This window comes from Vidua chalybeata, chromosome 13, assembly GCF_026979565.1.
Source record: "Vidua chalybeata isolate OUT-0048 chromosome 13, bVidCha1 merged haplotype, whole genome shotgun sequence".
In the NCBI taxonomy this organism is placed as follows: domain Eukaryota; kingdom Metazoa; phylum Chordata; class Aves; order Passeriformes; family Viduidae; genus Vidua; species Vidua chalybeata.
In genome coordinates this window covers 11912992-11985080 of record NC_071542.1, presented here as the reverse complement: position 1 = coordinate 11985080, position 72089 = coordinate 11912992, and positions in this window count along the sequence as shown.

Genomic DNA, 72089 nt, shown 5'->3' with positions numbered 1-72089 from the left:
AAACAAAGAAATGGCTGCTACTTTAGGGTATTTTCAAGCATTTCCCAGAGATTAACGCATGAGGCAGATGCTTGAATACCAGCACACAATACTTTAATTTAGTTCAGCATCTCTGCAGGCAGTGGCTTCTCCATTACTGCTGGTTCCCAGAACACAAGAGAACGTTATTGCAGGGCACTTTTAAATTAAAATCCCCAAATAAGCTGTTAGACTTTACACACATCAATCTTTTGTAAATACAATAAGGCAGATTTAATTGGTTTTACTTTCATTTTATAACAAATGTTACTATCTATTATATAAGAAAGCTATTTTTAAAAAGACCCATAAAAAGGGCTAGAAAGCAATTCTATAAGTGATAAAATAGGGGCAGAGAGTTATTATGGAGGAATGTCAGCAAGTGCATAGCTAAGGTTGTTTACTCAATGCCAAATAATCATCTTTGGAAGTTGAAATAATAAACTTAAATAGCTTCAAATTGAGTCTTGCAAGAAATGGAGGAGTTATTGAAGCAGAAGAGGAAATTGGAAAAAAATCATAAACCACATAAAATGAGCCCACATAACAAATATTAACATGATGACAATGAATGTTTTATCTAAAAGAATGAGGATGAATGTTGCTGGGCTAATAATGACTGGCCTGATCTGCAAAGCCAGAATGGAAAGCAGCTTCATGGAAATTGAGGTATTTGAACACAGGGTCTCAGTTTGACCCTCAGTTAAACCTGAAAAAAATATTTACAAGCTGGTTGAATTGCTGTGAACAACACTTCAGTTATGAATTTCTAGAAAGGATGTCTGACAATGCAGAAGAGTGAACATGGAGAACATTAAATCTTATTTACAGCTGTGCAATTATTCAAGACTATTTTCCAGTTTTATCCTGTTGCACTGCCAATGCTAAATGCAGTATCTATTTGTAACAGTACCCACACATCCACACATAAAAATACTTCAGTTCAAAGCCTCAAGCACTTCAGCTAAGGAAGAAGGTCTGTACCTCTGAGTGACCTGTCCTTTTCCCCAGAGGACCAAACAACACACAGGCAGATATATGTACTCAGCTGCTGGGCTGCATTTTTGTCAGAAAAATTTTAACCTTTGCTAGGCAAAACAATTGACAGTGAAGTCAGTTACAATTTCTGAGAACATTATCAAGAAAGTAGATATTAATTAAAAAAAAAAAAAAAAAAAAAAAAAAAAAAGCCAAACAGTCAACTAAAAAAAACCCCAAGAACCTGTGTTTAAAAACAAAAATATATTAAAATTGTATATATTTATACATGTATTTATTTATTAGCATTATTTTAGCAGAAGGTTTTTAAGCTCTCTGGGAGGACTGCTACTCAGGTCCAGAAAGGGCATGTAAATGACAGGACCTGAAAATCTGAGCTTTTACTTCAGTAAAGAAGTTTCAATAAAGTCCTGTTTCACCTAATTGTAGACTTCAGGACTTCATGCCCAAGGTGGAAGAAATTAACATAGCCCTGTAACTTATTGGACAGCTGACCTTCCATTGACCTAGCAGAGTAACAGAGTTTCAAGAGAGTTTTCTGCACTCAGATATCCACAAAAAGGAGTTACATTCAGATTGTTTCATTTATCTGTGTCTATTCCATATCTGAAATCCTGACATTTTTTTTTATTGTTCACCTCCTGAAGGGCAACATAACTCTTGCTCTCTGACTTCTGTGTGTCTGGCACGTTCCTCTCCCCATCCAAATGGGTTTCCTTCTCCTGCTCCTTGCAGAGCTTACAGAGATGTCTGTGCACACTCTTCCTCCCTCCTTGGCAGTTCTGCTGGCTGTAATTTCCATAGCAGGAAACTCACCTTGCTAATAAATCAAAGAGCCATGGAAGAGGTGACTCATCACATTCCTGCAAGTGGTAAAATAAAAATGGACTATGGTAATTTCTGTGGTTTCCACTCTTGTTTTCCTTAATCTGTACTCCCCTCCACCTCCATTCTGGAGATTTTATCATCTCTCTGAGTTATTTTCAGCTCTTAGTGCAACATATTAAATCTTCTCTGCTTGACTTTGTCACATCATTTGATCCTGCTTTCCTCTCTTATGTGCAGCCTTCATTGGTCTTCTGTGTCATTAAAGTCTCTTCCTTTATTACTGTCTCACCAGGGTTCATATCATGGAAGGGAATATCACCTGAAATATCCCTCTTTTTTCTGATTACCAGATGTGGAAGTTTTATGCAATAAAACCCAAGCATCCCCAATACACAGTGAATTTTCTCCCACCCAAATGTGAGGTACCCTCTCCAAAATGCACTTTAATCCCAAGCATCCATAGCCAGCAACGCACTACCTGTGGGTACATATAGAGGCTATGAACAAACTCTCCCACAGCTCCAGGAGAAGAACTGGTTTTTGTCACATTACAGGTGTAGGATGGCAGCATCCAGGCCTTGAGGGCATCCAGAAGAGGTTGAACAGCAAAACAGCTCTGTAAATAGAGATGTATTCAGGAAAAAATAACTTCAAGCTTTAAAAAAGAGAGCAATTATTTTCTCTCTTTCCACTACTGCAAACCAGCAGATTTCACAAACCTTCATCATCCTGTACAGACAATACAGACCCCTGAGCTGCTTCACTCTTTCATGGCTCCAAATTCTCTCAGAGTTAAACTTTGCTGCTACAATACCATCAGCTAGTGCAGATATGATACACAAATTCCTCAGGAAATTAGCAGAGCTGCTTCCAAGCACAAAGCTCTGTGCTGGAGGATTCCCATGCAGAGTGCTCTGAACTGAGCTGCCCAATGCAATTTCTCATGGTCAGGCTCTGATGAGGAACTTCATCAGTTCCTTCCAGAATCTAGATTCTGTGTTAAAGCATAACAAAACAAACCTCCAGCATATAAAAGAAAGTTTACAACAGCACAGTGAAGATTTTCTGCTTGTCTGCTTTTCCTGAGCTGAGATCAGTATTTTGAAGTTGAAGCACAATGTGCACAAAAGCCAAGCCAGGAGAAGAGATGTTCTTAACAATAGAAGGAATGGTCCAATCCTTAATTCTTCTTGGCTCTGACTTCCAGGAAAGTGAAATGCATCCATCCAGCCAAGGTTTCAGCCTCTCCATGCTCAGTTTATCCAGGACACTGCTGCCCATAGCTGTTTCCAAACCAAGTACAACTGCGCTGCACGTCAAGGTCTCAAGGGACACCAGGGTCTCCAGGGGCCAGAGGACAACACAAAGCTCAGCCCTGGAACTGAGCCAGCTGCCATGGGACTGACTTCTGTCCCCATAGCCAAGGACACACAAAACAACATGAAAATGTCCCTGTGCCCTTCCTCACACAGAGCCAGCTCCCTTCAGCCATGGACCTGTCTCTCTTGCTCCATCCAGGTTCTCTTTGCTTTGGAGATTTAGCCAGCCCTCTAAAATTTCTTTGATTTGGGTGTCTAAAACAATAATTTAACTTTCTTTTCCATCTTCCTAGATTTGCATGGTTTATATTATTTATCTTTTCCACTTGATTAAGCAGCTGAAAAATCAATAACAGTGTATTTTATCATAGTTGCAGAGGTGTCCTCTGTTGTGCTAGGCTGCTATTTTAGGAACTAGAGCAGTTTGTGAATCTATATAAGTAGTTTGGCAAGCTGCTGTTTTTGCCTTTGCCTTCCCTTTTGCTTTGGACACAACACAGAAATCTTTCTGTGCCTCTGCATAGTGAAAATTGATATAAAACAGCTTTGGTCATTTTTATATACTTTTTTTTTTTCCTGCTAAGAAAGTTAATACCATGGAAAAAACTGGTCAGGAGGATCAAATGTTTATGTAGGACGTCATGCTGCTTTGCTGTGCCAGCTCTCCAAGAGTCTATAAGGAAGCCAGCCAGACAGGCTCTGAAGCCTGCACCCTGACCCCAGTGACCTTTTAATTTTTCAAAGTTTATCTAGCCCCATCCCAGCACAACTTGCATTGAAACCAATCCCTCTGCTCCTGGATTTTTGGCAGAAGGTAACTTCCTTCATATGGAAAAGTGTTTAATACCAATTTAATGGTCTGTCTAGCCACTGTAAGCCCCCAACCCCCTCCCTGAGTCTCCCACTGGCAAGAAACTGTGAAATAATATGCTTGAAATGGCCCTAATTCTTCTCCTCAGTGTGGTAGTTGTTTTTCTAATAAGCAATTTTTTGAAAAAGCCATAGAGGAGAAACTCTTAGCTACAGAGTTGAATGACATCTTTAATAAATTCCTTTGCATAGATATAATTTTTTTTTCCATTTAAAAAATTTGTTTTTTTCATTATTTCTTCTCTTGTACATTTGCACAGTCAGGAAAGGGTCCCAGCAGAACTCAAAAGGTTTCCATTCAGACTTGCTGGCACTGGAATAGCAAATCACATTTATGCAAATCCACTTTTATGCAAAAAAAAAAAAATCTAAGTAACAACTTTATCTTGATTGTAAAAAGAAAGACCTTGGCACAATGCCAACAAAAAATCCTAAGAAAGAGGTAAATGAAAAGGAAATTGGGAGATGCCTAGTTTTCCTTGTTGCTGCAAGAAATCTCTTGGTTCAAAGGAAGCTGCAATTGTCCTTTGAGATAAGGAAAGGTCTGAAATTTTACAGCAGGGCTGCTGTGTCAGGGGACAAAGTGCAATCCCACACCTCCCCCAGGCAGGGTCAGGATGGGGAGAGTAAAACAGCAGCCCAGAACTGGGATAGATGCAATGAGTTGTGTTGGGGTGAGCTTTGGCATCCTTTTAGTCAAGGTCTTACACTGGAACAGCCCATCCTTCTGCACTTTGGGGATGCAGGAACCAAGGCTGTTCTAACAGTGATTTCAATTGCTTTCTAACCTTAAAAAAGTAACCAGCTGTACACCCCCTTCAGAAGAGATGGCTGTGAATGTCAGCAGCATCCTGTGCCTTAAGAAACCTCAGAGAAGTCCATCTGAGGAAATATGAAGGTGCTGCCTGCAGCCTACACAAACTCCCATTTGGACTAAAGCCATTTAATTTTCCAGGAAGAGGGAGGTACATTTACACAGGAACAACGAACAAACCCCCATAGTTTAATGGCAATAAGCTGCCCTGTGTTGTGCTGAAATGCTACAGGGCAACATTTTGGCTGTGGCTGTGAGGGATTCGATGGCTTGTGCTGCTGCAAAGAGTCGTCTCCCTTATCTCTTTGGAGCAACACAACACATAAGAAACTATGAAGGAAACATGAAAACATTCATATGGATTCTGTTCATAACATTTTTTAAGTTAGAATTTTCTTGAGTGAATAAAAAACCTAACTGAAAATCCAGAGTGACTGCTGTTTTTTCTCTTTTTAGAAATACAAGTATGTTTTAATAATTTCAAAAGCAAGAGAATCTGGCACTGCCAATCACATAGGGGAAGCTCTAAGCAGGATAAGACACAAAGGTTTGTAATTCCCATCACCTCCAATCCTGATACTCCACAAACATCTACGGCATCATCCTGCAGCTGAAAAAAATCCCATCTCATTAAAAGATCAAACAGCTGCACTCTGAAACATTACGATTTTATGTCTTTTTTTCACGTCCTTGGGAATGGTCAAGAAGGAGAAGAACCATATCAGCTGTTACACAGCAGCCTCAGGGCTGATGTCCAGCCCACTGGACTTCAGTCTGAACCCCAATCTCAGACTGAGGCCCTGTGATCAAAATAATTTTCGTTTTCTTTCATGTGTTGCCAGAGATGAACGTTTTCAGAAGAGGTGAAATGAGAGGATAGGAAAGCGAGGAGAGCATGAAGAATCACAAAGTTCACATGGAGACTTCCTGGACTTTCTGATGTCTCCATGGGACATGTTCTGCACAGACCTGCCAGTCTTTAAGATCCACTGTTCTGTCTCATGGTCTAGAGCTTTCAAGCAGTGCCATCACCTACCTTTCAGGAAGGAGTTCAGACTTTATTTCTTTGGCAACAAAAAATATGCTCATCCCTAATTCCTTCTCTAAATACCACATGGTGGCACAGCCTTGGAATTATGTCAGTCTCAGCACACCATATGTGCCATTAAACTGAGCACAGCTCACACACTCTGCAACCACAAAGAATCTAAAGAGATGAGCAAGTGTCCTTTTCTGGAAAATGGCTCCAAATGACCAAAGAAAATAAAAGTTTTTTCAGAAAAATGCAGGTTATGATACACCATGATGATGCAAGTTTGGATAGCCAAGATTATGAAAACACCCAGTCAACTCCAGTTGTGCAACTGTGTTTTCTTGCAATTTCTCTAAATCAGTCACATCAACTAATGAAACAGGAGGAAGGTGGTGAAACATTATGCTTAGGAAGTTTATAGAGAATCTGTGTAGTGAGGTATTCTGTGTTTGTTCAATGCTTCTGAGCTGGGGTTAAGGTGTTATGCAATCATAACTACTCTGCTTGCTTCTTTGGGGTCCTACAATGTAGCTTCAAATAGTTCAGCAGTACAGCTCCCCCCACTCCCATCCTTTCACTGTTAAGTGCTTTTTTCTTACCCCCAGAGATCAAAGAGATGTTTTTGTGGTTCGCTGTTCCATCCACATTCCCGCTCCCTCCTCTCTTCCTTCCTTCCTCTGCCCTCACTGCAGCACATCAGCCAGCAGCCCCAGGCATTAATCACTCACACCAGCCACGTTCAGATGAACTCATGGAGCCAATATCCTGCCCTGGACATCACCCTGTGCTTCAACAGCCCCCTGGCTCTCACCTGCGGTGCACTGAATTCACTACTAGCTTCACAGTTCCTGTCTGGCTGTTTGTCTAATTTTAAGGTCTGATTTGGATTCTGAGTCAAATCAAGTACATTTGAGTGTTTGATAGAGACTATGAGTCTAGTAGGTAAATGACAATTTAGGGAAAAATCTCCAGATTGTTGTTTTCCTGGACTTTGCTACCTCATTCCCACAGTGCCTTGACAGGGCTAAAGTTACACATTAGATTGGAATAGGGCAACAGCTTTATTTCCCAAACCAGAGAATCTGGGTCAGCTGAGGAATAAGAGGACAGACTTCATTTTACAGGACATCAAATATAAAAACCACTTCTCAGAGCAGACTATCCTCCCATTAGGCTAATTTAGGTTAAGTTTTACCAAACACTAAAATAAATGAGCTACAGCTCTTTTTCCTGGCTTGATACTGGGGAATGGTCAACTGAGAGCTTGGATCAATACCAGCTACAGCAGACCATGACAAATCTCACCTATTGCTTATTTCTTTCTATCCCATCACACTTGCACATTATTACACGTTTCCAATAAAACAGGTATGCACTTAGAGGTTTCCTCACAAGCATTTGGTTTCCGTGCATTAATATACAGACACCTTCTGCACTGTTTTGCCTATGAGGTCATACAGTCAAGAAGTAACTCGTAGTCAAAGCAAAACCTGCACTGATATTTTTCTTCCTTTTCAGGCAAGTTGAATGATTTTTTTCAAAGGCATCATTAAATATTATTTGTGAACCATTCCATAAATAATCCTTGCACATGGTGCATTGCAGCATTTAATATTCAAATTCCCAGCTATTCTGGCTGGACTTTCAGCTGAGTGCTGGGTTATGGGCTTCCCCAGAGGATAAGCAGAACCTTCATCTCCATTATGGTTATTCACAACTATATATTTCAAATTTACTGTCACAAATACATCTGTTATATACTGTTGAAATTGTTGTCAAAGTAAACAGCCCTGTCAAGACCTTCCCTTGCATTCATTTATACAAAATAAATCTGGAGAAAGGAAACAAAGGAACAGAGTTAAACAGAGTTAACAGTTAAAAACACATATTGTAAATCTCAGAATATTATTTTTCTGCTTTGCAATAAAAATACCAAAAAATACAGTGTGCATGAAGCCAAGGATAAATAACTCAAAATATTATGAATAAATCAGCAACTGAGTGTGAATAAACATCACCTCTCAATCCGTGTGGAGAATACATGAGGCATATTGAGAATGCACAGTCACTTCCATAGGAAGTCCCTCAATTCCTGCTTCAGGATTTTTCATTCTACAGCACATGTGGATGGCATTGTCCTGCTCTTCAGCTTGCTTGAAATTGTTTACAGTATATTATTACTTCACTGCTAATAAAGGACACAGTGCAAGAACTCTGCCAAACAGCACTTTTGGTAAGGCAGAATAGGCCTTAATTTCAAGCACATAAACAAAAGAAAAAAAAATTACTGTCAAGGGACAGGGTTATTTTCCCAAAGGAACATCTGTTCCTAACACATCTCATGAAAATACATACAATAAACCACAAGTTCAAAACAGAAAATGTACTCAAACACTGCCCAACAGAAGTCCACAATCCCTGAAAAACTTCTTTTTAATCCCCAGCAACCCGTAGGCTCGAAGAGAACCATTTCCTCTGTGTACACTGCAGCTCTTCAGAACTGCAGCCATTTGGCAGTGAGTTTGCAAAGCCACAAAAGGATGGGAATTAGCCTTGTCAGCATCTTCCCTAGCTGCAGAATGTAGCTCAATCCTTCATCCTGCCAAAAATCAGTTGTAAAGCCAGCATGACAGCTGAGAGGAAGGTAATCCTCGCCAGCTGTTCCCAGCTGAAGCCAACAACATCAGCAGCACACAGCAAGCAGCAACATGCAGCAGCTGAAAAGCTACCTGAGAAGGGGGGAAGATGAAGTCTGATTCCAGGATCAATAATGTGCCTTGAGGATGCTGACAATGTTTAGCTCACCTCAGCCAGCTGATCCAACAGAGGCTGCAGCAATGTGCTGGCACGCGTGGCTGCAGGACCTCAGTACCAGGAATGGGAAATTCGCATCACTCCACCACCTTTGGACACTGCAGAACAATTCTAACTTTTTGCAGAACTGCTAACCAGAGTATCGGAGACTAAGCACATCTCAAACCTTGATTAGAAACCAGATTTTATTATTAGGTAAGGAAAAAAGCAGGGTTTTCCCCTTCTCTTCAGTGTCTGCTCACACGTGCTCTGAGGCACATCAGGGAAGTACTGACTGAGGCACAACAATTCACCAATAATTCACACCATGTTCAATTAAACTCGGGGGAAGGCTGAGACCAAAGAACCTGTCTTGTCTTTCCACTGCTTTTGCTGATAGTAACTTTAGGGATGTCAGATCTGTTCTTACTTGTTCATCTAAACTTCCTCCTTCACACATAGTGAAACAACAAAAGAGTTCTCTAACATGTGTGCAGAAATGATGAAGGCTTACAGTTGTCATCTAAATATTTGTATTTAAGTGATAATTCACTGTTTCTAAGAGCCTTGGCTTTACTACAAAGATAGCAAGTCAGAATAAGGGTATTAAGTTTCCTCTGTTATCAATCAGTAATTTCTGTTCTCATGCTGCAAAATGTGCCTTTGAGGCACCCTCTCCTCCTGCTGCTGCTCTGCTCAAGGGAAAAAGTGATGACTTTTTCTTATGTTATACTCCATTACACGACACAGCTTAAGCTACATGCTCCTGCTATACTAAATGCACCATTCTGCTCATCTACACAGATAACTAAATTTAATTACCTTAATTGTTGTGGTTTAGTACGTTGCCAAAATTTACCTCCTAGCTTGTTAGACCTACAATTTAATTAGCAGCAAGTGAATTTTAAATGAACAATATTATCTAAACAATTATTTAAGGGGGTTTGCTGTTGTTGTTTCTGCACCATCTAAACAAAATAAACAAAATTATCTATTTTCCACACTGCACTAGTCAGAAGTGAACCTGTAGCCCAGACACTTGTGGCATAAGGAAGAGATTCCTTTGGATCCACTGACATCAGTTTTGAGGGTCAGCTACAATATAGTAATTTCTCTAAAGTGCCAGCATTCCTCCAAGTTGACTTTTATCTGATTTGCAGTAAATCCACAATGGTCCTTACACCTCTGATAAGACCCTGGGCTGAACCTGTATTTCCAATATCCACACTCACCTTGAGCTTTTTGTTTCTGATACACAACAAACAGAAGCCTCTGTCAGGTACTTTCCTCCCTGACACAAGCAACTCCAAATCCTCATTCATTTGAATCCAAACTAAATCCTCTTTACCTCAGACATGAAGATGATAATGCATACTTGTCATTCTCTTGTAATCAACACAACCTTAAGCTTAAGCAAACTCTGATTTTAGCCAGCTGGTAATCACTATTCATTCCTCTATATTTATTTTAATTATATTAGCCATATTCCATGAATGTCACTCATAAATTTCAACCACTAGAAATAAAAAGTCACCATAAAAGCCCCAAAAACAAACAAACAAACAAACAAAAAACAAAACAAAAAAAAAAAGCCAAAAAAACCCCAAAAACACTAAACCCACAATGTTTCTTCATCTCATCAGTCCCTCAGGTGAGTAATTTGTTGCTGTTGTTCACGAGGTGGATTATTTATGGGGGGGGGTTGGGTGGTTGGCTGGTTTGGGGCTGGTTTTTTTGGTTTGGTTTTTTTTTTTCAGGGTTTTTTTTTTTTTTGAGGGGGTGGGAGAGGGGTGCCTCTTTTGCAGCTTAAGGTCTATGAATTACTTACATCACCTTTCAGGTTAAAAGATAGCTCTTCAAGATGATTACTAATCACCCTTATGGTACTAAATCATGCTTATGAATGTTTTCAGCTTTGCAGAGTGAATGGTCTGTAGAATCAATAAAGCAATCCACCACAAAGCCTAATTAACTCTGTCTCATAACTGCACTTAGAACAACATCCATGCTTGAGAAAAATGAAACTAAACAAATCAGCCTCAAACATTTACACCAAAATACAGAGGAGCAGTGAAGCGCAGAAAGAGTCTTCTGGATACAGAAAATAAACAGATTACAAATTGTTCAGTACACTTAGAAAGGAAGCATATTGGAAAACACACAAATACTGCAAAAACCTATGAAGCTCTCCACTAGTGTGTGCAGGTGACATATGCCTGAACCAGAGAGGTGATGTCTCTCCTCTAATTGAGCTTGTTTGATTCCTGCAGTGATAACTCAGTTTGCTTCCCAAAGTGAGACTTCAGGAGTAATAAAAGGAAGCAAAATAAATGTCCTTTGCCAGCAGAATAGTGGTGATTTCCCACTCTGCCAGCATCACATTAGCCAATATTACTGCAAGCGGCTTTTCAGTTCTTCATTGGCATTACTGTATGCCTGACAATAGAAAAAGAGCAGAGAACAAAGCCTGAAGCTTTTGTATGTTTGCCAAGTCATCTTGCTCAAGCCAAAAGGAGGAATACTCACCAAATTAACATCTTGCTTCATCTAAACTCAGCTTCAAGTGGTCTGTCATCTCTGGGGGCATTTTAAGGAATATATGCAGCCTGCACAATGGCTGCTGGAGAGCATTTCTCCTGCTTTTTGCAGGCTATCTCACTGTAACCATACAACAAAGCTGCCTGGATTGCTAAATTAACCAATGACCAGGATATTGAACATCTGGAAGGCTGCAGGCCTGGCAGAGGGTTGACATCTTTTACACTTCAAGATAATGACCTGCAGTTTTATGTGCTTTCTTGATGGCCACGACCTGATTGCTGAAGACAGAAATACACCATCACCCACCATGCCTCATCAGTTGTGATTACAAGAGGATTACTCAAGGAGAATTTCCTCAGATCAAGGACGTGATTTATTGATCAATTACAAGAGAAAATAGTCTCCCCATTTTTACATTTGAATTCAACCATTCATTTCTTAGTAGTGAACATTCAATAACAAAGACAAACATCTGAGGTTCCACAGAAATCCCTTTTTCAGGAACAAATCTCATCTTAGAAATCAGTCTTTCAAAATCTCAAAATTTCTATCTCAAAAGTTGGACAACCAAATAATACTGGCTATTTCTGAAATGTTTTTTCTGTTTTGTGATCACATTGATAAGTATTTGCATCTCATTGATCTCACAGTGTAAACAAAAGGTTCATTAGTAAAATAAGTCTCAAATCAAAACACATCAGGAATATCCTCCTTATAAGTTTAAAACAACATATCAGACTATACATTTCTACTGGTTATGAAAAAAATGGTAACTGAGTAACAAAAAAAAGGTTGAAATCAAATGTGTCTGAATAATTTACATTAGATTCTGAGAATTTATTTGAACTGGAGCTTGCATAAAAAACTGAAGGAATCAAAAAATCACTTAAGCACCAACTGCAAGGTGAGTTTCAAACAGTGTCTGAAAAATAACATTTCTAGAATGAACCGCTGCCTCAAGCATACCACTGAAGACAGAGAAAAGGTAACCCACAAATCAGTAAATCTCCCTTGAATGCCAGTTCCATGCTCTATATCCAACTCCTACATTGTTCTTGAGAAGGAAGGCAGGTTTATATGTAACCACACTCCCTGCACAGTATCTCACCAGCCTACCCCAAGAAATGTGCTCCAAGAAGATCAGCCTCACTCAATGAATGCACAACTGTGGCTACTAAGCCCATCCTTTACCATAAAAGCCCACTTCAAACAAAATACATTGAAAGGAACGATAAATTTAAACCCAGATACACCCCAAAATTTAATTTAACTTTTCTTTCTGGTGTACTTAAAAACTGTATGTTGGAATCCAAACCTTGCATCTTTGCACAGTCATAAGTTCTTTTACCAAGATATAAAATTATACAAAGGTTCTTCTCTGTGCTGCACCACACTGCATCATCAACTCCTGAAATATTTAGGAAAATATTCCATATAAAATTCAGGTTAAACAGCTACAACTCTCATCCAATTATAGGAATTTCTTCTGTTGCAAAAACTAAGGTCTGTGTTGTTTGGATAGATTTTCCATATGCCCATTAGAAAAACTCTCACTATTTTAAGTATGCCATTTACCTCATGAGGTTAAAAAAATACCAGCACACTATTTAATTAACAAATTCTCATTATTTGTGCCTTGTCTAAATTGAAAGTAAAGCCAATGTAATGATATTCAGCTACTGTTCACTCCACTTTGCTGATTTTGTGGAAACCATTTTTATACTCATTCCCACATCCCATGGTAACAGTGCAGAGCTCAGAGATGCACAGGTGAGGTGCCACTGCCAATGTCCTCAGCAGTGATTCCGTGCCAAAATTGGTATTCAAGTGTTTCTCTGTAAAAGCAGAACAAAGAGATGATTTTGTCTGTATACTGCTTAATTAGAATTGGCTCTCCCAAGGGAAAGTACAATCTCTGACACTTCACCTGAAGGCAAATTCCAGGATCCTGTACAGAAAAGCTCATCAGGGGAAATGAGGCACATCCTGTTTACTTTTCAGCTGACTTAGCTCATTAACATCCATATACACAGACACCTCACCAAATCTGGGGTATTTTATGCAACACAGCTTTGTAGCCATATTAGTTAATGACTTTGGGGTGTTTTGTTTATTTGGTTGTTATTTGGTGTTGTGTGGTTTTTGTTTTTTCTTTGACTTACTTGGTTGGGTGGTTGGAAAGTTTTTTTGCAATTTAATGCCTATGCTTTTTAAGTAAGTCACTGTCTCAAAAGAATATCTGTTACTCACACAGATTCAATGAGGAGCTCAGAGGAGTGAAGCCCATGTTATGATGCTGTCCTTTTTCTAACGTCACTCTAGAAACCACTGACTATAAAGGCCCTGCTTGTAGCATGAATTCCAGCTTTGTTTATTTTTAAATAATGAACACACATCTTTCCCCCCCACCACTTACCAAAGAGGAATGAGCCATTTAACATTACATTTTTTCAGCGCAACAAATCTTGGTTATGTTCCACTTCAAAGTCAATGTGTAGCCCAAGATCTGACACACACACACACACAAAAAAAAAAAAAAAAAAAAAAAAAAAAAAAAAAAAAAACAAAACAAAAAAAAAAACAAACAAACAAAAAAAAAACCATAAGAGAAAGATGGTTTATTGTGCCTTTTCTCCAAAAGCAGTAGTCCCCTTAGCAAGTCCTTTTAGATCTGAATGCAGGCAAAAACCCCAAAGAAAAACTCCTTTCAAATTGAAAATACAGAAAATTAGGCAGAATTTAATTAGTACTACAGAACTAATGCTCATTATTTGAGCACCAGCAATTTAGAGAGTGTGAGTATACCACAATCCCCTATCTTTTCCCTTCTTGTAGCCCCAGTGCTCCAATGAAACACATGCAGCTACAATTACAGAGCTGACCAGAGTCACCATTCTGTTTTATACGACAGAAAGGAATTATGCAACCAGAATCACTGCCCTGCTCCCTGAGCCCCCGTGACACATCTGCTGCACTGAAGCCAGCCTGGCCCGGGAGCCCTGGGGAATGCAGGGTCACTGACAGCTGCCAGCAGCGTGCAGAGCACTGCTGTGAGTAACACATCCCACAGACTGCTGAATAACTCCATCCCATAATCTGGGACCATGTACATTTTTCCTCAAAGCTGAATGAAAAGATGCTTTGCTTTCCCTTCCTATTAAGTTTTATTTTGCTGAGGCCCACAGCACATGCACCACAGTCTCGTCAACAGCTGTTTTTCCTTCTAAGCTTGCCCTGTCACTTAGGGATTTGAATTTTTGCTGATAAAGTGTAATAGAAGCTACTTCCTGCTACACCACAGTGAAACAGATGTTTTAAAAATTGTGGTAGCCCTAAAGCTGGTCTCTGTAGCAAAATCTGTCTCAGGCTAACTTTCCTTCTGTCACAAAACCAGACATTACATTTGTTTTCCTGCTGGTTGATTGAAGTAGGTATCAAACAAACATTTTAAATAAGATTTCTTTTTGGATGAGCGAGGTGTCACAGAAAACAGCAGTGTGAGAAGGAAAATACAAAGATGCATATCAAAGAAACTAGGAGAAGGTGCTCAAGTAGTCCCTGAGCTCACCTTGCTGCTCCCAGGCACAGGCATGAGACCTGGCAGATGTCTGTCAAGCCCGATCTCACCAAGTTGAAGTGATTCCACAGCAGTCCTAAGAAATCCATTTCAGAGACAAATTATCCTGAACAATTGCAAAGCTTCTCCTCCTATCTAACTCCTAATCTCTTTTGCTTTCATTTAAGCTGATCAGTTCTTGTCCTGTCCCAAGAAGACATGAAAAACCAGATTATTCTCTTCCTCCAAACAGCAGCTTTTTGCATACATCTCAGCCTTCTTCAGCTCCAACCTACAAAACCCAAACGTTTTCAGTGTGCTTTCATAGCTGGCATTTTCTTTTATTATCTTTATTACTTGTCTCTGGTCCCTGTCCATGTGCTGTGTATCTGCTGTGCTCTGTGGCATCCAGGGCTGGACAGGCAGCCCAGCTGACACGGAGCCACCAGGCAGAGTGAGAGGCTTTTCTCCTGTGTTTAGCACACAATACTTTTTAAACTTATATCTTTACAGATGACACTCTTAGGGTTTTGCCCTCATAGTTTCCATTTTGACACAGAGTTCAGGATTGGATGTGCAGCTGAGTTAGAGCCTCACTGAATATTCCTGCTCTCACTGCAGATTCAGGTAACTCGTGGGCCACACTGTCAATATTCAAAGTTTTAGGATCCAAGAAATCTCCAGGAATGCCGGAGAGTAGTGAAATCTACACTCTAAACACACATGCTTCTATTTATATATAACTCAATTCTCTTTAATACCTTTTGTGCTGCTTGGTCCAGGCACTGGCAATAGCCTTAGTGCACTCTTTAAAATCTGCAAAAATAACCATCATTTCTCTATTTCCAAGACCTGGTCTTGAAAGAAGCTCAGCAATTGCAGCTTCTTCCTATGCAACCACACAGTCATGCCCAGTATGGGCATAAAACATTTGGCCTGTGGCTTTAGATAGGCACACACCCTCTCACACACTGAGGAGTTGTGTTTACTAACACACATTATTTCTCCCAGCTCTCTCACATTTGGATGATTCCTAAATAATTCCCCAAGATGTTGTTTGGTGAGATGATACCACCAAGCTTTGCTTGCAAATGTTTTTCCTCATCTGCTCCCCTGCATTTTCAGTACTCTTGAGTTTCCTACTCCTACTTCCAATCACTTTATCTTCCCACACAGTATTCCAAAACCATCAGAGGTCAGACTGTCAAGGCTTGATATTTCCTTATCTTTGTCCTACTCCCTAAATTTTTTGTCTAAAATAAAAGTTTTGGAGAGGCTATCACATGCCAGGCTGCACATTCTTGTCCCCTTCATGTCCTGTGCTTCCACTTTTTCACTTACAGTGAGGTTTGTCTGTATCAAATGTGCTATTTAGACACAAATCCACAGCAGAACTTTTGGGCTGAGTTTGAGAAATCTTCCAAGTTCTGCGTGGAAAACAAAGAAAGGATGCCACAGCCAAATATTTCCTTACAAAAATAAATAAATAAACAAATAAATAAATAAAAATAGCTGCTAGACCCAGGGTAGCCATCCATTTAGAGTGACCAGATCTCCTTACCCAAACAAGAGCACAGCAAACACCAGCCAGAAGTGCATACCTGCCTGACTCACTAAAATTAAGGGAACTATTGAGCAGTATGGTAATAATTCATTCAGCTGGAATAAATAGACATCTGGATCTGAATATTACTGGGGAAACTCCATTTCTCAAAGCTATCTTAGTAGCTTCAGGAAGAAGCCTCAGCTTGGCTTGCAGTGGCACACAAGAGTAGAGGACACCAAGAGGTAATGGCACACTTGGTGTTTTTGTGTCATGCTTTTATGTCACTACAGATGTCCCTGCAGAGCAATGTGAATTTTGTATGCTCTAAGTCATGCACCAGGAAGGAAACAATTGCATCATTCTATCCTGAGACAGAAATAGAAAGTAGACTAGTCAACTAGAAGGAATTCCTAAATTATAAGAGCTGGGAATGACATCTTAATGTCTCATTGGAAAGATGAGAAAGGGGAAAAAATTCAGCTTAACCTAGACATGGGAGAAGCAGCCAAGGCAGACATCTTCAAAAGATCCTCAAGGATGATCTGTTCTCCTGTTTCATACTTCATCTATTTTCCCCTCTCTCTTTTCATGTTCACTGTTCTCGTACTGGAATCCTACAGGTGAACCCCTAAACCCACATATGTTGCAGGACTCAAAGCAAGGCTGCAATTCCATCACTGGTAAGTTTTCCGTGTACTTTCTCAAACCACAGCATGAATAAGCTTCTTGCAGTCATTTACTGGTAAGAGAATTCATTTCCCTTTATAACCAACGAAACAAAACAAGAATTCTCCATCTGCTTTCACATGTGAGAAAAATGTTTGACTGAAATACCCATCTACGTGATTCAGATATGGAAACTTTGAAGCCTTACTATAAAATATGTATCATATCACACTACAGCTAAGTGCAAAGCCTGTAAGACATTGTTACCACTTTTGAAAAGGCATTTCTGTTACAAAAAGTCAGTTACCTAATACATTGTTTCTACCCAAGAGTCCTAGTGAAACAGCCTCTCTTACAGAAACTAAATAATTTCATAAACCTTAGAATAAAGCAAAAAAAGTCATTAGTCCAGTCCATGGAAATAGTAATATGAACAAAAATTACAATACTTGTAGTTCATAACTCAACAGACATTTCTGTAAAACACCAGGTAGGTCTACACAGAGTCTGCAATCCCCCTCCCTGGGAAGTCATCAAGAGTTTCCATTGACTTTTGCTGCCTCAAAAGTTCACTTAATGAAACAAATGAAAAGTCATAAAAGCAGGATCCCAAACAAGTGCTGAAGAAAGTGAGAGCAGACCAGAGGCAAAATTGAGAAAGTAGCTGCATATTAGAAGGCAGTTCATGATAGAGAAAGGAAAATGCAGGTAGAGGAGGAACCCCTGGGTTCTGCAGGCAACCCTGACAGAAAACCTGAATGGAAAAAGAAAACAAAAACAACAAAAAAAAAAAAAAAAAAAAAAAAAAAAAAACAAAAAAAAAAAAAACAAACAAAAAAAAAAACAAAAAAAAAAGGCACAAAGATTTACTAATCTGTCTTAAAACATATCCTTTTTGTGTAACCAACACAGAAAGCAGCTGGATTTTTTTAACCCTAAAAACTCGGGGAATCTGAATTTTAAACTCACAGATCCCCCACCCAAAGTGCATCTTTTTCCAGCCTGAGACAGCAGAGGCTGGAGATCAGCGCTGTCTCAAGAAGATTCTGGCAGCTGTGTAGATGAACAGGCAGCCTGTGAGCTGCGAGCACAGCAGAGGAACTGCAGAGCCTGTCTTCCCTGCTTCTCTGCAGGAACCACAAACACCCAGAGGCTGTGTGGCAGGAGGTAACCAGAGCAGCCTGGTGAGCGTCCAGCTGGGGGGAGTATTCCCCCAGCTGTGTGACAATATGGCTTTACAAATTACAGCCTTTCGTGCAGTAATTATAGCTAAAATCTTCTAGTCTTGCTGGAGCACTGCAGTAATTCCAAAGTACATTAAGGAGCAGTAACTCTGCTGATCACCAGCCTTAAAACCCTGGTCCAATTAGAGCAGAGGGACTAACACAGATTAACACAATTGGATCAAACTGATCCTGTGGAAAGCAAGGTCTTTTAGAGGGAGGATGAGGTTCATTCCTGCGAACAGCATTGAGCATAGCACACAAAAACTGCTCACTTTTTTCATCAAAAGAGAGCTCTGGATTGAGCACAACACAGTTCTGATGTACACAGGGGAAAAACAAAAACCCAACAAAATAAGGAGGGGTTCTAGGGATATTAATTATTTTAGTTTGTGCACATAATTTCTGAGTTCAGAAGTTTTGGACAATGCTCTCAGGCTTGTGGTGGGAGTGTCCTGTGCAAGGCCATGAGCTGGACTCAATGATCCTGATGGGTCCCTTCCAACTCAGCATATTCTATAATTCTATTCTGTGATTCTCTCTAGCCCTTGGCCTCTTTAAATATAAGTCTATGTTTCAATAAAGTTTCAAATGAGGCTGCTGTAAAAAACAAATTTTCCTCTCTGAAATGGATCGTGTTTCATTTTTTTACTATACACTAAAACTGCTTACAGATTGTACACATACTGAAAAATAAGAATATCCAATCTCTTTTGTCAGACTTTGCAAGAGTAGATTTGCTGAGAGATGCAAAGCCATGAAGAATTAAAGGATTGCAATTTCCATGCAACAGATCCTACACACAGGCTGGTAAGAGATTTTGCTAGTACAATAATCAATACTGGCTGCAGGCTTCTCCATTTCTAAGGTATTCTACACTTGTTTAAAGCACTTCTACAAAGCTGAGCTTAATATTTTTGCCAGTGAACATGTTACCATCAGTGCCAACAAGAGGAATTCCTCTGGAGCTTTTCTAGCTCTCCCGAAGGTGAAGCACACCAGTGTGTCAGAGAGAGCATATGTATAAAAGGATACTCTAGGCTATCTCATCAATTATCCAGGCAACATTTAATGAGTAAAAGATTTATAGATTAATGAGCAAGGAAAAAAAAAACACTAGGTAAAACCTGATTTTTTCCTACATTCTCTTCTCTGCCACTGACAACACAATTTTAGGTATTTCAGATGAAGGACAAATATCACAATGCCTTCATGTTGCACAGAGAGCCTCTTCCTTCAGGGTCTCGCAAAAAGAAACTGGCACTGAAGACTTCTTTCATGAGGCTACAAAGGTCTGTCTCCCAGCACTGATCAGGTGACCTTGAGAGGATTTAAGATCATCCTGACCTACTTTCCAATTTTTACTTTTAATTGACAATTCACATCTTCCTGACAGCAGACAGTTCACTTGAAAGTTGTTTGGATCATCAGACTTCAACTTGGGCAAGCAGAAGTAGAAGCTGATTAACAGATATTCCAGTTTTTAAAATCTGAGTAAGATATGAGTTGTTAAATTCCAAGATCTCCACACCCACACGGTGACCTGTCAACCTTAACTCAGATTTGTTCAGTTGGGAAAGAGAAACATGTGTTCTGCTTGGCACAACTAATTCCAGGCTTGCGTCCCAAGAAATTACAAGATTCTGAAAACAGTGATTCTGCTTAGACCTGCTGTTCTTTTCTGTCTTCTCACTCACTTTAAATTTTACTTAAAATTTTAGCTCAGATTAAACAACAAAAGCCAGTATTTTTCCTAAATAATGTGGACAATCCCAGTCTTTATAAGTGCAATAGTGTAATACAGGCTATGGCAGCCAGGCAGAGCACAAACAGGCAGGTGCTGAACAAGTTTTCTACCACAGGCAGCTTTGCCAGCAAATATCTGGCCTGCAGTACCCTTGCTATTTCTGTCCTGGATGTCTCTGGAGGAATGACTGCCAAACGAAAAGTACCGTACCAATTTGTGCGGTGGTTTTGTGATGTGCATAAATGAGTTCTTGGATAGGCTTAAATTCATCCTGACTCGTGATTTAAGTGCAAATTTCAATTCTGGTGTGTCTAAAGGGGAAAGGTTTGTGCATTGCTATGCAAGTCTGCCAGCTGGCCCCCACTGCCACTTTGTTCCTTTGCTTTTAAAATTAAAACATGAAGCTTAAAACAGTTGTTTTAATATTTAGCATTGTAGAAGGTCATGTTCATACGAGGGCCCTGGAGAGAAAAGCTTCTGAGCAACTGGGGGAGCCACTAAACACCAGTATCTATAGGACACATCAGTTGCACTACTTTTAAATCTCACCTCTCCTGACAATGAACTGGGAACTGTCAGGCTTGGCCAAGGACTGATAGAGAACAACTGATACTGAAAATGAAGTTAAACATTAGATGTTAGGCTGAATATATCAGTGTTCTTTGATTTAAAAAAGGCATGAACAAGACTATAGAGGTCTTTTCTAGCTTTAAAACACTTTAGTGATTTTAAGGTGGAAAATTCAGCTCCACATGCCAAACACCTGAATCTTATAACTGTGCCATTCCAGGGGCTTGTTAGAGATAACTAGTCCAGCCTCTAGCTACTGAGTAACACATACCTTGCACTTATTATATTGGATACTTATGTCCTCTTACAAATTTTTTCCTTCTTTAATGGTCTATAATCTACTCCTTAAAATTGCCCCTTCTTTGGCAGAATTATCCCTCAGTTACTATATTTATTCTAATGTAACTTTATGACCACTGAAACAAGATGGAAAATTCTCTCACTGCCCTGTGAAGACCCATCACCCTGCTTACCAGGTTAGCATAATGCCCCAGATGATTATAATGCAGAAATACAGAGATATTACCCCTTGTTTCCCTATAAACTTGATTTAACACACACTTGTGAAGCAACCAAACAGACACACAACAGGATAAAATAGAAGCCAGCTGAGTTTCACTCAGTACTTTTCAAGATGAGTAAAGCACACAGGAATCATTATCCCATCCAACTATTGTATAAGATGTTAAAAGGCTTTAAAATCAGAGGCACTTGTTTTAAAGCATATTTAAATATTTACTGTATGCATTGTGATCTCTCAACTTGACTTTCAGCTCCTGTAACAGATACAGACCTCATACTCTTGGTACCTCTGTCAGAGATTCTCCACTCCTATTGAAAGGAGAGGAAGTTAGAAACCAATCACTCCTCTTGGATCCCCTTAAGAGTCCTTCAGTCAACCTATTCTATAAACTTCCTTTAACTATGAGGAACAAGAAACAAATAACTATTCCCCACTAATGGGGATTTTTATTTATTAATTCATTTTGTAATTATAGTCTCATTTTCTCTCTAGGCCAGGAGGAGGTTAAATTTCTTTCACTAAATTTCTTCCACTACTTTCACCTACATTAATGTAGGCACTTTCCTGGTACTAAATTAGCATGACAAGCTACCTTGTTATGGGCATGTTAACAGAAATGTCTATATGCTTTCTTAGTAATGAAAACCTGCCCTTACTGTTATTCTAATAATCAGAAATTCCATCTTTTCCTAGCCAGCTGCCAAATTTCTTCTTTCCTGAAAGTAAATAATGTTTGTTCTATACTCATATATTATACTTCTGGATTCAAGCCAAAGTTCATGTCATGAAGACCTTGTGATTTAAATGCATCACATGAGACACAGGACAGCAACAAATCAAACAGAGCAGGATAATAGGTTTGAACAGGATAATGTAACAAGCAGTTGTCTAAGGTTTGGAAAAGGACTAGGAAACACTGTTGCTAGAAAAAGATCCTCTGCTGCCTTCAGCTTCAGTGGCTATTTCTGATTTGTTCCACTGTGTAAAGAAACACTGGAAAAAGCAATGTTATTAAAACACAGATGTGTGGAGATAGCTTAGTTCCTTCTAAATATGTCAACATAGCCTGAGCTATGCCATCTTTCTCACAGCCATCCAGGCAGCTGTCTGCACAACAGCCACACAGAAATAACTCCTACCCTAGCTATGGAGGAGAAGCATTACAATTTTACTCAGCTGAAGATAACCTGCATTTATCCAGAAACTTGATAAATGTAACTGATCACTTGAAAATGTGAAAAACACAAATTTGGCAAAGATTTATTTTCCCCTACCAATCCCACTGGTAAGAGCTCCAGGAAGAAATCCTTCTCACTTGAAAATAAATATGTAGCAGACTTCTAAGAAAACAATGCTGTGAGCACAATTGTTCCAGCTGACAGAGAGTGGCTGGTGATAGATAACAGGAATATTAGTGAACAAGGAACAGTTATTTCTGCGCTCACTCAGCAAATCTAGAACACAGGCACTTTGTCTCTGCAGAGTTTCACTGTGCCACACGAGCTGCTCAGGAGGAAGACTATGGTTTTAAATATCTTTCCCACTTAAGTGCACAACATGGTAATTATTTGCAAGGCCATTTAATTTGCAAGATATTGTTGCACCTTCTTTGGACACTGAAATGCTAAATACTTACTTCCAACTTACTTTTGGAAAATATCATCGATGCTTCAGTACCAGAGCACATGCCATAGATAACTGGTTTATACCTGTGCACACTTCACAGATTGTTCACTTCACAGGCAGTGGCTGTACCATACCTAGTCCCGCATGACACCTGTGGGGACAGAAGAACCAAGATGTTTTGGGTCAGGAGTGCTGTGTCAGCTCAGCCAGGCACACAGGGTCCTGCTCACACTCCCCACTCACAGCCTGTCCTATGAGTGCTGCAAAGGGCCAGCCTGGTGCTCCCTTACTTCAAGTGCACCCAGGGGTGGCATCAGGCATTTGTAACCCCTGTGACAACCTCAAGGCTCTGCTACTATGACTGCCTTTTGTTGGAGTGATTCATGCCCAAAAAGCAGTTTGTGATACTGATGTAGCCATGTTCATATCACAAGTGTTTCTCCTCCTCAGCATGACCCCAGGCTTCTGGCATTCTCCAGCAGGTGACAACAGCCAGCTGCCTCCAGAGCAAAGCCACACATTCAGCAGTGGGCAGCACTTCCATGGGGCTGTCCCCAGAAGAACCTGGGCATATCTGCAAGTCCTTCCTGCTAAACTGTGGAAAAGTCTTTCAAAAAACAGTAAAAACCACTGGAAGACAACAAATATTCTAGCAGCTAACCCTGGTTCACTGCCAGCTAAATGAGTTGTTGGGTATCTCTCCTTTCTTCTTGCCAGCATCTCTAAATGCAAAGAGGAAAAAGTTAAGGTCATCAGCAGGAGTTAAGAACTGTTCTGAATTTAAAATCCTGCCCAGCATTTAAGAGCAGAAACTTTAGTTACCAGCTGAACACATGGAATGTAATGAAATACAGAGAAACATGGGGTTTTGTGAAATACAACACAAGTAAGAAGAAATACTTCAATTTAGTCTGGTACTTTCCTATTTCACAAATAGTTGGTGAGTCGAAAAAGCCAACATATCAAGCCAGAGAATGACCTAAAACCCCAGAAGAATCAGAGTTACTAAAAATTACTGGTAGGAAAAAGTCCTAAATGCTTTAAAAGGCCAGAGATGTTTTAACAGCCATTTTAAAATATATATCTGCCTCCAGGTGTCAAATGCTGCTTTCCCATTTTCATTTTTTCTAACATTTCACACACTTTTCTTTCCCACCATCCACAATTATAACTACAAGAATACCCAGTGCAACACACTCAGTCTCCCCTTAGCACGGAGCTCCTACTTCACAACAAAGCAAAAATCTGATTTATCAAATACAGAACACAACAGTATTTCAGATGTCAAATCTCCTCATGCTAAAATATGTATATCCTTGACAAACTAATTGTTTTTCTGTGGCACTGTGACCTAGACAAAGCCTGAACCTGCTCTGCAGCCCTGATCAAGGGGCTGACAGCAGGAAGAGTGATGGATGGCAAAGGCAGCCACTCGCTCTGGCTGAGCAGGCTCCACTGTACCGCCCATCCATCACTCTGACAGCTAAAGAAATTCTGTTCAAATTTATCTACAGGGCACTAAGCAGGCAGAAGGCAGAGCATATATCCTACCAGCTGAAAGGGCAGATAACCAGAGAGGAACATTAGGCCATTAGTTTCCAGAAGTAAATTGGTAAATCCCATTTGGCTCTGCTGACTAGACAAGTGAGATTATGCCAGGAAGAAATGCCATGGAATTACAACTGTGAAAATGGTAATGATGTAACAAAAATGAAAAATAAAGTTACTGGAAAGAAGTCTTCCCCTCCTTGCTTTTATTTAGAGAGAAAAGCACAAAGAAAGAATAAGAAAAAATAAAATAATTAAGTGGAGTCTGGGCACGGTGTGTGTTGTAAAGAGGAAAAAGACGAAAGGTCATAACATAATTGAGTCCTTCAATACCAACAACTGGAGTTTTAAATCAGGAACTGACTGACACAAAGGTTGAAATATCTCTGTCAGTTTCTCAAGCCATAAATAAAGTAATATTCTGCATTATTTTGCAGTGAGTGATGACAATATTCTCTTCTGCACATGCACACCTTCCCAAGCTGACACAGGGTGTGCTCATATCGTACCTGTCACATTTCTTGTGTTAATGTAATTCACCAGAATAAACTTTGTCTTATATTACAGTAATACACCTTAATGTGCCATAGAGAAGGACTGAATAAATCTGACACTTCTGTTTTATACATAGAGGGGAAATCGATTTGGTTGTGGCAGGCAAAAGGATGCATTTTACAATTAAGTTGTAGTCAAGACAGAGTTGGGCAGGAAAAATTTAGAACCCTCAAAGACATCTTTCTTTTATCACTCCTGCCTTTCACTTTTTCCTCTTTGAAAGGCAGCAGGCTGCAGCTTGACTGTACCAAAATACTCCACTGGGTATTTATCTTGAGAACTTCCTGCAGGTGATACAGTGATTTTCGGTAAATTTGAAGATTAGAGAATTTAATACTCATATTGAGTAAACAACTACTTGTCAGATTTTCAAATGTTTTCCTCTAATAATGGGGAGAACCATAATTGCCTGAACTGCTTTGTTTGATTTGTAAATGAACACCCTGCTTTAATCAATTGACACTCTAATTAGTAAATTGGTGATCTGAACATCTCTCACTTTATTTTAATAAACTCCTGTAATTTCTGATACTATATATCAGAAATTGTACTCGTACTCTAAGTAAAGGTTGTAAGGGTTTTCTCAGAAATATCTGATAATTTTAGCTTTATACAAGAATTGACTCATTGACTTTCAAGTTAACTGCTCTTGAAATAAGCATTATGTATTTCCTAAGCACTTGCTTTCAATTCAGTGGGAAATAGATCCAAAAACCCCCAAATAAATAAACCTACACTGTTCACATTCTCTCTTCTCTATTTCTGCATGTTGTCACTTGTAAACTTTTAAGTGTGTTCTTGTGACAATGCAAGAGCACAGACCCTGGTAACTCATCTCAAAGACATCTCACATTCAAAACAGCCAAATTCCCACCGGCTCTGGGAGCACAGAGAGACCAGTTCAGCATGACAGTGGCTGAAACAATATGCACATCTGAAACCAAGATGTTAACTTTTACATTTGAGTACTCTAATGGCTGCTGCAGGCAATTCAAAGAATATATGGCTGCAAGAACCTTTTAACCCTTCTGGCTGGCAAACTGCTAACTCCAGGGAGTCACAGGTTCCTTTTTGGGGAAATTAATTCTGAAATTTAAAAATAAATGAACACAGCTTGATTTACCAAAAAAATTTCAGGCCCTGTTTAGAAGGACAATTATCATTTCTACCCCAATACCAGAGCAATCTTCATTTTGGAATTTCCCCTAAGAACATAGTAAATCAGAATGTTATGAGGGCAACCTTACCAAATTTCCCTTGGCCTGTCTGGGTCAGACTTCATTTAATTAAATTACTTGATTTCCATTCCAAAGTTCAGTGTTATTATTCAAAGTAATCCTTGCTATTATATTAATAACACTAAAGAAGCCATGCCATGCAAAAAGCATTTGTGTTACGAAGAGGTTTTGACCATGAAGAACTATAATCAAAGAAGTGCAGCAGCATTCAGGAGACAACTTAAAGAATAGATGTCTCTTTAATAGTGCTTAAACTATCTACTCCAGATCACAATGCTGGTGTTGTTCTTGCTTGGCTGACCATATGGAAATTAAGCTTTCCCCCTGTTCTTCACTGCTGTTTTCCTAATGTTGGCTTCTGAGCCATTTAATTGCACTCTGTCATAAAACTGGGTGCTCAGCCTGACAGGAACAAGGATCACCTAAGTGCTATTGTGGTGACCAGAGCACTTGTATAGGCAATGGAGGTGAAAACCTTTACACTTCAGAAAGAGAAAAGAAAATGCATTTCATCAGTGGCAGCACAATGCCCCTCCTAAGCCTAAACAATTGCAAATGTACAGGCTCTGGACGCTGCCATATTCACAATGAGGCCATTCATGGAGACTTTGCTGAGGCAAGTCAGGGCAAAAGGGTCAGAGGGCTATGAACTTTGATCTATCGCTTCAAATTTGGCAGGCCTTAAAAAACCCCCTGCTTCAGTAAGTTTCTTGATTAACCTAATAAGAATTACACAAGAAGTGCTGTGATCTTAGCACTGCATCGGATTAGCTGCCTAGACGGTGTTCTGTGAAGCCTAAAAATCTCATCAAGAAGCATAATGAGAAATAGACGATGGAAGTGCCGAGAAAAAGGTCTCGAGTTTGTGTTTTAATTGTGCAGGCAAGGAAATGAAATGAAAGTTACACGAGAGCTGCATTTTCTGAAGAAGCAGAGTATTTTTCCATAGAAACATTATCTTTTAAACTCTGAGGGAAAGAACCCTAACAAAATTGAAAGCTGGGAAATGTATTCAAGATGAACCTTCAGGAATTCAGAAACAATTTTTCCTTTTGCCACCTTCCCCATAGAATAGAATCTAATACCAACATTCATATTAATGATAAATTCTAAAAATTAGTTCAACAAAAAACGTCACCATAAGCAGCACTAACGAATATCCACAGCTACCTAATCAAAACCATGTTGAGGAAGAAAGAAATTTGAATTGTTACAAAAAAGGATTAACAATTAATTCATGAATTAGGCCATTCAGAATTTTTTCCATTTAATGAACAACCACTACATTAGCCCATTTTTATTATATTACAATATAATTTAATTTAAAAAATTAATCAAATATAATTCTTCTTTGAATTATCAGGATTATTCCTTTTCCATGGATGTATTTTGAAAGACTTCATTGCTAACATAAAATGCAAATCTGAGTAGCCACAGGAAGTCTACTCTTCAGAAATATTAAGAATTCCTTGAAAGGCCTAGGTAAAAAATATTCATGCTTCAGCATCTCTAGCTCATCCTTGCAATATATCTGCAGACTGGAAGATCATTAAGTGATCAAGTTTTGGTGTCCTGGTTTGTAGTGGCTCAAACAGTTAAAAAAGACAAGCTTAGAAGCTGACTCATGCAGGACAGTTCTCTGCTCAGCTCAGGATCAAGTGCCAGCAAAGAGAATTGGTTCTGTGCCTTAAAAAGGAGTGGGAGAAAGAAGTCTCCAGTACATAATTAATAAAAGGAAGGAATAATTAATAAGGAAGGAATTAAAGGTATTAATAAGGAATTAAAAGGAAGGAATAATTAATAGAAGTCTCAAGTACATAATTAATAAAAAGGAAGAAAAAACCCAAAACCCCACACCACCAAATCAGTGGGTTTTTTCAAAGATCTCTGTTCCTGTTTATAAGGTCAGTCTCCCCTTTAATAGAAAGTGCTTGGACAGCACTTGGGATCAGGCTCCCAAGTTTCCACCCTCACTAAAGACAGCATTTTCAAAATCCAGAAGTAATTACACCTTTGAGCATCGCACAAGTCCATGGAAAGGATTTGTTCAAAGGCATGGTGCACCACAAAGAGGCTGTGCAGCTCCACTAGGGAGCTGCATTAGGACTCAGCCACAAGTTTGGATATATCTTGAGCATCTTGCACTTTTTGCTCACACATCAACAGCAAAACGTTCCCCAGGAAACATTCCAAAATGGTTTCTTTGAAAAGTAAAGTAAGTTCACTTGTGGGTCAATGGGGTAATTATGGCAGAATGAGCCTGCCAAGCTCCAACAACAGTTTCACATTTCAACAATGCTCCTTGCCATAATCCCAAGTGAGTGATTTCTTCTATTCCATGTGCTTCTTCTCTTATGAAATAATAACAATAAAAGGCAGCTAATCAGTGCTATCAATTAGGACTCATCTCATGGAATAGAATTATACTCTGAATTGAAAAAGGAAAACATTTTAAGCTGCATTTTAGTCGCTAACATTCTTATTTGTTTTGCTATTCTATCTCAAGGTTCCTATCTGAGATCTGTGTGGAAGAATTTGTAAATCCTGGCATGGTATCTTGTCTGTATATCAAAGTGCCCAGAGAACCAGGAGGGAAACTCCTCCAAGAAGCTTTTAAGATCCAGTGAAGTAAAACCTGGTGCCAAGTGGAAAGCAGCATGTTGAGTCGAGTCGCTAAACTTACTGGGAAGCTGTTTACATATACAAGCCACAGTAATTGCAAGATAATAAATTTATTTATCTTCAATTAAGCAAACCACATGGAATAAGCTTGCATGTCATTTGTGCTGTCTTGCACACATTTTTTTTATCACTGTTACAAAAGCTTTTTTCCAGCCATGCCTGTTAACAGCAAAATTAAAATGTAACATGAAAAAACCATCCTTTATAGACAATAGAGAAGAAAGCACCAGAAGGAAATAAGTGCTAATCATTAAAAAAGCAAGCAGCACTTTGAAAAGACATAAGATATGTGTGTAGCTTAATGGATGGAGCAGTGATGCCATCCATCTGCTTTTGCTGTGCATCAAAAAAGAAAGTTATGAGCAGCTACAGACACAAAGACTGAGTGGTGACCTTGCCTGAGCATCCCCTTTATGGTCAAAGGCCCAGATGGATTTGCCTTCTAGTTTGTTAGGTAAGGAATTGAGCTGACTAGCAAGTCTGGGCAATTCTAAACAATTAGCTACACAAACGGTGTTTAAAACTCCCTTTGATGTTCTAGCTGAGCTGCCACAAGCAGAGAACAATAGATCAGAGATGTGAACTGCCGTGCAGGTATAGAGCAATAGAGAAACAGTTTCAATAAATTTTCTCTACCCCCACATCATACCTATAAGTCTCCATAACCTTGTACACCAGAGAGAAAGTTACCAAAGCAGAAGTATGCATCCAAAACCACTCACAAAACAAATATGCAGCAAGTAATACAACCAACATCATATATACTTTGAACTCCAAAGCCTCCTTCTAGAAAAGATTTCTCTATCTACATAATACTACCTAACTGAAAATATTTGTTTGATCTCTCTATGAAGCATGACTAAAAATATTCAGAAAGGTTTAATGTTATTTACCTGGAGAACCATCTAAGATGCCTCCAGGAGAAACTACTGTGAAGATCTTTAACAAGAAAAGCAGAGCAGTGTCTTTTTCTTTCATGCAGATATGAAAAAACCCATCAATTTAGAACAAGATGAAGCTTATATTCACTTATTTTTATTATGGCAGTACATCCAGATTTATAACTACTGAACTGTTGACTAGGCTGCTTTTGTTTCTTCCTTAACTAAATATTTTAGCCTAATCACACAGTGCCTTCACAAAACTGACACCCTGCCAAGCAGTGGAGCACAGTGTCTCCTAGAGCAAGATTAATCTCCAAATAAGTGAGGATAAGGAACAACTGTGTCTAGAGTGTCTCAACATCCTTAGGAGAGCAGTTCAAATAGAGTTGATAGACTGGGTTAAACTGCCTTGGCACTGGTCTGTGCCATAAGCCAAAGGCAGCTGCATCAGTCATGGAAACTATTATGTTGTTCCTATTTACCTAGAAACACTCCAATTTTAAACCTAATGGTCTAATAGTATGGCAGGAGCTGTGGTTTGTAAACAGACAGGAAATTTGACTCTGAGGGAAAACAAAACAACTGTTTCAAGCTTTGCTTGCTTTTCTTCTCTTTTCTAAAAGCAGGGATTTTGCAAAGATTAAACAGTCGTCTAACTTGTGAGAACTACACAATGTAACAAAACTGTTTGATTTATTGCATTATCACTGGGCTTTGCACAGGCTCCATAGGAGGGTTACTAAATAAAAAAAGATTCTGTTTTGGCATGAGAAATGCACTTCTCAGGTAGGAAAATAGGCAAAGCTGTTGAAAAATGCATATCTGAAAATATTACTCTGTTGGAAAATCTATTCCTGTCATTTGCAGAAAGTGCATATTTCAATTTCAGCCACCTCAATATCCTACTCTATTTATGATTACTCTTATTATTTGTGTTGCCTCTCAACCCAGTGATCCCAGTCATGAGCCAAGAAATGCCGAATCCAGAACAAAGAGTATAGTTGCTAAAAGCTCACATTTGTAGGCTAGGAGCAGTAGGCAATAGATTGCACAGGCAGACAGGAAATATAAAGACATATCAGCAACAAAATCAGTGCCTGTTTTCTGTCAGTATCTGGGATAGTTCCCACTGAAATTTTTCATTTAAATTTTGAAAAGAAAATTATTGCCCATAGGTGTATTTTCTGTTAATACCAAATATTCATATATGTAAATAAAAGCACATTTGTTACTATGATCACATATTTATAATTGCTATTATGAAATTGTTTAGAAAAAGGCAGAGAAAACACAAATTTAAGGGCAAGGGCATTCTCAAAGCAGCTTCTTCTGCTGGATTTATATGAAGGCATCAAAGGGGCTTATATCTAGTGCTGTGCTGGTCAGGGAGGCTTTGCAACAGCAGAATTCAAAAAGGGGTTACAACACAAAAGCTTTAGATTAGTTTTACTGACTGTTAAGAGGTGAGATAAAACAATTCATGAATCCAAAAAGATCAAGTAGGGAGGAAGATCAATATGAAAGGAATTAGTGCCTAAGTTTTCAGATAGATGTGCCAGCATGCTGCTTGGATTTATAATTATAAAGCAATTAATACTTAGCTCAGTAATAAATTATTAGCTGCCATGGAAACAACTGAAATATAATATAAGCTATTAAAGGCTACGAGATGGTCTGCAGGAGACAAAGGGAGGAGGCAGCTTATTCATCAGGCAGACTGTGCTCTTCCTCCAACTTCTTATGCTATCACACACCACTTTGAGATTGCTAAAGGAGAAATTGCAAAATGCCTGAACTCACACAGAGCCAATTGTCAGGGTTTAGCAGGGCTTTTTTTCTGTTAAGATGATAATTTGATTATAGAGTCAGATATTTTTCTGGTGTAATCCTAGGGATATCATATATCCCTTTTTACTTGAGCAACTAGTTGAAGCAGCTATTTTCAAGAACTTGTGGGGGACAGGTAATGCCACTGAAGAGCAGAAAAGGAGAGTTAATGCCTTCTATCAAAAAGAAGAAATTGAGGAGCAAGAAAATTATAGGCTAGGCAGCTTAACTGCAGGTTCCTAGAAAAAATTCGTGAACAAACAATTCATTTCTAACCACCTGAAATAAAACAAGCAGATTATGAGCAGCCAGCATGGATTTGTTCAAAGCAAATTACATCAAACCAGTCTAATTTCTTTATGTAACAAAATAAAAGATTCTGACTTAAAACATTGAATGGTACCCTGATGTCCTCATGTGCAAACAAGGAAAGTTTGGTCCCTGTCAAACTACCATATGACAAACAAAATTTTGCCTGCAGATTATTGACCTGCATGTTGCCAAAGTAAAGAGTAGTACCAAACAGGGCTGCACAAAAAACTCTGGGTGCCATTGCCCTGAAAATCCATCAGTGATGATTTGTTGATGGAAGAGCACATGTCATTAAATGCCAGTAATATGGCACGGAAAGTCTGCCACTACTTTGGAAGACAGGATTCAAATTCACAGTGTTTACAGGGGATCCCAAAATCAATATGAATCAATGATGTCATTCTGCAGTAAAAAAAAAAAAAAACAAGAAGACAACTGTGATACTCAAACTATAAACAAAGTACATGGTTATTAAATCGAGGTACATGGATACAAAAAGCAGAAGTTTAAGTCCAACCTTATCCCTTCTTTTGTGTGACTGACTACAGGACAGATAGACTGGCTCCAGGCAAAGAGAAAGCCACTAGAATTATCAAGCCCAGAAAAATATGAACTATGAAAACAGGTCCAAAGATATGGTTGGAATTAAACTTTAGGGAAAAAGCTTTCTAAACTAAGAACAGTTAAACATGCAATGAGCTGGCCAGGGACGTTCTATCTAGAGAAACTTTTCCTGGAGGTCTTTTAGGACAGGTTACAAAATTGTAATTAGGAATGTCATGGGCATAACTGACCTCATTTTCCATCAAGGAGGCACAACAGGTAACATCTTTGGGTCTCCTGTGGTCTTATTTTTCTAAGAATTTACAATATTATTTTTTCCCCATTTCTAATCTCATCTGGATGAATTGTAAGGAATTTGTCTGGGGTTTCCAGACATGAGGCAGCCTTTTCCTGGCAGAAACCCTAGACTGACTACAGACATGCATACCCTCACAGGGCACATATGCAATATATTGAATGCTTCAGCCAAGGACTGTTGTATATCCAGAAATCAACAGCACATGTGCAATAATCCAACACTTTTGGGAAGCATCAGACTTTATTGAATAGGCACTGGAACAACAGTGCAATATTCAGGGAAACTGAAGTCCCAGAAATCCTCCTATTCTTTGAATACAAGAGGGATGAAACAACAGGAGAAATATTCTTTGGTCACAACTCCAGGCCATCACTTTACCAAACAAAAGTGCTCATTCTCTCAACTCATATTTTGTTTCTCATACAGTTTTGCTACTAGCACTCAACTGGCTGCATCTGTGATTCCTTTTACATCCTTGAAACAAAACAAAAAAAAAAACCAAACAAAAAAAAAATTCAACAATCTCTGCCTGAGCTCCTCTGTTTACTAGTCTCCACAATACCTTCTTCAATTACACACCTGAACTCTATTATTAGAATTCATATAGAGTACACAAGGTGATGGGGTGGTAATTTTTTTCCAATTTAACTTGAACAAGGGAAAGTGGTTCTTCAGCTTCAGAAATATTTCTACCAGCATAACTGTATTTGGTCTTATGCTTACAGAATCACAAAAGCAATGATCTACATCAGAAAAATCTGTAAAGGAATTTATACTAAATTAAAATAAAATAAGGGATGTTACTGCAGCTGGTTGCCACAGAACAGGAACTGTGCAAATAGTTATAAGAAGGAAGAAAGAATGCAGAGATGGTGAAGTCATTGAAAATTCATCCTGAGCCATCCTAGAATTGTTTAGCTGGGAGCAGATAAGCAAATCAACTTCTGACAATTGCCCCTCTGACAGCAGGCAGCAGCTGCATCACTGCCTTGCCTTGCTGAGCAAATCTTGGGAGAAGTCGGTGACTAACTCCAGTCAATAAGCACACCCACTGATATAATACAAAAGAATTGATGGAAGGGGCTCCTGAGAAAAGTTTCTAATTATACTAATCCCAAAATGTACCAGCAGAAATCAGTTCTGCATTCCAGAACTGAGAAGGGGCAGGATCACCTGCACACACAATGCAAGTTACTGCTCCAGACCAACATGAACACTCTGAAACAGGGGATCCACAGCACTATGGCTTGATTCCTATTCTCTTTTAGCTTTCCCCAAAAGAAGTACCACAGAATAAGATACAACACAAGGAAATACATTCACAGAAGCTAAAAAGGGAGCTGAGCTGTTTTTTGTGAGCACATCAGGGTCCTTTGGTTCAATGTGGCTTCTTTCAACATGTAAATTCTGTGTCATCCACAGCAAGAAACAGCCCAAGTGATGCCTGTGGAGGGGCTGGGGATGGCTGGTACCCCCAACCATACCCACACAAAGTGAACTGAATCACAGTTAGGGCACTGTATGCTATATGACATCTTTCAACATGGAAAAGGGATATAAGCATAAGGGGAATGATGACCAAACAAGAAAGGAGATCTTCTTTCAGAAGTTCTTTTTTCCTGGTTATTAAATCAAGTCTGACCATCTCCTAAATTTCTTTTATCATCTTTTATTGAATTTTTATATAACATTTCCCATGCCCATATTACTTCCAATTTTTCATTATTGCTGCCCTATTTTTAACCTCACTCTTCCCAGAACTTGGCTCATAGATGTGATGCATAAATCACAAGGTTATTCTGGCTAATCTTGTAACAAAAATGTAATTTATAATACTTTGCACAGAAAACAACAACACTCTCCACAACTGCCTCAGCACTGAAATTTTAACAACCAAATATGTGAAAAAAGCATATATCTTATCTGGCTATTAGTTTTGTGTATCACATTGGAAAGATCATGATCCCCCCCAGGCTTCAGACTCTCCATGGATGAAAGATATATGCCATTAGCATACTTCTAGAAAAGGTGTATAACAGATGTTAGGATGTAGATATAAGGTAGATGAAACAATGATTCAGTGTTAATTTGCTGGGTTCGCAGATGACCAGTCCTCATAAATCAAACAAAATCCAAGCAAGAGCTAGCCCCATCATTTCTTACTGAGATGTCTCTTTATTTCACATTTAATTTGAAAGGCTATTATTTCAACACAGTCCAACTGTACAGAGCTCCAAGTTCAAGTCAGAAGAAGATGCCAAATGTCCACAAACATGCCGACACAATGTTCAAATGTCCACAAACCTGCTTACACAGTAAACAAGGTACTGAGCACTTCACCAGATCCAAATGTTGATTGTCATCTTTCAGTTCCTACAGGTAATATTTGACAACCCTCTTCCTTTCACCTGAAAGCATGAGAAGGAGGCGAGACAAAAAAACGTCTCTCAGGCTGCTACACCAAATAATGTTTTGTGCCTCTAGGAAATAAGTGGTACAACTGAACAGTTTTGAAAACATTCCATCCTATCATCACAGGACACAGCTAATACAGACAAATAATTAGCTACCTTACGTCTACCCTGTCCTTCCAGAATTGCTTTATCTCAGTCACTGAGCCCTTCACAAGGCACCAGCACTCTGATTTGCACTGCTGGCTGTTTTACAAACAAATCAGCCACATCTTTTTCTAAAACTCTATTTTGTTTGATGAGCATTGAGTAATGTCTGTAACACATTCTTGATATGAAAGCTGCTCAGCATCATGAGTCAGTGCCCTCCTCCCCCAGCCCCAGCAGGAGTGACAGATCCCAGCACTGATGCCTCAGCTCAGGTTTCATTTCATTTCATTTCATTTCATTACACAGTGTAACAGGCCAATATCCACAGCTCGGGCAGGCCGAGCCAGGAAATTCAAACTGCTGCTGCTTATTAAACATTGTGCCATCAAATCACGTTAGGAGCATTAAAATGTAAATAAATACGGTTGGGTCACTGGTTAGACTTCTCCTTAGCTCATCCTTAAAGTCCTTTGAGAAATCTTTTTGCAAATACCTTGGTGAAGCACCAAAGGTTCTTTAAAGATGTTTGCCTTTGAAGATCCAGCTGCAACAGGATTAAATTTACTTTTACAGCAGTCTGTGGTTACAAAAAGACATCCTCCCAACTGGAGGGTACTGGGATACCTAGAGTGCATCCTAGCAGCTTTCAAACCACTGGAGCCAACCAAGGCAATCAGCTTGTGTGTATGCCAAGGAGGTAAAAAAAAAAAAAAAAGTTTAAAAAGTGCTAATATTGTTGAGGTGCTCCCAGTGTCCTATCTTATACATAGAAAGAGTTGTGGAAATGTATTTCAGTTTCAGTTGTGCCACGTTTAGGAAATGAAGGAATAAGTGCCTTCTCCCCAGGCCACAGAGTGTGAGGGTAAGGGCTGTTTATTTTTCATACATTTGCATATCTTAGACATATGATCTATGCCTTAAAATTAGCCTTATCCCAAATGAAGTCACTTCTACGTCATATTATTTTTAGATTTTTTTTTTTTTAGTTTAAAATAAATCCAAGCCCAGGGTCATGTGTAGGGAAATATCTGAGTGAATGTGAAGCCAAGGATTGATTCCTTTGAGGCCAAATGCCTGCACAAATCAAGATGCAGAGAGCCTTTAATAAAGTATGTGATGTGGATGACCAGTGCTGGTATTTTCCCACTGCTGTTCTGACCTAGAAGTGCCCAGCTGGGCAGGCCTTCCACAGCTGCACTCATGCATGTGGAAGAATTTGCTATCAAGGTGTGCTGAGCACTGGGAAATCTTCATGATTATTGAGCTACAGTAACTGCACCTTAACCAACCCTAAGGGCTGGGTGAGTCAGTCCAAACATGATGCCTCATCATTTTAGCATGGTGCACACTACATGTAACCTCTGCAGAGGATTAGAATAAAACAATTTAACCAAGTCCCTGGGATTAAAGAAATGCATTCTGACCTTGTAACAGGTATTTCACACACTCTCTAAAGCAATCACAATATATTAATTAACACATTTAAAGAGGGGCATTAACTGCAATCTCATTATACCTCTGAAATTAATATAGCTGGAAAAAAACTAGGAAGATGCAGGGTTATTATTTTCATTTTTTTATTGTCTTTCGCAAATATGACAATGCAGCTATTAAGGCACTTAATAATTAGGTTAAGAAAATGGACTGTAAGGAAGCTGAAGCAGCTCAAAATACTGATCCAACGTCCAAAAAGTCAAGGAAAGTCTTTCATTGAGCATAATGGCTTCAGAACAAATTCTGGAAAGAGCTCAGTACCTCTACAATCTAAGTTCAAGGTTCATGCAGAGTGAAGTAAAATCATGGATCCCTATAAATTAACAGAGCTTTAGTTGACCCTTACCTGACTGCCATGTAAAAGTGAACAGCTCCTTGGTTTCTATTGGAGAGGAATCCCTGCAAATAAACAGATGGGGTTCCAGAGGTCAAAATTAAATAGAAATCTCTTTGTAGTGTATTAACCTGTATATTTGTTTGGACAGGCACAAGAATGTGTTGAGAAGGAGGCTGAAATGAGCAAAATCTTTGGGCCTGTGACATGGAATATAATTCTATCAGCACCTGAATTTTTTTTTTGACATTTGGCAATGCTTTTTTCCTATAAGTAGAATGCATGGTATTTGAAATTCAGCTCTGGTAAGTAATCACACATGTGATTTCAGAATTTGCTTTCCATTAACATTAATGCCAATTCAAAAGCATAAAGGTTTGTAAAGGGAAAACAGGCACAACCACATCAAGTCACTTGAAAGGCAATCATGTGTGTATTCAAACTGCTTTTACAATCTCAACCCGATTCCTTTCAACCATCCCATTTCAGGGTGGTTGTACTATTTCTGTTGCTACGGCTATGCACACTTTAATTTTCTATCACTATAAGAATTTGTGTTAAGAATCCACAAATGTGAAAGTTCCATAATGAAGTTCTCATCTTGAACATGTTAAAACACAGCTGTGAAAGGCAGCAAGACTAAATCCAGGACAGTGGGTTTGCAGTAACAGCCAAGAAACTTTAAACAGTATGAAAGACAGAAGCTTAGAGGTTCAAAGCCAGCTGTAAAAATTCTCATTTGACTTCTTGATGCAAAGCTAAGCAGGGCTACTATGAAAAAAGATGCTGCCGCCTTGGATTTCAAGTAGCCTCTATATTTCCACAGAAATACAACAACATACTTCTGCAGCAACAAAAGTAGAGAAAAAATATGTGAAGGTTTCCCCAAGTAGCACAGTGATGAAGCCACAAGGGGAAAAAATGTCAACAGGAACATGTCCCTGCTAAAACTTCAAAAAAAAAAAAAAAAAAAATTAGGTTGACTTAAACAAAGCCTGGGCTTTACTCTGGACATCATGATTCTTACATCTTTATAATCCTTACACCACCACTTTTCAGCAAGACTTGAGGTGGTTGTCTGAGTCACAAAGGCCAACAAGGCTGAAAGTGCCTTGGCTTTGCCCCCTCTTACTTTCATTCCAAATTCTTTCCTCAATGTTTAGATCTAACTTGTGACAAAAGTTTTAAGATTAATCTGGAGAGACTCTTAATATTAAGGAAGTTTCCCTACTATTATTATAACCCTTTGACTTCCTAAGATGGTGTCTTTAAATGTGTCCCAGGTTCTAGCATTTACAAACCATAAACAGGGCAGCTCAGAAATCTAAGGGAGCTCAAAGCCTTGGACATAATCCCTTGTACATTCAATACAGTTCATGATCCTTTTATGCATGTTTATTCATTTGTTCCTAGTTTTGCAATGTTAATGAAAACCAAACCCAAGCAAGCTTTATTAGATTTTCATTGCAAATATTTGCAACTGAGATGCAGTTAATTAAAATTAAAACAAAAAAATATACCTTGCAAAGCATGTCCACTATGGAAAACTATTTATGCATACTTTTCCTTGATCTCTTTGGCAAGGTCTGTGTTAAATCAGGATTTCAGAAGATGGGACTGAAATAATTTAGGACAGAACCACAAATTGGAAACTTGCTTGAAATGTTCATCATATTGTGGATAAAAGAGATCAACTCTAAATGAAAATTTAAGACATTTGTTTGTTTTCCCAACCCTGAATCTACTTTAGCTGATACCTGAAACTTGCCTATAAAAGTCCTTTATCAAGAACGAGTAGCAGATAACACCATACTGCTACAATAACACTGCTTTTTCCTACAGAAACAGTACTTGCATCACTTACAAAAACATTGGCATTTAATAATTAAACCCAAAATTATTTGCTACAAAGGACTTTTTTTTTTTTTTCACTGAAGGTGTGAGTTTTTATATCAGCATTAGTGAGAGCAAACTGGCCAGGTAACCATCTGACTGCACATGAAGGGAAGCAAATCGATCACAAGAAAACTTAATTTAGGAAAATTGCATATTCATGTTTATTATTTGCTTTCCCCTTTTATCTTCTAAAATAAAGCTGTGTACACCTGTGCATGTCTTCTTATCATTATTGATGAATGTCATGACATTAAAAGATCGTGTAATATCTAAGTCTAGCTCTTATTTTGTTAAGGGCACCTGCACTGGGAGAGGATCAAATCACAAAAAAGTGAAAAGAATATATTATTTTATGTCCTCCAAGGGTGAAATGCTCATTGGAACTAAGTGCACCCACAGAAACCCATCACTGCCACTTCACAGCGTTCTCCAGCACACACACAGCACATGTCAAGGGCTCCAGCACAGCTTCCCCATAAGCAAAATGCCCTTGAAGGTGTCCTAAAGGCAAGGTTCTAAGTAGGGCAGACCATCTGCAGTGGGGCTCTGGTAAGCAAAGCACAGCTCTCAGAGGCACAGGAAAACCAGAAATTACCTATTGGCACAGATTTTGAGGGCCATTGTTTAAGTGTAAAACAGTGACTTGGGACAAAAGCAGGCGCAGCTCGTTTGTGCCACATCTTGGACAGCAGCTGTTGCCACCCCTCCCTTGTGCTCTCCCTCCATGGAACATGTGGCCAACGGGGACACGGAGGTGCCACCAGCTGCCCGCCCAGCAGACCTGGCAGCAGCCTCAGTGGACACCAACAGCCCATCTGAACTGCCCTGCCTGCCCCCCCCGTGCCTTGCTTGGGTTTGTAACATCCAAAATTGCTGCCAAAGATCTATTTAAAAACCCTTTAGCTTCCTTTTTCAGGGAATCCATACAAGCCAGGAATCATTTGGTCCAAAAGCAAATTTATCTTCTCAGCTAGTATAGGGAAAACACCTTAACTATTATGAATAGTCTGTAAGCTTGGTGTAGAAGACGCTCCACCCTCCAACCTCTCAAATTTATTCTTATTTACTCTTCTTTTTCTCCCTTTGGGTCCATAAGGCCTGATGTATTTACACTATCACCTTTTCTTGCAGCTAGAGACCTCTCTGGAAATTTTGCCTTTATCACTCATGAAGCACTTTCAATACAGCATAATAAATCCTGTCCTGCTGGGTTCATTGTTGGTTTTTGGGTTGGTTTTTTTTTCTTTTTTTTTTGTTAAGTCATCAGAAAATGCTAGAAATACATTCATGAGCCTCCAGAGTAGCAAATTTAATTGGTGTTTTTTTCCAGGCTCTGTAGGACAAGTACAAGTCATGTTTCAAGCTGAAACAAAAGAACTGATTTATAGCCCTTTTTCCTTTGATATCAAACTGGGATCACTTCATAGGAACATGAATATTTTAAAAAGAGACTGAGTCATATTTAAACCCTTTAAAGCAAATCACAAGAATGAAACTTTATGACATCATTTTAAAGAAATTGAAGGGTAAAAGTAGCTAACAGAAAATCTGTTTAAAACCTTAGAAAATTAAATTAAAACTTTAATTTACTGCATTTGGGGTTACATATTTGTACTTTCACATAGATATAAAATGTAGTGGACCTAATTGTAACACTCTAACAACTAACATTGGCTTTACTTGTGGATGATATTAGCTATTGAAAAATTAATAGCATTATAACTTTCCAGGAAAATGGCAGGCTCTCTGGAGGAGCATAGCATAATGGCAGCTCAATTTATTTTGAAATGTTTGGTTAGGGCTGATTCTTGGAAATAGCTCAGCTGTAAGCCCATACAAATGCAATCCACCAGTGCAGGATTGAGGAATGAAATCCTTTACCACACGTAGAAATGCAAAGCTTGATTTGAAACAGCTGTTTCTAAGGGTTCTATCATCTGCTCAGGAGGGTAAAATAACAAATAAAAACAGACCTTACTCTTTGAAAGGATGAAAGGTACCCTTATTCCACTAGGTGGTTGTTTTTAGAAGCTTACTTGGTTTGTTGTTGTGGTTCTAATACACCTTACAAGTCACACCTATCCAGCAGGATTTCTGGAGGGGATCTATCTGCCTGCAATATCTCTTCTTTAGTGTTAAGCTCCTACTTGGTTTAATAAATTTTCTCTCAGCTTCTAAAAGTCATGGTGCTATTTTAGGACATGACTGTGCTAAAGAGAGAGCAAAGTGTACCAGGTAGTTTAGCAAAAATCATTTGCTACTGTGTGATGCATCTGTTACAGATTTTGCCCTGGACTGAGATAAGGTTGGAGCTGATTCATCTACAGATGAATACCAGAAAGTTCAAATTGGAAGAGGGGATTATAAAGAAAAAAAAAAAAAAATCCTTAGGCCTTTAAATGATGAACTGAAAATGAAATACGCCTCTCCAAGTGACTTTCAGGGTTTACAGCTCTCAGGATATCTTCCAAATAATCACCTTTCAGTGTCCCATGTTTACCACAGGAAATTGCTCTGGCCAATGATCTGTGTGGTGACTACAGAGCACTCCAGCTCCAGGAGTGTGCCGTGCCCACACCTGAAATGCCCACAGCTGGCAGGAGAGCCCAGGGGTTCCTGCTGGGTTGAACCTCCCTGTGCTTGCCAAGAGAGGGAATGGCATCCTGATGAAGATGAAGTATGTCAGTAAGACCTAAAGCAGGTTTCAAAATTAGCCTGTGGTCATTTTGTTTTACCAACATCATCACTGTCTCAATGCATATGTTTTATCTGGCAGAAGATACAAAGACTCAGCTATTCCTCAAGGTATTTTCAGAAGAATTTGTCTTTAACTTTTGCTTTTCCCCTAAGTCTTCAGCTCTAAAGACTGAGGGAATTGCTTAGGGTGACTCACACCCAGGCTTTACTAAAGGCATGAAACCCTGTGCTCTTACTCTTTATTTGAAACAGACTTTTCCTAGTAAGTTACTAGAAAAAAAAAAAATTGGAATTGCAGAAAATGGAAAGCCTATGCTCACTGCACTCCTGCATTCCATAATCATGAACGTTAGTCCAAAAGACCCTCCATTCAGAGCTCTGTACCTACCTCACCAGACCACTAAGCTGCATCACCTCCAAGAGATGAGCAATATTGTGCATGTTGCACAGCTCTGTGTGTACTGCCACTACTGAGATCACATTTCACTTTAAATACATGTATATTTTCTAAGAAAGATAGGTAATGTGTTTAAAATTTTGGCCTGATTCTCCTGAAGATTAGTCATAATAAAGTAAGGAATGTATTTCTTTTAATACTGCCATCAAGATCCAATGAGTCACTGTCCTATAGGTGCCTGGGAGGCAGCAACCAGGGGGAATAGCTGTTTTTACAGTAAACCATAAAAATGCATTAAGTTACAGAAGTAACAATTAGTTAAACTGCTGAATCATAAATCTCACGCTGAAGCATTCACAATGCCATGATCCCCTGAGAATTTACCTTTTAAGCTAGAGCTCAGATGTAAAATCACAAAACCCAACAATCTTGGCACTATGGAAATAAGTTGAAAATTAAGGCGAAGTCCTGCTACTTCTACAGCATTTAATAGTTACCAGAATGAAGATTATTTCATGCAACTGACATGGAATCAGCCTCTCAGCAGGAGGTATGCTAGTTTATGAATCAGCAACAAAGCACCACCAAAGAGAGGTATAATATTTGGGATTTCATCTGATAAATAGCATACTGAACAACAAATTTCATCATCTTTTGCTGTTATATTCATCACCAACTCACCAAAGTGGATTCCTTATACTTTTTCTTCATTTATGTGTTTCTGTTGTGGACTGCTCTGCAAAATTTTTGTCACTTCTTTAGTAACATGGCTCTATCACAAATGTAAAGCAAGCCTTTGGTAAGGACTTAATCAGTGGATGCAGATCACAAGAAAAATATTTATTAAAAAATACACACACTCTTGGCTTCTGCTTTGAATTTTGCCTTTTGTCATAACACACAGAGTCACAAGAGCAAAACTAGCACAGTCCAGCACAATACCTGACATTATTGTATTGTGCTTCCCTGGCAGCTTGCAGAAATCCTTCATAACAGATTTATCATCTGCTCTTGAATCATTGAGTGATACCAGTCTCAGCTACTTTTTCTGGTAAGGTTTTCAAGGCCTCATGAGCAAGAAGCTATCTCAAAGACCACTGAGAAATTCAATTAAAGACAACTTCACTAGAAAGAATAGCAGATTTCCTCATTTACTAAAACAACTAAATGACACAATATATGCTTTAACCACCTTGACATTTTCAAGATTATCTGCACCTGAGAGTTTGCTCTTGGAGACTCAACCTTGGGTTGCATGTTGGCTGCTGGACTCTGACAATGAGACTCAGCCATGCAGGTATCAGTGTTTCTGCAACCTTTTACAGGAACTGAAAATTTATTTTGCTATTGTGCTGAAATTCATCTACAACACCAGCCTGTGGCTAATCATTGACAAGAAAGCTGCAATGACAGAAATTTTCTGAGACAAAGAAAACCCTGGGACTGAAATTTACTGTAAATAAATTTAAGCTAAATGCACAGCCCTGGGATGTTGTTGCTTTAAAAGTCATCAATTGCTTCTTAAATTACCATAAAATCATGACTAAAGTTTAAAAAAATCAACTCAAAAGAACCCCCTATGATAAAAGTATCTTCTTGCTTTAGATAAGATTTCTGTTCGGTAGAGAAAAATGTCTTGAGCAAACAAGAGATGGTACATGATTCAAATTACAACTCCACACATAGGTAATTTAAAAAATTATTTGTCCTAGAAGAATGACTTGCAGTCCAATGAATTGAAATCTAAATTATAAAGCTCAATTTTATTATGAATCCTTCATCTTTGCTACAGCCATGTCTGCCTAAGTATACACTGTACACCGAAGGGATTACTTTTAAAACACAAGAGATTTCACCCAAGCTACTTTTCCCTCAAGAAACCCTTCTTAAAAAATTCCTACCTTTGCATCTCACAACAATAAACAAGTCAGAAGATTCTTCTATTAACAAAATTATTAATTATGACTTTCAAGGATTAAAGCCTAATATATATCCCAGAAATTGAATAATTATATTTTGATGGCAGTTAAGTAGGCATTAAGACAGCAGTATCTCAGAGGTATTGGTGTCTTTTTCATAATAGGACAGAAAATACACACTTACAACTGTACAAGTCACAATCTTGCTCTCAACCACCTCATTCTTACCAAAGCATTTCCCATTTTCCTGCTATTAGATCATAACAGCCCTAAGGAGATCTACCAGAAGTGTGATATTCACCCCAGCCTGATGATGTTCCCCTGGGCCTCTCCTGCAGTTCAGGACTGTTCTGGGGGGCTGTGGGTTGGCACCTCTGCCAGGCCACCACCCCTTCCCCAGGCAGGAGGGAGGCTCCTAGAGCAAGGGACATCGTGCCCAGCAGCAGCCTGTGCTCAGTGCCTGTGAGCCAGGGAACGTCTGCCCACAGCTGGCAGCAACGCCAGGTAAACCATTCTGTCAAAGGGGGAATTACACTCCTTGGCAGAAAAGGCTTTTGACAGGCTTTTCCTTGAGTAATTTGTGTGGAGGGCTGGTTGACCTTGGAAGATCACACAGTAATAGGAGAACTAATATATGAAATTGCACAAGGGAAGACACAAGACAGCAAGCAACTGATTAGGAAGAGGACTTGGGGACTGTATCAAGCTTCAGTGCTTTTCTTAACCTGGATTCAATTTTATTAGAGACACTACTTCTTTTTCTTTTCCTTTTTAAAAGATTGATCCCTGTATTTCAGTGACTATTCAATGACAATTCTTGCTATTCATCCATTTATTCTCGTTGGTGCCATGCCTAAGCACCTCTGCCAGACTTCCTCACACACATCTCCCACGCAGGGCTTTCACACAAGGGAGAGGCATCTGGGGCAGCAATTCACAGGTTAAGGAGGGATCATCATACTGCTGTTACTGACAAGAAATGCACCTTATATTCAGTCCCACCAAGAGATTTCAGAAAGTCTCTCTGCTTCTTCCAGCTACATGAAATCATACCAAATCACTCCTTATGTTTTCCAAAGGGTTTTGCTTCTCTCAGATACAGCCACAACCTTACTGCCTTGAGACAAGAAAACCTTGAGGCAGCAAAACTGTCTCATCAAACAGGAGCAGACACAGAAGTAGATTGAATGCAATTCTCCTTGACAGCTTGAAACTTTTCCCCTCTCTTTTCTCATTGACAAGTTGCACTGTAAGAAAGACAATAGACTCCTTCAGCATCTGTGTAAAATTACTTTTCTCATTTATGCATTTATGAATGAAATAATTTAGGAAATGATACTTTGCCTCTGGGAAAGTAGGCTAGCAAACTTGAATAAATGTAATTACTTGCTTGTTAGTTATTTCTCAAGATGGATAAAGGTTTCTGAAAAATCTTGACATGGTGTGGGAGAACAATTAGATCTACCCTTCATCTCTTCTATAACTTCCTACACAAATCTTCTATTGCATTAATTCCAGGAAAACTAGGGTTTTTCTTCTAAGATTTCTTTTCTTTTAAGATTTCCCAGCCATGTGACCATGGCAGCAAGAGTAATCTGACCAAAGCTGGCCCAGGCACAGTGATAATTGCAATAACCAGTGTTACCAGGACCTGCACAGTTTTACAAGAGCATTAAGTAACCACCAGCACCAAGTACCCAGAGCAGAGCTCGACCTTTCTGCATCAGCTCATTCAAACTACTGACACAGAACAGCAAAGATTTCATTTTGACTTCTCCAAAGAGTAGAACACAAGGTGCAATTATTAGTTGCAAGAATACAAAACCTTAGCTGGGAAGCTCTTTAATTGTCCTTTTTTTTATAAAAACAATTTTATCTAGGCAAGCAGTTTATAAACATTCCTCTTATCTGCTGCTGGGGTTGTTAGAATATTTTTTTTCTTAAAACAGTTAAGCTCTTTAGATAGATGAATTAAAATCTACATTATAAAAAATGACCTCAAGCAACCTGCTTTCTGCTCAAAATTGCAATTGCCTTTGAAAATTGTCTTTTCAACTTTTGCTTCAAACAAAAGACATAAAGCAAAACAAAAATCCTAACAGGATTTTTAAATAACTTGCTATTTTTTGTTTAGTTGTTATGAAATCCAGAAAAATCCTCCTTATATCGAGCTACTCTGTAACAGTTCACTGAAAACACTTCTAGAAAAAATTCTGGTTTTACTCAAAAATTGTGCACTAAAGCCTAAAGCATTTGGCATTGAGTAAATCCTAGCTTAATGCAGAAAGCACCGGAGCAGACATTTAAATTTCCTTACATGATCCCAATAAGTAAATTGTAAAAATAAAGTAAATCTCATGTGTTTGCAATATTGTAGCTTTGGGCCCCTGACCACCCAAATGTGTCTGCAAACTAGAATGACCACACAGTAAGCAACAGTACAGAAAAGACCAAAAAAGCCAGATCTAATCTCCCAGACATGAACTATTTTCAGCCTCCAGTTCACACTGTTAAAAATGATATTTGTATTCACAACCCAGGTGTTTTCTTAATGTGCTTGTTTGAAACTGGATTTGAAAGTACACAATGCAGAGGAAAGCATAAATGAAGCAGTGAAAGCTGTATGTGTACTCTGTAAGCCTAGTATTGCTTGCAGGAAATCAAATTAATACATTAATATCAATATCACTGCAGCATATCATCTTCTCCCTCTGAGACACAGAGGAGCACACAGAGCCCACACCACAGTCACTGACCACTGCTACACATGGCCTGGCACTGGCCACATTGGAGACACTCAGGTCACTCTCTTTCCTTGTACTCTTCATAAAAGGAAGATAAAATTGGAAGGTAAAACAGGAAACTGCTTTTGAACAAAGAAATTTGTTGGATTTAATGCCCCTTGTTACATTTAAACACCTTGGTCAACAGACGCTCTACCCACAAAAATGTTTTTCAAAATCAAAGAGAAGGAATTAATGAGGTGATACTGGCATCACCACATCTGTTGACAAGCTTAAAGCAACAGGGAATACTTTTTAATTTCTCCTGTTCATTCCTTGCCAGGTTTCAAATTTTTCTTGAATTTGAAAAAAAAAAAAAAGAAAAGAAAATTAAATACACACAACCTTTTAAAAGCAATTCTGCCAGTCTTTAACAAAAGGTAACACTATTCTTCATGTGTATACTCTTTGTAAATGATTACATATGCAAGAAATTCTTGTGGCTGGTTATGTTTAAGTTTCTTGGCCCAAAAATAACATTGTATTTTTAATAAGAAAAAAATAAACCTCTATAGATACAAAAGGACCAAATCCAAGACCCAGCTTTATAAAGCCCACAGAGCAAACAGGAAGGTGTGATATTACAACCAAGAACCACCAGTAATAAAAATCTTCAGGTGGTGCAAAGCCACAGGACCTTGCACAGGACCTACCACCTCACTCTTTACTCAGGAGCCTTTTGCCCTCCAGCACAAACAAATTCAGAACAATAGAAAGACAATCAAAACAGGAACAGCTTTTCACCTTCAGCTCTACCTGTGAAACGCTCAAAGACCAAATGATCAAGGATTTTACTCACTGTGCAATTTAATACTTCCCACTACACACTGGATAGCTGTACAGTATTCTGGAACTCTGATTTAATTGGCTCTAATTCAGTGTTGTTTGACAACCCAGACTAGCCTGCTGATGACATATACCACTGTTTTAATAAGTGAAAAGTCCCAGAATTGTTGGGAAAACACCCTAAATAAAGAGGTGGCTCCCTTAGAAGTTCAGAATTCAGCTGGTTGCTTTTAAAAGCAGTTTCTAACTGCTGACTGTGTTTTGTCACTGAAAGTGATTGCTTCAAAGATGGACAAAAAAAACAGGAGCTTCTGTTATCTGATTCACACAATTACTTTTAATGTCTGTGGTTATCACAGATCTGTTGATTGTTGGCCAAGCTCTGAGAGAAGGTAAGCACGAGAAAGTGGTTTAATTTATTACCTGCACCTAGGATTTCCTTCTTGTGTACTGAAAAACCATGACAATATTGCTATCTTGCTTCTTGTTTAGCATAAATCCACTTAGAAGTATGTTATAAGCAGCAAGCTATTGTTTATAAATTGAGTGATGATATAAACACTGAAATGAAATACATCAGAGAAAAATGGAGAAAAAAATGTGGTTTGGTTACATATTAGAGAAATGCTTTATTTCCAGGCACAGGACTTCCAAGATTATGTTTTAGAAGTGCTATTACTGTAACTTGATGGAGTTCAAAATGCCTGTTTCCCAGCTGGCATCTCAAAAGGTATACACTTACTCTGTCTTATAAGGAACCAAACTAAAAATATTTGTCCTCCTGCAGATGCCCTGAAATGATCTAAATCCTTTATTTGACTAGAAACACAATAAAGCATACAAGACAATTTCCAGAATGTGCTCTTTTGACTTTTTAGGATTTAAAACTTCTTAATCCTACTACATCTTCCATGCTGGAAGCAGACCAGCCCTCTGGCTACAACAACAATTATCCCTCTTTACCAAACACCATCAGCGTGCTTGGTGCTTAAAGACATCGTGGCAATAACTCAGCATATAGGAAAACAAACGTATCAAGGTCCAGCCATAAAATATTGCTTGAAAGATAGACTGGCACAGCCTAATCAGCTGTTTGCCCTGTTTAGGAGCCTGGTGGACAGAATTTCCTGGGAGGCAGACCCAAAGGGCAAAGGATTCCAGAAGAAATTGATGTTTTTCAAGAAGGAAGTCTTGAAAGGTGCAGTAGCAGGACATCCCCATGTGCTGGATGAGGAGCCAGCAGGAAACACTTAACCAGGGGGCTAAAGAGAGCTTTGCATGGAACTCCAGCAAAAAAGGAATCTATGACCTTTGGAAGAACAATAAGGCAATTTAGGAAGATTAAAATGGTGTAGTAATGTTATGCAAGGGAAAAATTAGACTGGTCAAAGGCCAAATAGAACTTACTCTGGATAATAGCATAAATTATAATAAAAATATTTCTATAAATACATTATCAATAAAAGGAAGGGTAAGGAGAGGTTCCATCCTTTATTGGATGTGGGAGAGAACTGACAGAGGAAAAGGCTGAGGTATTTAATGCCTTCTTTGCCTCAGTCTTTTTGAGTAAGACAAGTTGTTCCGCAAGTACCCAGTCTCCTGAATTGGAAGACAGGGATGGGGAGCTGTAAGCCCCCACAATCCAGGGGGGAATATTCAGTGACCTTCTACACCATTTAGACTCTCACAAGTCTATGGGGCCCAGTAGGAACCACCCAAGGGGACTGAGAGAGTTAATGGTTGGACTTGATTTTAAAGGGCTTTTCCAACCTAAATGGTTATATAATTCTAGGGCTGATGCCACAATATTACTCATTCTTTACTAAAGACTACAATAAAGGCTACAAAACACAAAGAGTCTTCTTGTTTCTGCCTCTTTTTTTTTTTTTTTTTGTTTCTATTTTTCATCTTAAACAAACTTGTCTTTCTTCTAAATCTTCAAGCAATGCAATAAGTTTTTCCTCCTTTGGTTTAACATTAGAGTGGATATATCAGCCAAAAAAACACCAGCAGCTGTGGGTATTGATTTCGTCAAAACTCTTCCTGGTCTGACCAAGCTCCAGGACATGGGGGGGGGGGGGGGGGGGGGGGGGAAAGAAAATAAATCACTCTCACATTAAGCTGTGGCATTGCATGTTCAGCACACACCACTAACTTTGCCAAACTGCTGAACAACATCCTTCAAAGACTGCAAAAGACTGCAAAGGTCTGCTACTCCCCTTCCCAAGGTGCCAGGGAGTTCATACAAGTCAGCAGTTGCACAACCTCATTCATGCTTTATTCCTTTGGAATAAAAATTGCCTTTAACATTTTAGTGAAATATGCATCTTCCCCAAAGTTAGTTCCTGGAGGGAAACAGTGTTTCTCCACACCTCTTAGTTGGTGTTGACCTCAGCTGAACCTTTCATGACTCACTGCTGTCCAGAGAATGCAACCAGAGACAACACAAGTGATTTACTATTCCTGTGCCTCAAGCCCTGCCCTCAGTAGGGCACCACTTTAGAGAGTGCAGGTCGTATTTCTGACCCTGCTAAAAAAAGGGTGGCTTAGCAGTTGGGATGGTTTTTAAGTTATATTTTACGCCCAGATTTACAAACAACTGGTACAAATACAGCAGCTATGATGCACCACCAAGTCAGCAAAGTTCTCTGCTCAGAACCAGTCTATCAACAAGCTCTAGCTGTCAGCCACTGGGAGAGAAAAACACAGAACTGCTGGTAAGTTGTTTCCAAAATAGGCCTTGTACCAAACTGTCCCTGGTGGTCCAACATGTTCCCAGCCTGCCAACCATCAGTGCTCCACCAGTCCTGTAACCCATACTCTGGAAAACTAAAAGCTTCCAATTTGATTACTTTATCATTTATTTCATAGCTTCAGCAAGGTCTCTAATGTTCAACTTTAATGGTAACCACAACTTCAACTTTTCTTAGGAACACAGCTCATTAGAATGAATAATAAAGCCTAGTTTATACTGTTTCCCTCTAGTACATATTTCTCCTGGCTTCCAAGAGTCTTACAGCTCTGATCCTATTAACACACACATGTGTGTGCACTTAGAACTAAATATAGACAGGGATCATGACTCAATCTGGGTATGGAATACTCATCCAAGCTTTATTGATGGGTGTTGTCCATCATGACATGAGTTATGTACTCATGCTCTCCAAAACTTCCCATGGCTCCAGCTGGGCATGCAATGTTGAACTTGAATTATTTACAGTGCTCAGAAGCTTCCTCCTCCCCAATCCTATGAACAACAAGAGCACAGCCACTACAAATAGCATTTCTCAAAAAAAAAAAAAAAAAAAAAATGCCCCATTTCTAGTTTGGGCTCCAAAACCTCTTGGGAGCTTCTCTCACAGGACATATTCTCAGGGAGTTGTTTCTGTTCCATTTATGGCCTGTTAATATTATGAGAGAGTAAAAAAAAAACCAAAACAAAACAAATCTTCAGCATACCTGAAAAACAGACCCATTATACTGCAGAATTTTAACATTCACCCAGGGAAGCAGAACCCAAACAAAACAAGAGCTAAAAGCAAAGATCCAAGAGTCTGAATGCACTGAGAGGTCAAAGCTATTTCCTTTGTGCCCAATTTGTGGCAATCCACTGCAGCCATAAAATTGACATAAAACAGACATATGCGGAGAGCATTGAAAAATGTCAACATTATGAAAAAAATAGCCAGCAGTAACTTCTGAGCTGGAAAGACAGTCATTTAAAACATCTTACACAAGATGGAGTGTTCACCAAATAAGGAGACCCCCCTGCAGTTAAGGAGATTTGCTGGGTTACCGCATTAACCAAATGTTGTAAGTAGCGTCCTTATGCCATTAAACTGAAAGTGGTGTCAGTGTTCCCATCTATGCTTTAATTTCCACATTCTATAACCACTATTAAAACAAAATACTTCAGATTAGATCTAGCCTAACAAGTTTTTTTTGTCTGTTTCTTGCTGGTTTGGGTTTCTTTAAAATGGTCTTGTATGTTGCCCTGGCTGCATATATTCCAGTGTAAAATAATTTATTTCAACTGAGTTTTTATTTTGCTTTTCATATTCAGAGACATTTGAGTTTTAATTTGAACATTTATAGTCATCTCCCTTTTTTCTACTCAAAAAGGGTAAATTGCCATTAGCATGCGATGCCATATGATTGTAGCCTTTTAATATATCACGCAGTCTGATCCTTGCCAACAGCAAGCTCTTGTAATAATTTTTAAGTCCCAGAATCCAGGACAAAAGCTATCAGGCATCTCCCATCCCTGTAATTGCTCAGCACCTTTTAGAATCAGGCCATTTTCACTGAGATGCCTAAATATAGTTTTAGATACTTAACTTTAGGAACTCCGATTTTTGAAAAAATGAGGTCAAAATGATTAAAGTAAATCTCATCACCTTTGACATTCATAATTAAATGAATATTCAAATGAAAGTAGTTGCTTAAGACTGTGTGTTCTTTCTGACAATACTCAGTTCTGAGCATTTTTTTTTCTAATTTGTAATGTTTTATGGCTTTACTACCCAGACAGCTTGTTCTCAGTGTCTGAAATACAGTGGTACATTCCAGCAGGTTTGCAAGCACAGAAGCACCATTCTGCCACCTTTCTGATACAAATGACAACATTCCTAGTGCTTGGAACAGCTCAGCAGGAGCTGCAGAGGCAATATTCCAGCAGGTGCACCAATTTGCTGAAACACCAGGCAAATTTCCCCCTCCTTACCACAACAGGAAACGACAGGAACTGGAAACTTCAGCCAGGAAAAGCTACACATTGGGCTACACCTCTCTTCTTTGGGAAGCAGAGATCCCTTTTCCCACTGTGCATTTTCCTCTGCAGGAGTCAGAGCACTGCTTGTACCAAGGTGTGATAGCTCTGCTCAGCTGATGGGTGGTACCTTATCCTGCCCACGCTCCTGAGAAGTTCAGAGCTGTGCCTTCCTTTCTTTTTCTTTCCTCACATTGAATTCTAGCTCAAACTTCCAACAGCTAATGTAACATAATAATGTTTAAACTAAGACTAAATGTGTCTTGCTCAACAATATCCTCTTGTCTGACAGGAGGAATATTTTACCTACAGCTCAATAGTGGGGCAGGAAAAGAGCACTCATTCAGGATTATGGAACCGTCTATAAATCATAAGAAAAGCACAGTTGCTGATTGTTGTTTTTTTTTAATCTCACAACAATTCTCTGCAGTTCCTCCCACTATTAGGATCATTTCAACCAAGATCATTCTGTGTGCACATGCTGATAAAGGACAATGTAATGCCCACAGAGTCATCTGTAAAAATGCAATCCCTTAATATACAGCAGATAAAGGAGAAACTACATTTTCCCCCTCCACTTGTGGTTAGTCTGGATGCCTCAATCCAATTTTCCTAACTGACATTAGTCTGCAGTTACATGTTTGCACTTTAATCTCCTAAATCTTGAGCCATGCACTTCAGTCATGTCTGCGGAATATGTGATGTAATCTCACTAGATGTGTGTAATTAGAAAGATATAATCAAAAACCATAACCCAAAGGAGCTTTTTTTTTTTTTCTTTTCCAGACTTTAAATTCATAGGCAACGTTGAAAACAGTTTGTAATTTAATCCCTGAATGCAGCAGATCACCAAAGTATACAGTGCATAAAATGAAAGGTCTTTCATTGCTGAGAAAAAAAAAAAAGAAAAAGTGATTCACATGACTGTTCAGTATCTACAATATGCAGAGAACCCCTGTATGTGTTCTGCTTCTGCAGAAAGAGATTGCAGTTCCCCCTGTACATCCACAGGACCTGGAGGAACATATTTACCTATGACTGTTACTCAAGAACAAAGTACTTAAGCTCACTTTCATCTCCAATTCAACCCAGCACCACAAACTATGAGTGAAAACTTCTTTCTCATTGTCATAACAAGATTAAAATATCATTAAAACATGCAGCAATCTCAGTAAATGGTAATTGCTATAACTAATAGACAGGAGATTAAATGAAGGGGAAAGAAGTTTGGTCTGGGTATTGGGAATTAATTCCTAATGGCAAGACCTGCAGTGCACAACCCCAACAGCCCTGAAGGCTCCAGGGACAGCTCGCTGGGAGCTGGGGCTAATCTGCACACACGGTCACAGCAGCTCATCAGAGAGGATTTTATGAGGCTTTATTTATTTACGCTGTACAACATACACAGGGCTTCTTGAAAATACACAGGGATGGAAAACACAGCCCGAGAGCTTCAAAGGAAAGCTTTATCAGTGGAATGGCTGGCACTGCTTCTCTGAAACCAGCTTCTGAATGTCCAACTTTATCTACAATGAGCCCACCTGCCACACCGACCGTGCTGGAGTGAGGGCACTGCAGGATTGGTCCAACCCCCACTGCCAAGGATGCTTGCACGAATAGCAGGCATCATACAAAGGCAAAAGATGGATTTGAACAAAGTTTAGACTCTCTTTAAAACTCTTGTATGAAATTGCTTTTAATGAGAAACAGCCTTTTTTGATTTTAGAGCAATTTCAGAGAACCATTTCTTTCAAAAAAAGAAACAAATTGTTTCACTATGAAAACAAGAAGAACTACACTGATTGAAACACATTTAAACACTTGTAATAGAGTGACAAAAAAAAAGTGTAAATGTGAATATATACACTTTTCCCCAGTGCAGTCTGACAGAACACCTTGAGCTATTTCTCTGTTTCCACAAGTGGCAGGTCAGGGACCTGTGTGGCAGCATCCAGCCAAGCTGGATCAAAGAACCAACTCAAACAGCAGCACAGCCAGCAGACTCTTCTTCCTCACAAGAACACAGCTATTGCATCTTTTGCAATTCAGCAGCATCAAAGCCAAATTAACTAAAATAGTTTTCTAATAATTCTTACCCGCATCCTGCACAAGGTAAATGTGTGTGAGAAACATTTTGAAATGTGCCTGATGATCATATTCCTTATGTTGAGACTACTGAAGAAAACCAAGTGTGCTGAGCAGCTGAATTGGTTAACTTTTTGCTCTGACTGTGAATTGCATCATCCTCTTTTCTGAGTGGCATGGTCACTTATTAGAAAACATGTCATATGAGATGTTTTACAACACATTAATATCTGCTTCTCAACTACCAGCCATCTTATTAAATTCTCAGCGTGTTCTCACTTTGGAGCCATCCAGATAATATAGACAGCAACATTAACAGCAATAAAGACATTGCTAGATGTAATGTAGTATCTAATTAACAGTGATCTCAGTGGGGCACGGCCAGGAGAGGACAACTGAATAAAAATCATCTGCATTATTTAAAGTTACTGAAATATACAATTAATGGCAGCAGTACCCGTTTTAATTAAAACTTAGAAGTTGTGATCCAAACTGGCTGAATCTGACACAAAAGTAATGGCCTCAATCGGGTTTAAAGCAATTAGCCAATCTCTAGCCATCCCTTTCTTGTCTTTCCCAATTATTTATGGTTTAATATCTATTAAAGCCCACGGCCATCACCAAGCACCCAAATTCCATACTGTGAGAACAGAGCTCTAAAGACCTTCTGGAACACTTCTCCCCCTTTTTGTGTTGGCCAGCCACTGAAACAGGAGTCAGAGTTGTTTATCCCTGCAAACTGCTTAAGACAGGCTGGGCATTGTCAGGATTAGCAAAAAGCAGGAGGTCCAGCAGCTGGGAAGGCCTCAGGATTTTCAAGAAACAAAGTGGCCACACTGGAGCCCAATGCTGGGCAAAAGGAAGCCACTTGTTAACATATTCCTCTCTATTTTAATCTCCTGCTCTTCTTCAGTGCCAAAAGAGGGCTTATACTCCAAGCTGTAATACAAATGCTTTGTTTCTGAGTCTGCTATACACACCCTCAAGGGTGCTTTCCAAGTGCTCCATCACCTGTTTCTCTCATCATTTTTGTAACATAAAATGGCAAAGAGGAATGTTTTCTGTGTCAGTATGGGAGAGCATTTATGCAAATACACAGGAGTCCGTGGTTGTAAATGTTGATCGACTTTCATTAAAACCACCCCAAGCCACTGAATCTGCTCTCAAGCAAGAATTTGAGTTGCATGATCACTGATCCTCACATTTTTTTGTACTCCATTCTAAGATATTTTGTTTCTCTCTTCCAGAGTAGCACTTCCCCCTCAACTTGTGAATCATTTCGGGTCTTGTTTTCTGTCTCTCACAGCATGTCAGTTCCAATGCTCTGCTTTAATGAAAGACTTGGCAAGCCAGTACAGCTTTTTCACCTGTCGTTTTTAAAATTAGTTTCGTATCTTCTCAAGCAGCACATTCCCTTATAGACCACATCAAGATAACACTTCAGCCATATGTGGATGAAAGCCTCTCCCTTCCCTGATACAGCCAACTCAAACACAAGCAACCACTCCCAGGAAGCTGCTGCTAATAACATCTTTCCTCAATTTCCTTTTTTGGTTCTTCTTTTTCATTCATTGTCCTCAACAGGATATTGAAAGGTTTCTGACCTCCATAAAGGTCATTGCATTAGGAGATACAACTTCCTCTCTCAGCCTTGATATTTCCCACTTCTCAGCCTTACAAACTTTGGTATAAACTCTTCAGCTAATTAAAACTTCTTGCAGAGACTCTCCAAAATATCCTTTCCTAAGTTTTTGCTTTCATCTCCACTCTAGAACTTTATTTATTTAATCACCAAGAAATAAACATAGTTCAATACTTTGCCTTTTATTTTTCCATTCCCTGAGTAATCATCCATCACACATCACGGCCTTAATTCAGCACTCCACTTCCAGAGAGGTTTAAAAAAAAAAAAAAAAAAAAAAATCAGTCTTGGCCAGACTGATTAGTGAGACACAAAGTTCCAGCTCGAAATGCTTCCTCATACTAAACATTGCATGTGGAAGCTTTCATTTTTAATGGTAACTCATTAATGGGCATTGTCAACATGCTATGTATTTCATTTGAAGGATGTTTCCCTGCACAACATGTGCCATGATTTCCCTAGGCATTGAGTTGAAACTGAGTTTAAATGGGTTTGATATTTCACTATTTTTGCTTGTTTTCCACAGTTCCTGCTTGATATTTAGTAGGTTTTAAGTGTTATAGAAGTTGGCAATAGCTGCATGCAATGCATTATTTACAAAACTTTTCACTTCAGTCTTCTATCTGACTCTGTTTGGAAAGTCAAACCATTCACAGACAGAAAAAAAAACTTGAAAAATTTCTTGATTTGTTAAAACCTTTATATGCATGAGTTATTTAAAATGGCGAGTAAGTCTGTAGTCAATGAACTGGAAAAACAGTGTTGAGATCAACTGAATTGAATTTCCACTTAGTAATTGGAAAAGTTTTATAGGGTCTGGCTGGTTTCTGAACAAAGTATACCCTATTTAACTGAGATAAACCAGGTAAAAAGAACAAACTATTCTTTCCACAACTGCCAAAATAACAATCGGAGTCTGACTTATCTTTAACAAAGCCTGGTGTCTAAATAATAAATCACCTCAGTTCAGCTTGCCATGAGACTTTTTCCCAGAAAAACTAAACTCCTATAATTTTAAATTTCATTTTTATTTCCAAATCCATTCAGTCAAGTCCTTGAACATACTGATTGAGGGGAAAACCTAAGAAGTTGGGGAGTGTGGTTTGAACACTACAGTCAGTAAAAAGGTTAACTTTTACTAGTAATTTCATGTTTTTATTATATGGTCTGTTTTAATTTCATACCAATAACTATCAGCTTAAATGCTGTCAAACTAGTACTTGGTTTAAACTTCTTAAAACTTTGATGTTTTAACACCTACAAATTTCAAAAGGAAGCAGATTTGTAAGCACTCGGAGAGACAAAATGAAAGAGGCCAGAGCTTCAGAGAGCATCAGGACTCTGCTTCCTGACACCTGTGGCCTGAAGGACTGAAAAGCTCCTGCCAAATATTCCCAGAGCCCACTGTGACATTCCTCCTCTCAAAGTCTTTCACTCAGCATACATTAAACCAGTCTTGAGTTTAACTCACCCACACACCAAAAGCTGTGTAGAGGATGAAACGTGAGGAAGTGATCTCATTCTGAATCCAGCAGATCTTTCATTGCCTAGCTGTGGATGTGGGAATTTCCTGCTGCTTCTCTAACAGTGCTTTTTCTGGGGCACTTTCAAGGCTGCACTACAGAACAGATTTACCATGTTCAGCCTTAACAAACCATAGCAGGGTGGTGTGCCAAAGCCCACAGATGGCTAATGAATAATTTGCTTAAAAAAAACCACTTCATATACAAGGCAATGCCCAAAACATCATGGAAAATGTGATGCTTTCAGCAGTCCCAGGCTCAGCCCATATCTGACATCACCACTACGCTGCAACTTATATCCCATGTTCAGCCCCAATCAAACGGCAATAAGCAAATTACCCTCTAGACTGTACATAAAACATCCCCTTCAGAAGTGATATCTAATCACCCCCACTACCCCTAGGAACACAATTATTTCCACAATCTATATTACACTGTCTTTGAAAATTGCTCATATCAAAGCCCACTGCTACCAAACTAAACTACCAGCATCACTTAAATAAAACAAAAGCTCTGAACATCAATTTCCACCTCAAAATCATTTGAGACCTTTCTAATGACAAACTGCCACAATGCAAACATAAAATATTCAGTTTTCTTCCAGCTCTGTATAGTACAGGTATAGCACTTCTAAAAGTAAATTACAGCAGTATTTTGTCTTCTCTACTTGTCTTTTGTTAAATAAGAAAAAAGTATGAACTGAAGATTATGCTTGAGTTTGAATTGAATTTTTTTTTGACATGTGTTGGGAAAACACTACATTCCCGGTTGAAGTGGCCTGTTTGCCATCAGCTATCCCAATTACAAGCTTAATACCATCCTTGTTCAGTCCATATAGCCAAAATATTTTTGTAACCCCTCTTGTGTCCAGCAGTAGCTTAACAGCAGCTTTCCAGTGAACCTGAAGATGAACAAAAAAAAGTTATAAAGCAAACAGGAGAAAGGTAAAGAGGATCTGCAGAAACAACAAGCAGTACATAATCATTTTGTGGTTTACTAGACACCTGCCTCTTATTATCCAAGTGCAGCCTTCCCTACGCCTGAAAGCAGCAACACTTAAAGTCAGATGAAAAAACACCATGTTTTACATTTGCTCATTCTTCCTTGCAAGACAAATACAATAGTCTGTAATTGTACTAAAAAATGGCTTTATGCACTGCTTTTTTAGCAAAATGAAATCATGGTAAATGAAGAAGAATTCTATTCTGAATTCCATCCTGACATGCTGAGAATATAAATTATGTTTCATAAAACTGTCGTACATAACTAATCTAGATGGGTGCTGCTCGCACAAGCTATTAGCCAGCACTTTAAAAGCTGCAGTCTAGTTTAGTGGAGATAATTTTAATTGACTCAAGGGTGTATCTCAATGGTCATGAAATTGTTAGGAAAATGTATTGCAGGGAAAGAGCATTCCCTCAGCTGTGGGGAGCACAGTCAATGCAATCTAATAATGCTCTGGGTTTCCAACTGCTAGATGCATTTCGCGATTGGAAGTGATTGCATTGAGGATGTAGATGGGCCACATAAATGGAAGCTTTTATTGCTGGTTAGCATAATTATTGCAACTGTCTGCACTGTGTTTGCATCTACTGGAGTTTGGTTAAGATTTTTGGAGAGTCACATAATGGGAGAATAGTTGTTTTCACAATGAGTTGCTTCCCTGGCTATTTGCATGAAATGCTTTCTTGCGGTTTTCTGCTTGTCTTCTGAAGAGGATAAAACATGAAATGGGCAGGGCCATAACACCACTACCTGAAGAACCCACTAAATTGTGGTACATCATTGATAAACAAATAGCTCAAAACAGTTATAATTAGGCATTCCCCTGGACTCACAAACATATCTGAGAATCTAGTTAAACAAGAAAAAGGATATTATAAAAAAATCTGTTCCTTTCTAGTGTATCTTGAGAGTATTTAGCAACTTGAAAGAGACCTTAATTCAAAAACCCCAAACTAGAGATAGCATTTGTAAGTCAATCAACATTTTTCTCTCCTGCTCCATTTTTGAAATGTTTGTTTTGTTGTTGCTTTTTACTCTTTTTCTTATTTGAAACCTTTCTTCTGCACTTCTTTCTTCCCTTTTCTCTTGCTTATATTTCAGGCAATAAACAGTATCTTGATTTTGAAGTAACTCCATATCTGATTTTCTTATTGAATTTAAAGCAGGGGAGTTATGTTAAGCAAAGCCCTGCTCCTTTCATATCATTGCCCATATTATTGCTATGGAGTCACTGGGAGTCATCACAACCCATCATGCAAGGACTTGGGTGTTAGGCTGAGATATTTCCCTTCAACAGAAGTCAAACCCAAAGCCCTAATCTTCAAGGTCTGCATCAGGGTTGTCCTCTGCCACCTCTGCTCAGTGGGGTCATCCCAGAGCTGAGATCCACAGCCATGGGAAATGGTGCTCTGGGCAGCTGCAGCTGGGACACTCAGCATCTGCAGGGGATTGTGAGGCTGGGCTGTGGTTCCCACCACTGGAAGAACAAAGAGTAGGACTCCCTCTTCTGCTTTGGCTTTTCCCACCTGGCTTTCAAAATAAATCAGTAAGGGGGAGGAGAAAGAAGGAATTAGAATTAGCAATTGCTTTAACTGAGGATATTTCATATGCTTTGAACTCTGATCAGTACTACCAGGAGACTGTCTCAGCTGAGAGCCTCCCAGTGTTGTGCATATTGCATTTCCCTTTAAGGGACGGGCATCTAAGAATTCCTTTTGCCTTTGATTTTGCCCAATACCCAGAGAGCACAAGCAACCAGCAGAGGCCTCTGACAGGTTGTTGGCCCTGGTCTATGTGCCTGCACAACAGATCAGACCTTATCGTGGCTGAGCCAGACACCATCACACCCCCGGAAGGGCCCCGGGGCCCCAAAACCACAGCCTCACTTGTTGAGCCAAATCGGATCTTTCAGCTTTGAGTCCCGCCAGTGCTGGAAAATGAGTGTGCTAAGCTAAAGCTACTTATCTAGCTCATTTGCAACCAAATTTTTAAGATTAACCAGTCTACTACTGGTATAGCTAAATATTTAATTGGTCTTGAAACAGCAAGGGTAACATAAATCAGGAAGCAACAATTTCTTGTTAACCGCAGGGGACACAGCATCTACAGGAGCAAGTAAGGAGATGTGGAAGCCATTGATTATATTAGCACAGTTCATTTCAAGAGAAACAAATATTCCACTCACCTCAAAGGCTGGGACACTTGCACAGCAGGTACACTAAGCTGGTGTGTGCTGCAGTTACCTTTGGCACCACAGATTCAGCTATGCAGATCTCATTTTCCAATCTGTGGGTCAACATATAAAAATGATTAATTTTTGTTACTAGGTTTGCATGCACACAGTTGCAGTTTATTAAAATGGATCCAGCATCTTTCATGTGGTTTCATGTAAACTTAAATACAAGTTAAACCAGGGGGAAAAAGTTTTCCTGGTTTTTTTTTTTTTTTTCCTTCTCTGTCACAGCCAGTGACAGAGGTTAATGTCAGGCAGGATGCTGTGTCCCAGCTACAATGACAGTGGTACCCAGCAGTAATTAGGGCTACTTGGGCTCACACATATGGCACGTGTTTGGGAGGGCTTTTTATTTAGTAAAACCACTACAATAGTCTCAGTATTAGAGGTGCTCATCCTTACTACACAAAAAAAAACCCAAAAAACCCCTCCTGCTTGGGTTTCTTCAAAACTGTCTCAACAAAAATCAAAGCCTAAAATTCTTTTGGATTTACAGCACCTCAGCTGATGATTTTCATTGACAAATCTGGCACACTACTCTTTTTATCAACCTAGTCAGTCAAAAATGGCTTAAAACACACTGTAGGCCTACACACTAGGATTTAGACTGCAAAAAGCTTGTGCTAATTGCCTTCCAAATCCTGTATATTGTGTCTCACAATATATAGGCTACCAATGTAACAAGTACCAAGCAAGGCTTTTGTCTAAGAGGAAGCAGTAAACACCAGTCTTTAACCTTCCACAGTAAATGCTTTCTGAAAAACTGAAAGCTAAAGTGAGTATCTCCTGAGCACTGATTGCTCTGCTTTCCACAGAGCTAGAGACACACTTTGCAGACAGCAATATACTTTTCAAGAATGTTTGGTGCATTAACCACAGAATTACATATAAATAGTTCTGACTAAAGCTTGCTTTTAGGTACCAGTACAAAGTGTGCCAGGAGGAGACAAAATGTACTTTAAAGACCTATTCAAATTTTATTTGAAGAATAAAAATGAGCCTGAGTTAAGACTTTTTTCATTGCTACATCAATGCCAAATCCTTATTTGCAATATGTAGAGCTAAAATGAATAAAGGGATCTATCAGTTCCAATCCTGATCCTTAGATACTCTATTATTATTAAGTACAATCTTTTTAAATGAATGCAAAATTACTGTCACTCAAAGTAATAAGTTCCAACCATGTAACTTGACAAATCTATCATCATTATTACCTTGCATTTTTTCCTCTCCCATTGCAATTGCACAGTATTGGCTGCCTTAAATTAATTGTTATTTTAATGAAGTAAGACCAATTTAATGAATTCAAATATGAAAAGGTCTAAATTGATTTTACATCTTTCCTTATCAACCTGGACAGCAATCCCTGTCATAAAAGTACAGGCTCTTCAAAAATAATTGTTCAGGACCAAATTTAAAAGTTTCAGTGACAGCTTGATTTGATCTTCTATGTAGCCCTCAATTAAAAGAAATACACTATAAAAACAAGGTTGTTTCAATACAATGATGACAGCACTGAATTTAATACATTTATTTAAAGCCATACAAAAGTATGTTAAAAGCAAGATGTAGAGATCAAAGAAAAAAAAAAAAAGATTTTACGCAAAACATTCTATCCAGATTTTCTAAGCAAGTGGCAATATCTTGCTGTACTGAGCTTTGTGATCATAGGTTAACAACTGCTTCATCTAGAAAATAATCACCTTTATGATAGCAAAGTGGAAATCATTATCTTGGTTTTTGAAAGCATGTAAATAAGTGCCTGAGACTGCCTATTTCCAGATTTATTTTGTCTGTCCATTCAAACATCACTAATATTATATATACAGACATTAATGTACAAGGAAGCTTAAAAAGCTGAGTGTAACCACTCACCCAACAACTGGCCCAAAGTTCAAATAGAGGTCACATGATGCTAAATACCACTTTTTCCTCTTCCAAAAAGTAAACCTTTGCATAAGAAAAAATCTTTTATGAAGAGTAAAACAATTGATTTTAGAAAGATCAATATTTCATTTAGGATGCACATTATGCATCACTGCATAATGCCTTAATGGCTGGAAATGAATCACATCCAGAAAATCTAAAACCAGATCCTGTTATAAATATTAGCTTGCCTGTCAGGCAATCAACCAGCACATTTCTGATGAATCTCAGTCATATGCTTGAGTCAAACCAGGGTCCTGTCACTCCAAGGGATAAACAGCCGAGGCTGAAGCTTTTGAGATCTCAAATGGGAATAGGATTTTTACACCATATCTCCAAATTTTACATGAAGAGTCCCATTGAGAAACGGAGTCTTGGCTCAGATTCTTTGCAGGACTGTGTGCAGTGGATGAGAGCCAAGGGTGCTGAGCACTTCAATTAGGGACCCCAGCACTGACCTGAGCAGGGGCAGCCCCCAGCAAACCCTGCCTCTGCTCCAGGAGAGGAGAGCACCCAGCTGCTGCTCTGCCTCTGCCCTCCCAGCAGTCACAGAGACAGCCCAGTAACAGGGCTACACTCTCAAGGCATGTTTTTCATGGTATGCAATACTTGCACCTATGCAGACTATCATGCCTTCTTCAAAATTAAGGAAATGAAGATAATTTCTCTTACATTTTAAATAATCTCTGCAGTTGAGCTGCACAACAAGTTTCAAGGTAAATTTTTAGCTGTGTACTACATCTACAAGCATCTCTAAGTGGCTGGCTGGTAGTTAAACACACTCTCTGTCAGGGCTTCTTGTGATATGATTATTGGATTTAAATATTCAAATCCTCTCACCTGGAAGCAACACTTCCATTCTCTTGCTGAGCACTTCCAGTCTAGATAACTTGTGAGAATATTTTTCTATTCCCATGCTGTATTCTGTGTTTGCCAACAGCAAATTGATTGGAGGTCAGAAATAAAAGCCAAGTCACCACAGTTAGGAAGGATAGCTGATTTCTCATCTACCTACACGGTTATTTTGGGCATCCCATAGTGCTAATTAGGAAAGACAGGAAAAGTATCTAATTGGAAAACCAGTAAAAAGTAAGAGTATTTTCAAGCAAATTTTGGGTTTTTTCCAAATGCACTCAGAATTATAGGTCAATATGAATGCTATTAGCATTAAATACCAGCACTACTAATTGAATCATTAGCACTTTTAATAGCTCTGGTTTTTTTGGGCTGCTAACAAACAAGCGGACTCTTTTCTCTCATTATATCATTTTTCTATTCCTTTATCTCAGGGTCTAGCATGGCTTGTAGTCTTCAAATAAACTCTCAGTGCCAGAAGTATGCCACAATTTTAGGTTTTAAATAAAGATTTACCATTCCTCTTTAGCTTAAATCATGGAGCATTAACATCTTCCAGCGATCAGAGGAACCACTAAACAGAACTGTTCTGACATATTTATAATATACTGCACTGGATCACATTGCTTTTTACATTGGAATGAAATAGAGTTTTTTTCTTCTGGCTGATATTCTTGCAGCTGTATCAGTCAAAGAATTTCATTTGATTCAGCTCATGTTGCAGTTGGCTATCTGTAGATGTTGGCTGAAGAGGGTAATTTTTCTTTCATTTTATATAAATTGGCTGCCCAAAATATCCAGAAAACTTAATATATTTTTGTTGATGACAATGAGCTTTTATATCCAAACAAACTCTAGCAAGTGGCAGTTGAGGTAATATAACAAAATATGCAATGAGAGAAGAGAACTGATCATGTTAAATCATTCTACACTACTTGCATAACCAGCATTTATCACACAAAGAAGTCATCCATTGCCCTATTCAAACATATTCTTATCAAATGCACATTTACTCTGTTTAGCCTTTGGGGATGTTACCAAGGGATTTGGCCAGAGCAGCCCAAAAAACAAACCTCCCATCTCTCCTAATACTGTAGTTCAAGATGGATACTAGGCTATTAATCTGATAAACATTTTTTTAAAAACCCAAAAAATAAAAACTAGCAATTGGGGTTTTTTTTCCTTTTACATAGTTTTTTTTTTTTCCCCATAATAAATTTAGGTAGAAAATCAACCAATCAAAAATCACAGAATCATTTAGGTTGGATAAGACCTTTAAGATAAAGTCCAACCACTAACGCAGAACTGCCAAATCCACCACTACAGCCTGTCCCTAGGTACCTGCAGGGATGCTCACTCCACTTGCCTACAGTCCAATGCTTGATGACCCTTTTGGTGAAAAAATGTTTCCTAAAATCCAAGCTGATTTTAAAGATGCAGAAAATGAGTGGGGATGTCTCTTCAATATATTCCTGTCACATGACAGAAATTCTAGGACTGTGGTCTAGTCTGCTGTTCAAAAGCTGCAGCCTCGTGGTGTGTATTTCTGCATTTCCCCTGGTGGGCTGGACAGGCCTGTGGGGACAAGCTGTAATCACAGCTCATTTTTCACTGAGCAAACTGCAGAACAATATCAGAACCAGACAGACCTTTTTTCCTGAACCACACCACATTATGATGTGGGAGCTGTGCTTTTGTTAGGAAAGCATTCCCTGCATGACCTCAAGTGCAGCAATTCTTGTCACTTAAGCTGGGACAATCAAAGGAGAAAAATTCAAACGAAGCAATTCAGCTAGATGATGCAATGGGGAACATTTTACTATGTTGTAAAAAAAAAAATTATAATTAAACACAAAAATCCTAGAAACCTCCTTCTGCATGAACCAGACTGTGACTTAATCACATGAGCCTTTAGAAAAACCTCAAGATATAATGGGATTTTTGCGAGAGCCTTCAGAACTGAAGTCTGCTAAAGACACATTCAGCCTCATCCCGTTACTGAAGATGTTTTTATTTCCTATATTCTTTTGATATGAAATAAGCACAGACTGGAAGTATAGAATTGCTTTTTTAGCCAAACATAACATATTCTAATATTGTACAACTTCAAACTCAAACTCAACACTGACTCATTGCAAAGTGGTGAAATTGGGAAACGTCTTGGCCAACTCTGCAATAACTCACCGGCACAGGAGAGCTTTACTGAAGCCATTGGCCAAAAATTCACTGCTGCCTTTTCCTGAAAGCAGTCCTTCAGTTACTGCATTTTTTAAACTTTGCACTGCATAAAAAGGATGACCTGTGCATGGCCCAGATATCGATTTTGCGCTCTGAAGCAAAAGCCTCACAAACTTATTCACGGAATGATTCACAGCTTATTATACAATGTGTTTCACTAGCACTTCTCCACCCACTGCTGATTTCCTGAAGCTCATGAGGTAACCACAGCAATTACTTACATAGAAAAGAAATATGCTACATTATAGAAGTAACACAATATGGTTTAGCAGCTGATACACAGAGGAGGAATCAGCACCATGCAAGCAGTCAGGTCTCCATTGGCCACCAACAATTCACATTACTGGTATGTGGGTTGGATTTTTTTAAATAGAAAAAGGGAATTAATCCCACGTTCAATTAAAGTGTGGGTATTTTCCACAGGCAATGCTCCCCTCCTCACATAGAGAATTGCAAAGCAGTATTACTGGGAAAATCCCCACAATTTTTCAAATTAATCTTAACCAAGATGCTAATGGCCCATTTGCTGAAAATGCAATATCACATTTTCCCAAAAAGAAACCTACTAAAATCTCAAGTGAAACAAAATAAAATAAAATAAAATAAAATAAAACAAAAGGAGGCTGTCCCAGCCCTTTAGACAACCAAGCTAAAAAAGCAAGTGTGGGCAGAAAGGAGAAAAAAGGAAATTATCAAGGAAGATGCTTTAACATAGTTCTGCATTTTTTTTCCTCAAGGAAAACCCTTGGGAAGCTCTGAAAGGTCTGAGCCTTCCAGCACCCATGACAGACCCACTGGGCACCTCTGATGGGCTCTGGCCAGCACCACTGGTGTAGTGCTGTAAGGCGAGTGGTACAGCACAAGGCAAGACAAAAGGAGTGACTACTGGGTTAATTAACATCCTTTGCCTTCTATTAATGAGACAATAGGCTCTTAATGCAAACAAATTTTCTTTCAACTAGAGATCTAGAAAAAAAATTTCTCCAATATTTTTGAAGTCAAATTCTCACCATGGACCAGGATATCATTTCAGGAGTAAAGAAAAAAATTCCTGAGGTCACAGAAGCTAAAAAGTCCTCCCAGCACACATTTAAAAATACTCTGTGCTACATATAAAATTTGTGAGAGATTATTCCGAAGTTCTCAAGCCTAACTTATCTCCAAGGGCACATCAGCTCTATACAAGGCAGAAGACAGAGCATGGGAAGAAGTCAGGTAAACAGTGGAATCCTATCCTGTTCTGACATAACTTCTGTAGAGTGAATTCCCTGAGACACCTCCACAATTTTTCCTGGGTTTTATTTATACTCATAGCTAATGATGTGCTGGAATCAACAAGGAAACAAAGACACTGTGTCAACAGCTTCAGGTCATCTTGCCACTAAGAGTCTTTTAACATCAGAAGCTGATTTTGGTGTCTGAGTTATTTTCATCACTACTGCCAATCAACAGTAGGAGAAAGGCAAACTCATCTGATTGATTTTTATTGCCCACAGCTAAAATCTCTGTCTTAACAGAGGTAGCAAACTTATCATCACACAACACTCTATTTTCTTTTTAGAACTGTGCACACAGTGAAATACTAGAGACATGCACCAGTCTCAGACAGCAATTTTAGAGAGGAAGAGATCACATATATCATATTTTACCTTAGTGCACCCTCCATAGCTGTCAAAATTAGAAAATATGTTAACTCTTTCATTCTTTCATTCATCTGTAACATTTACTAATCCTTATATCGTGCAAAGATCCTAAATTAAATGTTTGGGCCCAAATAATGAATTTCACAGCAGGTTTTAGTCTATTGAAATAGAGACAAAATAAAATTATTCCCAAGATAGTCTATGCAAAAAGTATTTCATATACTTGCAGCTTAACAGAAAGCACCAGTAAAAGCAAATATTTAAGAGAGACTGAAGAATAAAAGCTTTGTGTCATTTGCTGTTCCACATCTAACTAAAAGGAAACTAAGTTTTATTATTCCTACTTTCTATATATGCCTTCTGCCACCTATGGTTCCTCAGTTTCCCTAAGAAAAACTGGTCCCAAGAGCAAAAGTTGCTGTTTCTCTGACCATGGTGAAGATGGGCTGTGGTGGCATCTTCCCTCTCCACGGTCTGATCTCAGAAACACTCATTAGACCTCAGCCTTGACAAACAGCACCTGGGCTGAGCTCCTCTTGAGCTTTTTAGAGAAACTGGCTGCTCCCAAGAACTTGTGCTGCCTACTGAGCTCCTGCTTTTTTTTTTTTTTTAATTGAACACCTTAGACACTTTATTTGCCTGAATGACAACCCAAGTGCTCTTAAACATTCAAAGAAAGCTTCCAACCCAAAATACAGCCAGAATGAAACATTGTTATGACTAAAGCCAACTCTCTTGGGGCCCTATAAACAGCAGGGCTCTCCAAAATGAGACCCTTCCTTGGAGCTCTCAAGCACTGCAGGGTCTGCAGCCACCAAACTCCCTCTGAGTGGAGGCTGTCAGAGCTAGCGAACTCACATTTTCTATTTTCATCTGATACCCCCACTCCTCAAGGCCCTTCACCCTCTGAGAGGATGCAGAGGCATCTGAAGTGAGTATTTCGCTACCTTCAAGGGGAATTTTTCACAGGTTCCTGGTGCACACTCTGTGTGCATATGCTATAGCAAATGTGCCAGGAATGCTGCTCTCCTGCATTCGTAAGTACCCTGTATTTGTAAGTTAGGTCTGTAAGTTAGCACTGTGGTATACTAAATCCTACACAAATCCTTTACTAAATTGTTTAACTTAGGTTATAAATGAAGTTAAGTGTTGTTAAGTTTAAATGCTGTTGTGCCTCTAGGCCGTATTCCTTTCTATCCTTTTGTCTCTTCACCTACCTCTGCCCCCACAAAGTTTTGGATTTATTTGCTCTGGATTTTTTTTTTACTTTTCCTTGGTGAGCCTTAACTGTTGGGGAAGATGAAATAGCAAGGCCCTATAAATATGATGGCCTGGCAAAAGAATCAGAGAATACAGATATCGAGATGAAAACAAGGTTTGAAATACCAAACCTTAATTACTGAGCATCCCGAAAACAATAATACAGCCAAGCTGAAAGCAATCCCCCCTTTCTGATAGATCCTAAGGTCAAATGGAATGTCCTGTCTCACCCCCCAATGTATGGTTCATCCCATACCTGTAACCCTCCCCTGAAGTATCAGGTGTCTGCAACCCCATTGGCCCAAGTCCTGTCCCAGCCCACCTTGAAGCCCCCTGATAAGGTGTGGCCGAGGGACCGGACGCTCTCTTGGACCCTCCTGCTGGGACGCCCACCTGGGACCCTCTCTCTCTCTCTCTCTCTCTCTCTCTCCCCTGCTCTCCCTGGGCCTGCCACGAGTTGCAGCTAGCAGCTCTAAGCAGGGCCCTTCATCCTTTACAATAAACCACATGCTCTAAAGACCGGGCTTCAGAGATCCTTCGTCACCACCCATCCAGACCGTCCTGGAGCCCAGCAGTCCCCGCACTTAACCATTTCATAAACAGCAGAGTGAACCTTGCCAACGAATTTGGTTGTGCTGTCACTTTTGTATTAAACCTGTTCGTACTGATGCCTTTGTCCATGATTCTTTAAGCAACCTAAAAACAGTCATTCACAACATAGGGCATTGCTTTCTATTTAGTTTTAAGTCATTCTGGACTTTCATCATCATCATTTCCAGTAGGGAAGCCTTCAGACTTTCAATTTTGTAAGGAGTTACTTCTGCAAGTGACATAAAGTGTACAGGAAAAGCAACTGGATTTCAAGCAGCAAGCTCATGTCATCGATTGTCAGTGAGCTGTGTCCAAAGATGCACACTCGAATGAAAACTTGGCCTTACAAACAATATCCATCCCAGTGCTCCAGGGAATCCACTGATCATTTGGGCTGGAGATGAAATTTCTTTTTTCTTTCAACCCAGAGCTCTGTAAAAAGCAGATGTTATTGATGAAGTATCTATAATGATGCCAAGATGTTTGGATTTTTTTCCCCTGAGCAGTTGATTTCACATCAAGCAAAGTGTGCAAGTAATTTAAAGTTGTTCCTTCTGATGCAAGACACCTCACACTTGCCTGTACTGACTTCCATGTGCTGTCAAACTGCCTGAGCCACAGCCACACAGACACCAGTGATTGTAGGGCTGGACATGGGGAGCTGTGCAGCAGCTCCCAGCTCCCAGCCCAGAGCCTGCACTGGCATCCACAGGTGCTAAAAGCAGAAAGCTCCACTCTCATGACCATTCCTTCCACATTCGAGGCAGCCTCAGCCCTGTTGCTGGGTTTGATTAAGTTTTTCTTGAACGCCTCTCTAAGGTACATTAACACCAATCAAGTTAAATGTGTGCCACCCATTTGTTCTCCAATCCTTGAAGCGATTAAGAAGCATATTAACAGTTCTTTCTTGATATGGAAAAACAAACAAAGCCATTCCATGGTTAAAAGCAGATTCAGTCCTGTTTTGATCTGAAACCCTGTCCACGGAAGTGAAAACAAAAGGAATAATCCAATTATGTTCACACGTTTAGCAACGATGTAACTCTAACATGTGAGTATTCTGTTTTGATTTATCTAGTAACTTTAACCATAAAGGGATACAACACAGCCCTACTCATGCCAGCAGCTTACCCAGTTAGGTTTCAACAATACAGTTCAAACATTAGGACCCCAGCTACCAGACCTGCTCCTGTGCTGATAGCTGAGCCAAACTGGCTGCCCTTTTCAGCATCTTTGTGCTACACTGCAGAAATGCAACTCCTGTGTAACCCTGTCCTCTAACAGGCAGTACACAGGGGAGTTAAGGAATTTATCAAAGTTTTCCTGCTCTATCACCATTTAAGAAAACAATGGCAGCACTGGACAAGGTTAGCCAGCAGTGTGCACTCTTCCTGCTTTCATGCTCACTATGGATAAATTAAACTTGGAGAACATTTGAAACATTTGTCCAACGTGTACTGCTATCAACACAAAGCCTTTTCTTACAGTCAAAGGCAAGAGTATGCAAATCCAGGCAAGAACACAGCCAGGACACAATGTGTTTTGAATATCCTGACTGGCATCTAGTCCCTTGGGAACCACTGCCAGCAGGAACAGATGAGCCACTCTGTGCTGAGAAGGTTTAATAAACATGGCAGTTTTCAGCAGCTCCCTGACACCTCCACCATCTGCTACAGTAAGATATTATTGTGAAACAAGAGTCATGCGAGTCTGAATGTGCTTGGAGTACAGTGAAATGAAAGTCATGTTAACCAAAATGGGGTGTAAGAGCACAGCTACACACTGGGAAATATCCTTCAGTGGGGCTCCCTGTCCGATGGCTGTGGGCAGCCCTTTTAAGGGCAAACTTCTACTTCATGAAGAGAATTATTTTTTAAAAAGACAGAATTTTCATTCTTGAAAATTTCAAGGTTCATTAATTGCAGCACATGCAAAGGATTGATAATGGAGGATCAAAATTCAGGATCCATGTCTTAATGGACCCAGTAGAATTGAGGTGGCTGGTCACAACATCCTGTAAGTCTATTTTAAATTTCCACAATGTACCTGGAGAGAAAACACATTTCAGACCAACAGCATGACCAAACCACCAAACCACATCAAGTAATTGCTGTGGCTGCTCTCATCATGTTCTGGCATATCAGAAATCAATGTGAAACAATCTAAATCTGGGTGGCAGATGCTAACTACGTCCAGAAATATCTAACTCCCTCAGTATTATGACAAAAAAGGACCACAACAGAAGTCCAGCTTCTTATGGTAACAACTGGGGAACAGGTTCCACAACAGTTTGTTCCCAACAAGCTTAGCTTTCCACAAAGCAGGTAAAAAATGGAAGAATTTTTGCAAGCTGTTAAAAAAAAAATAAAATAGAAAAACAAAACAAAGAACGAAAAACCTCATCACACAACAGAAAACACAAACTAGACACAGACTTTGCAAAAAGTCTGCATTCTTTCCAATCAATCCCTTGCTGTATTCAGGCCTTCCTGCAGCATGGGAAGGAGATCTGTCAAAAAATTAATCCCAGTATCAATGGAGCAGCAGCCAAGATAGTTATCTGGTCCATATTTTACCTCATGTTTGGGTTGCCTAACACACCTAATCAAATCCATAGGTTTGGTCCCCTCCCAGCCTCCACACAGCCTCTCCCCATTTCAGATGCAAGACCCTGTACAAAATGCATTTCAGATGGAATGATTCAACATGGAAAACATACAGAAGGAAAGATTTTGTAAATGAAAAAGCTCCAAACCTCTGTGTACCTGGTAACTTTTTGCTGTATGTTCTTTTTGCTTCCTGGACATAAGAGATAAGAAATGAACTTTTGATTTCAGAGTACAAAAGTTTCCTATCAATACTGCTTAAACTTA